Below are 72,089 nucleotides of genomic sequence, written 5' to 3'. Positions count from 1 at the left end.
ATTTTGCTGGCGCTCCCATATTACATCGTCCCGATGTGGATAAGCCGTTTATCCTTGAGGTAGACGCTTCTTCCGTCGGTGCAGGAGCAGTCCTTTATCAAAAGGATGCTCAAGGTCGGAAGTATCCCTGCTTTTTCTATTCCAAAACCTTCTCACCGGCGGAGAAAAATTACTCCATCGGCGACAGGGAGCTGCTAGCCATGAAGTTGGCTTTCTCTGAGAGGAGACATCTCCTGGAGGGAGCCCGGTTTCCCTTTCAGGTATATACGGACCATAAAAACCTGGTCTATCTACAGACGGCCCAACGCCTGAATTCCCGTCAGGCCAGGTGGTCGCTCTTCTTTTCCCGATTCCGCTTCACCCTCCACTACCTCTCTGGAGAGAAGAACATCCGTGCGGATGCTCTCTCACGTTCAGTGGTCTCAGCAGAAGAAGGAGAAGCTGAGCCTCGGTTAATTCTCCCGACGGAGAGTTTTACGACCGTGGCTCCAGTTGCTCTCGAGTCGGTACCACCGGGCAAGACCTTGGTGCCTCCTCAGCTACGGCCGGAGGTCCTCGCCTGGGCACATGCCTCCAGGGTGGGTGGCCATTTTGGTAATAAACGGACCGCCGAACTCCTGGCAAGGTCATATTGGTGGCCACATATGGCTCGAGATGTCAAGGAATACGTGCAAGCATGTGTTTCGTGTGCTCGTAACAGACCCTCTAGACAGAGGCCGGCGGGGCTGTTGTTTCCCCTGCCAGTGGCGGATAGACCTTGGGAGATGGTTGGCATTGATTTCATAGTTGGCCTGCCCAAGTCTGGTGGCAGTATGGTCATCTGGGTGGTCACCAACTATTTTTCCAAAATGGTGCATCTGGTGCCACTCGCACGCCTGCCTTCCGCTCGAGGTCTGGCCACCTGGTTCATTAAGCACGTATTCCGTTTACATGGCATGCCGGACAAAATCGTGAGTGACCGCAGTCCCCAGTTTGCGTCTCGGTTTTGGAGGGAGCTCTGCAGTTTACTCAGCATCGAGCTAAATCTATCCTCCGCTTACCATCCCGAGACGAATGGCTTGGTCGAGAGAGCCAATCAGACCTTGGTCACCTATTTACGGCATTTTGTCTCTGCCAGGCAGGATGACTGGGCATCCTTGCTACCTTGGGCTGAATTTGCCCTAAACAATGCGGTGGCTGATTCCACTGGTCAGACGCCCTTTCTCCTAAACTATGGTCAACATCCACGCGTCCCTGTCCCGATGCCAGTGTCCTCCACCGACTCCAGGGTGGCAGACTGGGCAGTGGAGGCCCGGGACATTTGGGATCGCACTCAGGATGCTATCCGGGCATCTAAAGAAAGGATGAGGGCGTCCGCCGACACGCATCGGCGGCCCGCGCCAAGCTTCTCCCCTGGCGACATGGTATGGCTCTCCACCTGAAACATTAAACTGCGGGTCGAGTCTCCCAAGTTCGCATCGCGATACATTGGACCATTCAAGGTCCTCGAGCGACTTAACTCGGTGGTCTACCGCCTGGCTCTTCCTCCACATTTTGCCATTTCGGACGTGTTCCATGTGTCCCTCCTCAAACCAGTTCACATGGTCCGGTTTTCTGAGTCATCTGCCGGGTCATCAGACTTATCGTCTGATGAGTTTGAGGTTAACGCCATCGTGGGGCGCAGGTTTGTCCGTGGCAAAAAATTTTATTTGGTGGACTGGAAGGGTCATGGGCCCGAGGCTCGGACCTGGGAGCCGGGGGAAAACATTCATGCACCGCTCCTGATTGCGGTCTTTGAGCGCAGTGAGGCTCAGAGGGTGGGGTAATGTTAGGCGTCGGATTTCTGGCACTGCACAGCGGGAATCCAGAGCCAGACATCCTGCGGTCTCCCATTCTCCTCTGACCACTCAGCAATCATGGCGAGCCAGGCATTACCCTCAGACTCGTTCTGTGAGCCTGGATGTTGCTGCCCCCTCTGGTGCAGCAATGGTAGCGCAACCTGCTTTGCAGGGAACTGCTCCAGAGGCTAAGTCCTCGTGCCGTGCTACTGGGCATGCCCGCAACTTGTCCTCTCAGTGGAGAACAGGGGTCACATGTGCAGGTCCTATGTCGGATCTGATTGGTCCTTCCCAAAGTACTGGAAGGTCCCGGAAGCGCATGGCTATAAAAAGCCTGCATGGCGGCTCGGCCATGCGCTAGTGTAGCATATTATTCTGTGTGTGTATGGTGATGGATGTATGGACTGGTGTCTGACTCATTTGAAACCCCTACCCTCTGATATTACGAGTGGTGACCGAGTGTGAATAGTCAGCTCCAGGGTTGTGGCAAGGTACACGCCACTTGCTCCACACCTACACTAGCGTCCGTCGGCGCCGAGGACGAGGCTTGCGGCTTTTCTCTGCCGCTGCGCTGTAGCAACAGCAACTATTGGTGTTCGTGGCTGCGACACCACACGCAGGTCTCTGTGACGCTAACAGGGCCTGTGCCTTTGCTTTAGCGTTTGGGTGACGTTAACCCGAGCGCAGTCCCGCACCTACTAGGTGCATCTGCCATTGTTCAGCAGCGGTCTTGTCATCTACCGCACGGTGGACCCCGGGCGGCGAACGCACCTACTATTATTTATATTTGGTGCGTTCCGCCGACCCTAACACTTAGGCTGTACACTGCCCACAGCAAATGAGTGGGCAAAACATTTTTCTCATTTTGGGCAGACAGAAAAAACATGAGAAGCGTCCCCACAAAAGAAACATAACTTATGACGCCTTCTAAACTCTTGAAGTTGCGTACTAGGCAAAATCTTATCACATTGCATGGGTTCAGAAGTTTGTTCAAAAGGCAGCACCGCCTCTCGCGTACTTTTATGTTCACGTAAACCTCAATCAATTTGAATGGCTAATAACATGGAGTCGTTTAGACCAGAGGGGACAGGAAATCCCACCATAACATCTTTTACAGTTTCTGTCAGACCTTTCCGAAAGAGAGCTGCTAGGGCATCATAATTCCATTTAGTAAGGATCGCCCACTTTCGGAACTTCTGGCAATATAACTCTGCAGCATCCTGACCCTGGTTCAATGCCAATAAGGTTTTCTCAGCTTGATCAATAGCATTAGGTTCATCATACAACAACTTCAGGGCCTGAAAAAACGCATCAACATTAGCCAGAATATGATCTCCAGGTGTCAAAGAAAAAGCCCAATCCTGGAGATCGCCACGCAGCAGGGAGATGAGAATTTTAACCTGCTACACCGAGTTCCCTGATGAATTAGGTTTCAAAGCAAGAAATAGTTTACAGTTATTCTTAAAATTCAAAAATTTTGACCGATCCCCCGAAAACACATCAGGGATCTTTGGTTCTACAGCAGATGATTGAACGAGATAGGCAGAAATTCCCCGCACTTCAGCAGCGAGCTGCTCAATACGATCGGACAATTGCTTAGGCTCCATTAAGGGAAAAATCCTCCTACGGCCCCAGAGAAAAAGAGGAAAAATATATAAAAATTCTGACACTATATTTTTAAATTCTTTCCTTCCTTTGAGTACCCTAGAGTCTACAGTTAGGCTGGTGATTCTGTTATGAATGGGTCACCAAGGAGGATGGCAGGAACAGGATAAGCCACCAGAAAACCAGAGAGGTTGGTAACTAAGCAAATTGCAGACCCCTGATCCTATCAACACATCTAGCAGCAGCTGTGGAGAGTTCCTACGATGCCCTAGATGCCTCGGCTCAGCCGGAGAACTAACTAAGCCTAAAGCCAGAAAGGTGAAATCTAAACTGCCCCGGAGCAGATCCCCAAAGTCAAAGACAGCCCCCAAACATATTTTGTCAGTGAGACAAGATGAGACACAAACACAGGCAGAGAACAGACTGAGCAAACGGTGGGGCCCAAGCAGTCTAGACAGGACGGGACAGAAAAGATACTGTCTGCAATCACGCACAAAACCCTAAAAAAATCTAACACATCTGATATACAAAAAACCTGATGCCAAACGACCTCACCCCCCCTAGATCAGCACTCTGGTATGAACTGGAAGCAAAGCAAAAGATATTAACATAACAGGGGACTGAACAAACTGACACAAGCTGTAACATATGAGCGGGGCTCAGTGTTGCCCCCAGCAGGGAGTACGCTGAACCCTAGCAACAAAGCAGAAAGCAAAAAAAGGCACAACCAGATTAGATGCAAAGGATTAGTAAAAGAGAACAGACAGAGCAAACAGTGGGGCCCAAGCTGTCTAGACAAGACAGGACAGAAAAGATACTGTCTGCAATCACGCACAAAACCCTACAAAAATCCAGGGCCTGCTTAATAGCGACCTAGTTGTTATCTTGGTCAAGTGGGAGAGAAGCAAATGCCTCCAGGGCTTTCCTTTTTAGCTCTGGGGTCAAGTACCTGGCCCTGTTGTGAGTTCATTTTCCCCTTCACCATTGAGGTCTGATGAACTCCCTCTTCTGGTGAAGGAAGGTAGTGAGGCTGATTACCAAGCACCTGAGTTGGATGATGATGACTGGGTGACTGGAATTGCTGACTGGATATAAGGCAGCCGATGCCCTTCTGCCTTGCTAGTGATTTCCCTGAGGGATTCTAGGAGACCAGTCTGATTCCTGCTCCTCAAAAGCTAAGTTTTCTTCTCTGCTTTTTGCATTTGTGTTTTGGTTTTGTTTTGCCTTGTTTTTCTGGATTTCTGCCATTCCATGCTGGGGTGAGCTGAATTCCTTTTTGCTCTGTCTTCAGAAAATACCTGAGTACTGATATAGTATTTTTGAAGCCTAGCGTCTTCAGGGCTTTTTTCTCTATCAGTCTGTTGGCTCTTGTTTTGATAGGGTTTTTGGTGGATTGCAGACAGCAGCTTTTCTATCCTGTCCTATTTAGTTAGCTTTGGCCCCATCATTTGCTCAGCCTATCTTTCTATCTGTGTGAGTGTTTTTTCATCTTGCTTCACCGTCATTATATGTTGGGGGCTGCCTATTGCTTTGGGGTCTGCTCTGGGGCAGTTTAGATTTCCCTTTCTGTCTTTAGGCTATTTAGTTCTCCGGCTGTGATCCAGGGGTCTAGGGCACTGTAGGAACCCCCCGTGGCTACTGCTAGTTGTTGTTGTTAGGTTCAGGGGTCTGCAATCCGATAGCTGCCAATTTCTCTGGTTTTCTGGACTTAGCTAGTATTTCAGTTTTTGCCTCCTACGGTGACTCATTCATAACATGGCCCATTGTTCCATAGGCAGCTGGTACTGTGGGCACCCCTTCTCAAAGGCCCATAGAAAAATGTCCAAGTCTCCGTCCTTTTCCATCATGGGAAAATTGCTCTGGCCTGGGTTTAGGACTCTGGGAGCAGCTGGGCTCATGGCTCCGGGCTGTGAAGGGCATCACCCCTTGTCGGAGCAGCTCCAGTTCATGGGCTCTCTGAGCTTCTCTTTCTGCTCTCTCAGCCTCTCGTTCGGTTCTCTGGGTTTCTCGCTCGGCTCTCTGGGCCTCTGCTTGGCACTCAGCTTTCTCTTGAGCTTCCAGGATCAGCTGTAGGCGCCTGTCTGTATCGTCCGTGGAGATCAGTAACAGGGCCATTTGCAGATAGCTGTCCACGGTTTCCTGGCTGCCGGTCAGGCCGGCCTGCACCAGCTGGACCTATGCAGCGGCACCATCGGCACTGGTACTGCCTGCTGTGCCCTGCCTCTTATCCCATTGCACTAGAGCCATGACCAACCGGGCTTTGGTCTTGTCGGCGGCATCAATCTGGTTTGTCGTGCACAAGGCCCTAAGGGCGTCCTTGTTAAGCTGCTTATAATGAGATTTTCTCCGCATAGCCATGGTTGCCAAATAAAAGATAGGATAGAAAAACAAAGAGAAGGGAGGGGGTAATCGCAAGTTCACACAATTGTCTCAGGACTAATAAACACTGGGTTTCAGTCTCCAAAACTTTTGCTGCCGGGACCTCGGAAGAACCGTGCAAGTCTTTAGTGAGAGGAATGATTGCTCAAACCAGTTCACTAATGCTCTATGATCCCACCACTCTGCCACCAATATGTCAAGGATCAGAGGGAGAGACCTTTGGCCGCACACGGCTATCAGAGGCACAGGGGGGCGTATCTTAGTTATCACACCGCTGGCACAATGTGATAAAAACAGCAAGCTAGTCTTGCCCTCACAATTTACCACAGGGAGAGTTTATTTTGGTTATCCCACCGCTGCCATAATAGGTTACAAGCTGCCAGGATTTTATGTATATCCCACTTTTCAGTTCCACTTTGGAACTTGCAGCTCTCCGGCACCCCCCTTACCCTCAGGTCAGTCAGGGAACTACACCTAGGATAATTAGTCGCCGGATGGCTACTTGTTCTGCACTGGCTATTAGGCCGCTGCAGTGAGGGAATTACAACTAGTCCTGGGCGCAGCAAGACAAATCAGCTTATAAAACCCTTTCCGTCACTGCCAGCTGGCCCACCTGCCCAGAGCACACTTCACTGCCATCAGCTTCAGATTTATCTCATTAATATTTAAAATTAATAGAGGGGTTTGAAGCTGACCCAAATTAGTAGCGTAATTAGCTTATAGGCACATGAATTCGTCACCGAGCAAAGAGACTGAACTAATACATTTTATAGTTTATTCCCAAAAGATAGGCAGTATTTACAGAGGTATAAAAAGAGTTTACAATGGGAGACAATTACAATATGTACAATATGATTGCAAATGAAAGGGATTTAAAAAGCAGAAATAAAACTTACATATTGCTTAGATCATTTCAGACAGAACCATGCGGGGAGGAGGAGCCAGACATTATAATTCATGGATGAGGTCTTGTGGCAACAGCTCCAAGGCAGCAATTAACTGGGGGGGCTCAGTTGCAGACTTATAAGTCTGGACTTGTGACATCACTAAAAGGGCTGGCTTGCGACAGTCCTCCCCCTGCTCTAACAGTTACAATCTGGCTAAAAAACTTATCATAATCATAATTCGCAGAGGCTACCTCGCATAGAAACGCACATAGTATCATCTATTCCAGCTTGTCATTGGCATTCATCTAAAACCAAACTCGAACTAGTTATTCCACACCATTCAGGAGAAATTAATTTCTCTGGTTCTGTTGGCACTGGAACCCTGAAAAACATGGGCTATGAAGCTTAGTTGACGCATGACACAGAAATGTAACTTTCATATTTTTATCATAAACTCGCAGCGTTTTATGACTCAATGATTAGATTCTCATTATTGTCTATGAGAGAAGCTGCACATGTTGGAGACAAAGAGACCCCCTGCTGGGAGGTGCGAAGCCAGGGACTAGTAATTCATGTTACACTGGTTGTGTGTGTGAGCTGTGGGGAGGAACAAGTGGGTGAGTGGCTGCTGTCTCAGGTCACAGGCTGCCAGTGAGCCGAAATATGCAGGAAAGGGAAAAGAACAGGGGGGTCAAGCCCGCACACTGACATAACAGAGTTCCGTATGGGAATGGAAGATTCTGCAATGTGACAATCAGGGGAATCTTACATCATATTTTACATTATCGTTACAGTCTACATACTGGTATGTTCCTTCTTTGTATATATAAACTGGCCTTTTTTTCCCTTGAGCTCACTTCCCCTGATGAAGCTGCTTTTCCAGCAGCGATAAGCGTGGGGCTCTTCCCTCACCCCCCTTTCTGCTCTTGCAAAACTCTTTATTTATTCATCTGACACTGCATAGAGGTCCCTTTTCTGCCCAGCTGGTGATGTGGTTATTTTGTGGTGAATACATTTGATTCTTATGAGTAGTAAGGGGGCTGTATTATTCGTCAAAAATAAATCTGACAGGTGCCACGCCCCTATCAAAGTGTATCAAACACGCCCCTTTTATACAATTTTATATCAAATTGCTATAAAAGGGTTGTTTGATATACTTTTATGTCAATTTGATATAAATTTGATATAAAAGATGTTGTATCATAGGGCAAAATATTTATATGTCCAATTATGTTCTCTTTTATAGGCCTTTTAATAAAGTAGAATAAAAGTAGAATAAAAAGGTCGTGATTGAATCACCTTTATATCAATCGCTATTGTTTGATATAAAAGACTGTGTTTGATACGCTTTTATATGACCAATAATGGGTCCCTTTTATAGCCATTGGGTATATTTATATGACAATTATTTTAATAAAGGAAACATTTTATTCGAATTGTAAATAAAAGTGAGAGACGCTATTTTTATAAAAAAGATAAGTGTTTATTGAACAACAATCAAATACATTTTTATAAAGCATTACATTTGACATTTACACTGCCATTTTTAGAAGTACATTCAATTACATTGTATTTATCACACAGCGCTGCAGTTAAGCAAATCAATATATATATACAGTGGGGAAAAAAAGTATTTAGTCAGTCAGCAATAGTGCAAGTTCCACCACTTAAAAAGATGAGAGGCGTCTGTAATTTACATCATAGGTAGACCTCAACTATGGGAGACAAACTGAGAAAAAAAAATCCAGAAAATCACATTGTCTGTTTTTTTTTCATTTTATTTGCATATTATGGTGGAAAATAAGTATTTGGTCAGAAACAAGCAATCAAGATTTCTGGCTCTCACAGACCTGTAACTTCTTCTTTAAGAGTCTCCTCTTTCCTCCACTCATTACCTGTAGTAATGGCACCTGTTTAAACTTGTTATCAGTATAAAAAGACACCTGTGCACACCCTCAAACAGTCTGACTCCAAACTCCACTATGGTGAAGACCAAAGAGCTGTCAAAGGACACCAGAAACAAAATTGTAGCCCTGCACCTGGCTGGGAAGACTGAATCTGCAATAGCCAACCAGCTTGGAGTGAAGAAATCAACTGTGGGAGCAGTAATTAGAAAATGGAAGACATACAAGACCACTGATAATCTCCCTCGATCTGGTGCTCCACGCAAAATCCCACCCCGTGGGGTCAGAATGATCACAAGAACGGTGAGCAAAAATCCCAGAACCACGCAGGGGGACCTAGTGAATGAACTGCAGAGAGCTGGGACCAATGTAACAAGGCCTACCATAAGTAACACACTACGCCACCATGGACTCAGATCCTGCAGTTCCAGACGTGTCCCACTGCTTAAGCCTGTACATGTCCGGGCCCGTCTGAAGTTTGCTAGAGAGCATTTGGATGATCCAGAGGAGTTTTGGGAGAATGTCCTATGGTCTGATGAAACCAAACTGGAACTGTTTGGTAGAAACACAACTTGTCGTGTTTGGAGGAAAAAGAATACTGAGTTGCATCCATCAAACACCATACCTACTGTAAAGCATGGTGGTGGAACCATCATGCTTTGGGGCTGTTTCTCTGCAAAGGGGCCAGGACGACTGATCTGGGTACATGAAAGAATGAATGGGGCCATGTATCGTGAGATTTTGAGTGCAAACCTCCTTCCATCAGCAAGGGCATTGAAGATGAAACATGGCTGGGTCTTTCAACATGACAATGATCCAAAGCACACCGCCAGGGCAACGAAGGAGTGGCTTCGTAAGAAGCATTTCAAGGTCCTGGAGTGGCCTAGCCAGTCTCCAGATCTCAACCCTATAGAAAACCTTTGGAGGGAGTTGAAAGTCCGTGTTGCCAAGCGAAAAGCCAAAAACATCACTGCTCTAGAGGAGATCTGCATGGAGGAATGGGCCACCATACCAACAACAGTGTGTGGCAACCTTGTGAAGACTTACAGAAAACGTTTGACCTCTGTCATTGCCAACAAAGGATATATCACAAAGTATTGAGATGAAATTTTGTTTCTGACCAAATACTTATTTTCCACCATAATATGCAAATAAAATGAAAAAAAAAAACAGACAATGTGATTTTCTGGATTTTTTTTTCTCAGTTTGTCTCCCATAGTTGAGGTCTACCTTTGATGTAAATTACAGACGCCTCTCATCTTTTTAAGTGGTGGAACTTGCACTATTGCTGACTGACTAAATACTTTTTTTCCCCACTGTATATATATATATATATATATATATATAGTACAGGGCAATATAAAATCTGTGTGTATTTTCTGGATTGCTTGCACTTCGTGTGTCCTGGGAGCTTTCCAGTGGCTAAAACCTGTGGGAATTTCCTAGATGTCAGAGTATATCATTACAATACAAAAGATACTATCAATTCACATGAGCAAAACAGAGGTCACTATTTACACACCTAACTTAACAAAAACAAAGGAAATAGTAGAAAGCAAAAAGATGTCATAACATTAAAATACAATTGATACTATCATTTCACTTAAAGGGAAGGTGCGTCCCCAAAAAAATTTTTCAGCAATCGAAAAAAATGTAAAGGATTAATGTTTACATTTTCTTAAAAAATATTATCATTTGTTTTTAATTTTGTAAAATATGAAAAATAATTTTAAAAAGTTTGGCATTTCCACTTGTTAACACCAGGGGGAGCAGCTACTGAAGTTTGGCACAAAAACCTAGTGTACAACTAGCTCACATTACTGTCCTGCAGTAATTATGGGCGTACAGAGTCCATGATGTTTGATTTTGATATATGATCATGCCCTAAAATGGACACTGTATGGGTGAAATCTGCTGACATGGGTGTGGTGTCACTCCTCTCCTCCCCTACTGGGTGCTTGCTAAGGGAAAAGAGAGGGTGACATTTAGGAACACAGTGAGCAGCCATTTTGATGGGGCCTGCAAAGTTACTGACTGTCTTTTCATGTAAAGTCTGGATCAGAACAGGCCATCAATCAGCAGAAATGTTTCCTGGATTTCTGTGGAGCAGACAAGAAGACGGTCCATCCATGTGTATAAAACTCAGTGCTCTATGTACAATCCCTGGCACCTAACAGGGCGCCCCCCACAGACCAACACTGCTCTCCTGAAATACTCTGTGCTGCTGTCACCCTGCTCCTCCACCATATATCAGGCCCTGTCGCCTCGCTTTCACACATCGCCAGGACAGGATCTGAGGAGAGGAATGGGGTCTTCGGTCACCGAGGATGGCAGGCAGCAAGGATTCTGGGAGCAGGGTCACAGCAGCACAGAGTATTTCAGGAGAGCAGTGCGCTGGTCTATAGGGGGCACAGAGGGAGATGTATGGGGGAGGAGCAGGGAGACAGCAGCACAGAGTATTTCAGGAGAGCAGTGTGCTGGTCTATGGGGGTCACAGAGGGAGCTATATGGGGGAGGAGCAGGGAGACAGCAGCACAGAAATCCAGGAAACATTTCTGTTGATTGATGGCTTGTTATGATCCAGACTTTGCATGCAAAGACCCCATTCCCCTCCTCAGATTCTGTCCTGGCAATGTGTGAAAGCGAGGCGACAGGCGCAGTCCGGGGTGATGCTGGGAAGCAGGCTGGGGGGGAATGGAGCCATACAGTAACGATAAAAATGAGACCCCTCTCTTCAGCTGCCTCCCCAGCCCTCCCCTGACTGCACCTATTACCCCTGACCCATGTGCAGGTGCTCAGCCAGAACCACCCTAGAATGGGTCCCCTTTTAGCAGATCACAAATAATACCGTCATATACTTCACACACAATGCTGCCATATAGATCATACACAATACCACCATGTTGATCACACATAAAACCAGCAGGGTGACAGCAGCATAGAGTATTTCAGGAGAGCAGTATCACACGGCAGAGAATTAGAAACACGGCTCAGCAGACAGTATCACACAGGAGAGGATTAGATACACGGTTCAGCAGTCAGTATCACACAAGAGAGGATTAGATACACGGTTCAGCAGTCAGTATCACACAGGAGAGGATAAGATACACGGTTCAGCAGTCAGTATCACACAGGAGAGGATTAGATACACGGCTCAGCAGACTGTATCACACAGGATAGGAATAGATACACGGCTCAGCACACAGTATCACACAGGAGAGGATTAGATACACGTCTCAGCAGTCAGTATCACACAGGAGAGGATTAGATACACGGCTCAGCAGTCAGTATCACACAGGGGAGGATTAGATACACGGCTCAGCACACAGTATCACACAGGATAGGATTAGATACACGGTTCAGCAGTCAGGATCACACAGGAGAGGATTAGATACACGGCTCAGCAGTCAGTATCACACAGGGGAGGATTAGATACACGGCTCAGCAGACAGTATCACACAGGATAGGATTAGATACACGGTTCAGGAGTCAGTATCACACAGGAGAGGATTAGATACATGGCTCAGCAGTCAGTATCACACAGGAGAGGATTAGTTACACGGCTCAGCAGACTGTATCACACAGGATAGGAATAGATACACGGCTCAGCACACAGTATCACACAGGAGAGGATTAGATACACGGCTCAGCAGTCAGTATCACACAGGAGAGGTTTAGATACACGGCTCAGCAGTCAGTATCACACAGGATAGGATTAGATACACGGTTCAGCAGTCAGTATCACACAGGAGAGGATTAGATACACGGCTCAGCAGTCAGTATCACACGGGAGGATTAGATACACGGCTCAGCAGACAATATCACACAGGATAGGATTAGATACACGGTTCAGCAGTCAGTATCACACAGGAGAGGATTAGATACACGGCTCAGCAGTCAGTATCACACAGGGGAGTATTAGATACACGGCTCAGCAGACAGTATCACACAGGATAGGATTAGATACACGGTTCAGCAGTCAGTATCACACAGGATAGGATTAGATACACAGCTCAGCAGTCAGTATCACACAGGATAGGATTAGATACACGGCTCAGCAGGCAGTATCAAAGGAGACAGTATTACAGATATGCTCACACTGGTGTAACTGCCCCCCCATACACTAGACTATGGGCTGTATATGTCACTGTCACTATAAAAGCAAAGGTGTCAGATTACCGGAGATCACTGGGGCTGTGAGTGAGGAGGCGGAGACAGAGCAGGAGGACAGTGGAGCTGGAGCAGGAAGCACGGTGCAGAAAGTCGAGCTCAGCAGATAGCACTGGGCTACAGTAAAATGGCGCCCAGCCACACCTACAGCAGTGAATGGTGCAGCCCACAGGGGCGTGCCCAGTTCTCTGCTAATGAGGCTGCATGGTGGGGTCGGGAGCCGACCGCAGTCTCCTATGTCCAGGGATGGCCATATTTGCAGACTGTATGAGTCCTCCACAGATCTGCAAATCAAGATGTCATCGCCCAGTGGCTACATTAAAACATTATTACAAACAAACCATTAATCCTAGTTAGTACAACATTTGCTTTAACAACATGTTTTGTTACTTACTCTTTTTTTGCAAATTATATAAAATTGCGGCACCTTCCCTTTAAGCAAAACAGAGGGCACTATTTACACACCTAACTTAGCAAAAACAAAGATGTCACTGTATCCTGGACACTTTCCCGTGGCTAACTTCAATTAGTATTGATTCATTGGCTTTTATAATAATAAAGGAATCATATGCTCAGTGTAATATGTAGGCTTCATGGTTATGATGAGTCCTACATATTTCACAGTGATAAGTAACACTGTTTAAATATAAAAGAATGTTTGCTGGGACAGCAGTTTGATTCAAGTAAATCTTGCTTTACAGATTTATATACTAAATTATCATTATGATTTACGTAATCAGTAAAATGTTGCAAAATCTGACGGAATGAAAGGCCCCTTGCAAGTTTTTTTAGGATATACACGCAATAATGTCCGCACACAGTGCTATAATTATTTTGAATTGCCTATCTTGATAGCAGAATAATTTGCTATTTCTCTTTAGGAAGATTATAAACTCATCCAGAAAATTACGTTGTCTGGCGAGAGTCCATAACTGTCAAAGAATATTGCATTTTTTCATTGCAAAGCAAAATTAATATGCAATGTTTGCCGCTCTGATTGGACCGGTCTGTATTTACGATGTACGCCGCAAGCCTCTGAGTTACTCTATTTGACGGTAGCAAGTCACACGGATACACCCCATAAAATATGGACTCTGTATAGTGATCGGCTTTCAATAACGTAGCGAGCTGCAGGGAATCCATCATCAGTAGAAATCATACAATACTTCACGGCAGTTATTAATTTTTAGAATAGATGAATTCACGCCGTATACCACCATATTTAACGTATGAGGTGTGGCTAGTGCAAATCAGACATCAGAACACAGGTTCCCAGTTTTAATGAGAGAGAAGTGGCCTCCAGGTTCTTGGTCAGCTGATAAGTCAAATGCAAAAAATGTATACCCGTCCATAAATTCTTCTCGGTCAATTGCCAGTGCACAATCAGCCTTCTGCTTTCCAGAAATATGAGAAAGAGCCATATACGCTCTTACTGCTAATTCAATATTGAAATTTGGTTGGAATAGCTGGCAGGGTATCTGCTGACCATCCAAATATAAAGCCGCATGGTTTACATTATAATGATGAAAGTACAGTGGGTTTTTATTATACGTTCCGCTAAAGGCCTGATTATCTACAAAACCCAATATAATTAATCGTTGGATGGACCCTAAAAAGAGATTCTCTATATTCTCTATATTAGAAATCCGTGTTCCTGCAGGAATGCTGTACACTTTCATACAGGCCCTATCAATAGCATATTTTGCTGTAGCAGATAGTAAGGCCTGAGAGTGACCAATCCTCACAGCGGGAGCCACCTGGACTCTCTTTACATAGAGACAAGCCTTCATAATTTGTACTTTGAGTGGGTCAGGTTCAGCAGACATCAAACAGAAAGTGTCTTTATTTCACGTCAGCTTGATTTTAAGGTCAAGTCCATTCAATATAAGCTTCGGCTGATTAAAAATATCGCTAAAAATTGGGCTCAGCAAATCGACGGGCTTGGAGTGTGCGATTGCATGAGCCCGCTTGTTGAAACCCACATTCGCACTATCCAGGATTCGTACATCATGATGTCCAGCAGTATCTTTATAGAATAATCCTGATGTGAATTGGGAGGCTAAAGTCTGTGTGCTGTAATTTAACAGAGTTTCAATGTAGGCCCTACAGCTATATAGATTGTCTGATTGTGAGAAGAGGCGATCACCCAGGGTGATATTAACTTGATTAAACAGAGTTGCTAAAGAATAGTTAATGAGAGCTACACATGCGCTGTCCACGATGGCAGAATTATCTTGTTTTACGACCCGGCAACTTATGCAAAGTAGGGTATTATTTAAATCATAGTATGACCATAGTATCACCACTTCCCGATATGAAAAATTCAAATGGTGCATTGTCCGCCAGAGCTGCAATAGGTTGAACTTCTATAAATATTTATTTCTCGACAGAAACCTGCGTAGGAGGTATTTGAAAGATATTCATTTCTGATTTCATGCACTCCAATGAAGCATCATGTATAAAGGCCATCTATAATAATAAATGCCCTAACCAGCTTCCGGTTGTAACAACTTCCGTCCAGTTGTAACCGGTGACGTCACCACACACACACGCACGCACGCTAACCCTCAACACACCACACCGCCTCAACACACACTCCTCTCACCTTTCACCTCCACTCATGTCCACTCACTCTTTCACTCCACATACGTTCCTTTCTCTCACTCCGTTTCTCATACTCACACCGTCATCGTGGACGACATCGGGATCCAAAAAGATGGCGTCGGTGAAATCTCGCGAGATTACGCCGACGCCATTTTGGATCCCAATGTCGCCCATGCCAGCGACATGTTGTTGTGGCGACGCCATCTTGAATATCGCGGGACTTCACGACATCCAAGATGGCGTCCCGCAAGAATATGTCGCTGGCGTGGGCGACATCGGGATCCAAAATGGCGTCGGCGTAATCTCGCGAGATTTCGCCGACGCCATCTTTTTGGATCCCGATGTCGTCCACGCCAGCGACATGTTGTTGCGGCGACGCTATCTTGAATATCGCGGGATTTCACGAAATCCAAGATGGCATCCTGCAAGAACATGTCGGCGGCCTGGAGAACGTCTGGATCCTGGATCGCGGCGGCGGAGGAAGATGTCGAGGCAGCGACGATGACGGTGTGAGTATGAGAAACGGAGTGAGAGAAAGGAACGTATGTGGAGTGAAAGAGTGAGTCGACATGAGTGGAGGTGAAAGGTGAGAGGAGTGTGTGTTGAGGCAGTGTGGTGTGTTGAGGGTTAACATGGCAAGAGGTGTAAACGACGTCGGTGAAATCTCGCGAGATTTCGCCGACGCCATCTTGCATTCGTGAAATTGCGTCATTTACCTCACGCCGACTTGCTGTGCGGACGCTTGGCATTGCCTGTACCACCATAACTACTGCTGCCTTGGTCCTATGCCTGTTTACTGCCGGTGTCTAATTACTGGACCAATTTGCCTGTACCGCCATAACTACTGCTGCCATGCTCCTCTGCCGGTGTCTAATTACAGGACCAATTTGCCTATACCGCCATAACTACTGCCTTTGTCCTCTGCCGGTGTCTAATTACAGGGCCAATTTGCCTATACTGCCATAACTACTGCTGCCTTTGTCCTCTGCCAGTGTCTAATTACAGGGCCAATTTGCCTCTATCGCCATAACTACTGCTGCTTTGGTCATCTCCCTGTTTACTGCCGGTGTCTAATTACAAGGCCAATTTGCCTCTACCGCCATAACTACTGCTGCCTTGCTCCTCTGCCGGTGTCTAATTACAGGGCTAATTTGCCTCTACCGCCATAACTACTGCTGCCTTGCTCCTCTGCCGGTGTCTAATTACAGGGCTAATTTGCCTCTACCGCCATAACTACTGCTGCCTTGCTCCTCTGCCGATGTCTAATTACAGGGCCAATTTGCCTCTACCGCCATAACTACTGCTGCCTTGCTCCTCTGCCGGTGTCTAATTACAGGGCTAATTTGCCTCTACCGCCATAACTACTGCTGCCTTGCTCCTCTGCCGGTGTCTAATTACAGGGCCAATTTGCCTCTACCGCCATAACTACTGCTGCCTTGCTCCTCTGCCGGTGTCTAATTACAGGGCCAATTTGCCTCTACCGCCATAACTACTGCTACATTGCTCCTCTGGTGGTGTCTAATTTCAGGGCCAATTTGCCAATACCGCCATAACTACTGCTGCCTTGCTCCTCTGCCGGTGTCTAATTACAGGGCCAATTTGCCTCTACCGCCATAAGTACTGCTGCCTTGCTCCTCTGACTGTTCACTGCCTGTGTCTAATTACAGGGCCAATTTGCCTCTACCGCCATAACTACTGCTGCCTTGCTCCTCTGCCGGTGTCTAATTACAGGGCCAATTTGCCTCTACCGCCATAACTACTGCTGCCTTGCTCCTCTGCCGGTGTCTAATTACAGGGCCAATTTGCCTCTACCGCCATAACTACTGTTGCCTTGCTCCTCTGCCGGTGTCTAGCTACAGGGCCAATTTGCCACTACCACTTCATAACTACTGCTGGGCAATTACAGGGTCAATTAGTATCTGTTTACTCTACAATACTCCAGGACGCCTTCTTCACTGCCAGATAACTGCCAAATAGACTCCTTTACCTGTGCCAACATGAGTCATAACAAAAAGTATGCCAATGCCAGTGAAAGGAAAGCAGCTTTAGCACTACGACAAAAACAACGCCGTGCTAATGAGACTCCTGAGGAAAAACACCATCGCCTTGAGAAGATTAAGGCTTATAAACGCCGTCGCCTCACACACGAATCCCCTAACTCTAAATCCATAAGATTGGCTGAAGAAGCCTCTGCACGCCGTCAGCGCCGACAACAGACGGCCTCTTCCTCATCATTATTATTAGACTCACAACAGGATGCTTCCACATCAGCATGTGGAACAATTTACTGCTACACTTCATCCCATATGCCGTTCACTGACATAACTAATCAGCAATCTGTTTCTGCCCTATCAATACCACCATTCAATACCGATGCACAGTATGCCAATGCCAGTGAAAGGAAAGCAGCTTTAGCACTACGACAAAAACAACGCCGTGCTAATGAGACTCCTGAGGAAAAACAGCATCAACTTGACAAGATTAAGGCTTATAAACGCCGTCGTCTCACACACGAATCCCCTAACTCTAAATCTATTACATTGGCTGAAGAAGCCTCTACACGCCATCACCGCCAACAACAGACGGCTTCTTCCTCATCATTATTAGTAGACTCACAACAGGATGCTTCCACATCAGCATGTGGAACAAGTTACTACCACACTTCATCCAATATGCCGTTCACTGACATAACTATTCAGCAATCTGTTTCTGCCCTATCAATACCACCATTCAATACCAACGCACAGTTTCTTCACATACAAGCTGCAGTTAGCCCGCAGAAAGTGCAACCAAGACAAATATACGTTGGTCTCAAAACTAGGCGCACCCCATCGGTTGGACATGCACTTCTACTACAACCTCACATTTTCACTAATGATGAAAATAGTATTACCGAACACAGCTGTGGTGACATGACCCATGTATGTGAGCATTGCAAAGCTTTGCATTTTGTAGCAGAGATACCTTCTGATAACAACTTTACGCTCTGCTGTCAGAAGGGTAAAGTCCATGTACCCATACTACAATATCTTGATGTCTTTACACGTTTGCTGAAAGGGCAAAGTGAATTTAGCAAAAATTTCATGGATAATATTCGAAGTATTAACAGTTCCTTTGCTTTTGCCTCCATGGGTGAAAATATTTCACCACCTCCTGGATATGGCCAATACTGTTTCCGCATACATGGCCAGATCTATCATAGAACTGGAACACTACATCCCTCAGATGACCAGCAACGCGCATTTGCCCAACTTTACATTCTCGATACCACTACCGCAAACGAACAACGCTTACGATGTAAAGAAAATCAAAAATGTCATCCTACATTGATGAACATTATTGCCCTTCAAATCCAAACTATTAATCCTTTTGTGGAAGCTTATCAAATGTTACGTGATGGGGAAGAACAAGAAAAAATTAAATCTCTACAAAACGGAACTGTCATGCCAAACATCACTATGGCTATTAAACAAGATCATACTCAAGACCCTCGACGCTACAATAATCCCACTGTCAGTGAAGTAGCAGTCGTGTTTCAAAATGACAATGGTGAGCCACCTTTCAATAGAGACATATTAATTCATTTAAAACCTGATCCCCATAACCCTTTAGCTCCAAAAACACAACAAATTAGTATTCTCCATAGCAATTTGGATGCCCTCCTCTATCCAATATTTTTCCCTTATGGAGACCAAGGATGGCATGATGGACTCAAACAACAAGGCAAAAGTTCGAGGAGGATCACTCAACTCCAATACTATTGCTATATGTTATCTGTCAGAAATTACTTTAATCCACTCCTCAATGGTGGTAAGCTAACACAGCAATATTTAGTAGATGCTTATGTCAAAATCGAAGCTAATCGCCTACATTACATCCGCAAACACCAAAAAGATTTAAAAGTGGAGGATTACTGCCTCCTTCAAGAACATCTACTCAAAAAATCGGTTCAAAAGGGCATCCCTATTGGGAAAACCGTCATTTTACCATCTTCTTTTGAAGGCAGTCCAAGAAACATGCAGCAGCGCTACCAGGATGCTATGGCTATTGTTACAAAGTATGGTCGACCAGATCTATTTATCACCATGACATGTAATCCTAAGTGGAATGAGATTACTACACATTTAGAACCGTGGCAGCGTGTTGAACACAGACCAGACTTGGTTGCACATGTCTTTAAAATTAAACTGGAATCCCTCTTAAAAGACATTAGCAGTGGATTATTTGGAAACGTCACTGCAATGGTCCATGTCATTGAATTTCAGAAGCGTGGTCTCCCACACGCTCATATTTTAATTATTCTTGACAGCCTGTCTAAATTACGGACTGAGGCGGACATAGACAATATAGTCTGGGCTGAAATACCTGATGAAACAATCTACCCTCAGCTCCATAGCATTGTTCTTCAACACATGATTCATGGTCCCTGTGGAGAACACAATCCTAATTCTCCCTGTATGGATCTTGGAAAGTGTAGCAAAGGTTTCCCAAAACAAAACCAACCATATACCATCAAAGAAAAGGATGGCTATCCCACTTACCGCAGACCCATTGGCAAAACATATGAACACCATTCTAAGACGATTGACAATTCATGGGTAGTTCCATATAACCCATTTTTACTCACCAAATACAAGTGCCATATTAATGTAGAAATATGTGCTTCCATTCAAAGTGTAAAATATTTATTTAAATACGTTTACAAAGGACATGACAAAGCCAACCTTGAAATTTCCCAAAATAACATCCAACATGATGAAACACACCAATTTACGGATACCAGATATGTTAGTGCACCTGAGGCTGCATGGCGGATATTTGCTTTTCCTATGCATAAACAATCTCATGCCATCATTCGCCTAGTCGTACATCTGCCTAATTCTCAACCACTCTATTTTCATGAGAATGACTCTGCAGACAATATCCATCAAAAGCTCAATTCCAATTCTACACTTATGGCGTATTTCAACCTTAATAAGATCGACCACAATGCACATAACTATTTCTACCGCGAAATTCCAGAACACTACGTTTGGAAACAAGGCACATGGGAACAAAGAAAACGAGGGGGTCTCACAGTTATTGGAAGAATGTATACTGTTAGTGTGAAAGACCAAGAACGCTATTATTTACGTTTGTTGTTACTGCATGTAAAAGCTGCTACCAGTTTTGACAGCATTAAAACCGTCAATGGAGTTATGCATGAAACCTTTAAGGATGCTGCGTTAGCACTTGGATTATTATTCGATGATAGCATCTGGAGACATACTTTAACAGATGCTTGCATTCTTAACATGCCTTCCCAACTTAGAGACATGTTTGCTTATATCTGTATTTTTGGCCCCCCCAGTAATCCACTTGAATTGTGGAATGAATTTAAGGACCATTTTTTACAAGAATATTGTCATACATACCACAGCAACACTGAAGAGTGTATCGATTGTGAAGGATATGCTATGAAAGATGTCCAAGATGTCCTCATAGTCCATGGAAAAACTTTTGCTGATTATAATTTACCACGCCCAGCAAAAAATATTAAACAACTCCTTAAACAATATGATAAGGATTATGAGTTAAAAAAAGCTGCAGAGATGAAAGAAACTCTTAATCAGGAGCAACTTTTTGCCTATGATGTCATTACTGAAGCTTTACAAAATAGCAGTTTAATACCAAAGTGATTTTTTCTCGATGGACCTGGTGGCAGTGGAAAGACCTACCTATACCATCTACTTACACATCATTTAAGAGGTCAAGGAGAAATTGTGTCACCTGTAGCAACTACAGGAATAGCATCTAACTTGATACAAGGAGGCCGAACAATCCACTCTCTATATGGCATACCTATTCCGATCAACGAAACATCTGTTTCCAGGATTAAAAACGATACAAATGCAGGAAAACATTTACAGAGTACAAAACTTTTTATTATTGATGAGTGCACTATGGTCCAAAAACATGCATTGAATGTGATAGATAGACTTTTACGTGACATCATGACAACAAATGTTGCTGAAAAAAATAAAACACCATTTGGAGGTAAAGTTATTGTTCTTGGAGGAGACTTCAGACAATGTCTTCCCGTCATCGCTCATGGAACAAGAATAGACATTGTAGATTCCTGCATTAAATATTCACAACATTGGCAACATTTTACCAGACTACCGCTAATCAACAACATGCGCACCACTGATCCTGAATACAGCACTTGGTTGCTTAAACTTGGAAATGGTGAGCTGTCTAATGAACATAACCTTGGAGAGGATGTCATTGAAATTCCTCCAGACATGCTTTGCACTGGCTCTATAGTAACCGAGATCTTTGGAGACCATATTTGCATTGATGTTAATGACCAACAAAGCCTCGACACTGCTGCATCACATGCTATACTATGTCCGAAAAATGATGACGTCGATTTTCTGAACTGTAAAGTAATGGATCGCATTAGTGGTGATTATACTGTATATACAAGTGATGATTCTGTCGGTGCTGATGAGGCAGAGGAATGTGAAAACTACCCAGTTGAATTTTTAAACTCTCTGACACCATCAGGAATGCCATCACATCTCTTAAAACTTAAAATTGGCACCATTGTGATGCTATTAAGAAACCTAAACACCAAGAAAGGTCTCTGCAATGGCACTCGCCTCACTGTCATTGCCTTACTCCGCAACATCATACAGGCTAAAGTGATTACTGGCTCAGCTGAAGGAGGCATTGTGTTTATTCCACGCATCGATTTGTGTCCTTCAGAAACTGGGTTACCTTTTAAATTAAAACGTCGACAGTTTCCTAGAGGAAAGGTTTTAGAAAACCTGCTTTTGCTATGACCATTAACAAATCCCAAGGACAGACCCTCAATCGAGTTGGAATTTTTTTGCCCGAACCTGTATTTGCCCATGGACAATCGTATGTTGCATTCTCCCGAGTAAAGCAACGCAGCAACGTTAGGGTCAAAGTGGTGGATACACCACTTCAAGGACAATTGCTACCTAATAGCCCAAAAATCTTCACTAGAAATGTCGTTTACAAAAATGTCTTACTTTAAACCATTTAAGTTGGTCCTGGAATTGATAGATATATAGATATATAAATAATAGTTACATTCTAAATAGATATAGATAATAGACTTCTAAGACTTCTATACATAGCTTGATATATGTTATATATATAAATATTTTAAGCAGATAGATATATCTTACACTAATTATCTCTTTCACATATATGTCATAGACATATTTAAATCCATAAAAATTTACATAGGTATAGGAATATATAGATTAAAAAAAAAAAGGCAAAAACAAAAAAAATTTAGGCAAACATACGTAGATTTCAACTACATAGCTAACACATACCTACATAACTTAGGTAATAATAATTAATTTTTTATTTATTAATAGAGTACTATTATTTCAATAGCACTTTACATACATCAGTAATACTGTCCTTCTTGAGGCTCACTATGTAAATATCTTATCCACATAAAAACATAGGTGTGATACATCTATCTACTATAATAAATGCGCTAAGCAGCTTCCTGGTTGTAACAACTTCCGTCCAGTTGTAACCGGTGACGTCACAGCACACCTCTTGCCATGTTAACCTGAGGGTTAACACACCACTCCTCAACACAGACTCCTCTCACCTTTCACTATCTCCACTAATGTCCACTCGCAGGATTTCAGAATACTCAAGATGGCATGGCCGCAAGAACATGTCGCCGGCGTGGACAATGTCGGGATCCAGGATGGTGCCGGCGGAAGAAGATGTCGGGGATCGTGGAGCAGCGACGATGACGGTGTGAGTATGAGAGACGGAGTGAGAGAAAGGGTCATATGTGGAGTGAAAGAGTGAGTGGACGTGAGTGGAGATGGTAAAAGGTGAGAGGAGTGTGTGTTGAGGCGGTGTGGTGTGTTGAGGAGGTGTGTGTGTATTGAGGGTTAACATGGCAAGAGGTGTGTCACTATCCTCTCGATGCGATAGCATCGGGCCTTAATCTACTATAATAAATGCGCTAAGCAGCTTCCGGGTTGTAACAACTTCCGTCCAGTTGTAACTGGTGACGTCACAGCACACCTCTTGCCATGTTAACCCTCAACACACCACTCCTCAACACACACTCCTCTCACTTTTCACTATCTCCACTAATGTCCACTCGCAGGATTTCAGAATACTCAAGATGGCATGGCCGCAAGAACATGTCGCCGGCGTGGACAACGTCGGGATCCAGGATGGCGCCGGCGGAAGAAGATGTCGGGGATCATGGAGCAGCGACGATGACAGTGTGAGTATGAGAGACGGAGTGAGAGAAAGGGTCGTATGTGGAGTGAAAGAGTGAGTGGATGTGAGTGGAGATGGTGAAAGGTGAGAGGAGTGTGTGTTGAGGCGGTGTGGTGTGTTGAGGAGGTGTGTGTGTATTGAGGGTTAACATGGCAAGAGGTGTGTCACTATCCTCTCGATGCGATAGCATCGGGCCTTAATCTAATTTTATATATTTATTTTGTATATTTTGCTCAAAAGATGTCTTCAACACAGCGTCTTACTCTTTTCTGGCATTTGCATCTTGCGGGAGTGATTTTATTCATGAGTGGGGGTGAATAGCGAACACGCCTTTTTCTTTTTTCTGTTTTTTAGCAACATAAACAATACCGGATCCTTCCTGAGGAGGGGTGTTTAGCCTATTCATAGCGGATGCTGAGAGAGAGGCAATGGCCTCCTTAGCAATATTTGAAACAGTAGTCTTTACATGGGGATTTACTAATTTGAGTCCTTTTCTCAATAGAGGAACCGCTTTTCTAAATAAGCCTCTAAATATTCCTGCAAGCTCTGCCCCATACATGTACTCATAACCACAAAAACCCTCTAAACCGTGGCCCATCTGAGCAATATAGTAGCGGGCATAAATGGTCGGATCTCCGTAAACACGTTGCGACACCATCTTGACGTGTCAATCACGACGCGGCCTAAAATGTAATCGCAAAATAGTTTTTCCGTACTTGAATTTAACAGGCGTACCCTGATCAGTCAAGATAGAGATGCTTACAGAATCAAAGTGCTGTTTGCATAGAGGCACATAATCAGGTCTTGTGTACTGAAGTGTGATGATCTCCCCACTTTTACCAGTCACCTTTGCAGTTCTCAGAAGCTGGACGTAAGAATCTTCTTCTAGCTGATGGTTAATAATGTCTGAGTAAACAAATAATGTATAAAATCCGTTCATGATATCTGTGTAGTTCTTCTTCTTGGCTCTAATCATCACACTATTATCATAGGCCTCAATATAAGGTGGTAGCCCTAAAATATGAGCCAATTTTGGCCCTGGAGTAAAATGTATCGTGGGCGAATCCGATAGAGTAACACTTCTCTTCACTTCATTGTAACGAAGTTTAAACCCCTCGGAGGCGATCTTCAAGCTGTCGATATGCTCATTAATGGCCGTTATAAGTTCCGAAATATGTAAATAATAGCCTGCTTTTATCAAATATTCTCTTAGAACATCCCCTTGTTTTCCAAGAAAAAACGTGCCTTTGATATTTTTGAAAGTAAACCAGGTGTGGGGATACTGAAATTCTGTGAGGGCAACTTCATATGGGCCTACAAGATATACAGGTTTTGCCAGTTTAGTGGTAAAAGTCGAAATCGTGTTTTCTGGGAATAGCTTACTTTATGTATTACACGCTAGGGTAATATAAAATGAACCAGAATCCATGATTAGAGGTCCGTCAGCTGGTTTTCTTTAATCCAAGTATTAAATTTTTCCGGATATCCCTTCCATTTAATGAGATATAGGGTGGACCCTCTGACGCGCTTTTTTCTTAATACTTTTTCTATTTTGTAGATGCGATTCTCATCTGATGTGACTTTTTGTAGTTCCTCCTTATAAAATCACTCAATCACAGGTTCTCCGTACAAATCCACGATTTTGTAGAGAGGAAATTGGAATTTTGTGTTAATTTCGGTTATGATAAATATTTCATCGGTATATGATTGTTCATATCCTTTCATAAATGTATGTTTATATTGGACCAAACGTACATTGTCGCCAATTTTAAAAGAAGGCTTAATACGTTTATTTTTCATGCTTGAGCCATAAATATTTTTCCATATGTGTAGTGAATTTTTGCTTGTAACATCAATTGGTCTACATCGACTGGTAGAATGATAGGTTCGATTGTAGCTATCAACCAAATCTGGTAAAATATCAATATACCTATCAGTGTTATTTTTCGTAAAATACCGCCACATTCGAGTTTTTAATGTACGATTAAACTGCTCCACAATTGAGGCCTTAACTGCATTATTCGTAAGATAATGTAAAATATCATACATTTTACAATGCTGCTTCATCGACGAATTAATAAATTCATTGCCCCGATCCATCTGTAATTTCTTCGGTATGCGCTTATCATTTTCAGATATCAGTTCGAATGAACTGGCTACAGCCGCACCAGTCTTGTTTGATAAGGCTACGCACCATGCAAATTTTGATAGGCAATCAATCACGGCAAGGATATATTTAATATTATCATTTTCCTTCAAATAGTCAATTAAACTCACTAAATCTCCTTGCCACAATGCATCCATGTTTGAGACCATGATCTTATTTGTCAGAAATCTTTTTCTCACGGGTTTTTGCAACAAATAGCTATCCTGGTTATTTAACCAATCACGCACAATTGTTTTTTTAATTCCGTAATCTCTAGTTTCGCTATATAGTTTATCAATGCCGTGGTATGATCCTGATGCTTTAGGCGTAAAATATTGTTTCTCTAATATTTTTTCATCGTGTCTAGAAGGCATGTTCTCATGAACAAATGCTGTCTTTATCAGAAATTCAAAATGTATAAAATGATATTAAATGTGGAATGTAATACAAATATATCATGTTTGATAGCAGTATAATAAGAGTATATCATGATTGCTTGGGTCAGCATGATGGGATGTAACTGGGAGATTATTGTGGGTGTTAACTGGAGGTGTTGACTTTCTGCTGATTGCTTGAGGCCTTTTGGTGAGGCATAACTGGGATGTGATTGTAGGTTGAGTGATCCAGCTGTCTGGCTTTAAAACAGGCCTTTAGATGATTTCCTTACACATTCAGCATTAGAGGCAGTTTTCCATTTATACTGGGCAGCAATTTCTAATCTTTAAAATAGTAAGTATTAACACATTATTTAATTAATATTATTGTCAATTGTTGTATAGCAATATTTATTATATAGGTTATAATTGTATTTTCCTTAGAATAGATTTACTCATTTAGAAGATATTTACATATTTAACCCCTTCACCCCCAAGGGTGGTTTGCACATTCATGACCGGGCCAATTTTTACAATTCTGACCACTGTACCTTTATGAGGTAATAACTCTGGATCGCTTCCATGGATCCCGGTGATTCTGACACTGTTTTCTCATGACATATTGTACTTCATGTTAGTGGTAAAATTTCATTCAAATAACTTGCGTTTATTTGTGAGAAAAATGGAAATTTGGCGAAAATTTTGAAAATTTCGCAATTTTCCAACTTTGAATTTTTATGCCCTTAAATCACAGAGATACGGCACACAATAAACTTGATAACTAACATTTCCCACATGTTTACTTTACATCAGCACAATTTTGGAACCAAAATTTTTTTTTGTTAGGAAGTTATAAGGGTTAAAAGTTGACCAGCGATTTCTCATTTTTACAACACCATTTTATTTTTAGGACCACATCACATTTGAAGCCACTTTGAGGGGTCTATATGATAGAAAATACCCAAAAGTGACACCATTCTAAAAACTGCACCCGTTAAGGTGCTCAAAACCACATTCAAGAAGTTTATTAACCCTTTAGGTGCGTCACAGGAATTTTTTTGAATATTTAAAAAAAAATTAACATCTAACTTTTTTCATAAAAAAAATACTTCAGGTTCAATTTTTTTTATTTTACCAAGGGTAACAGGAGAAATTGGACTGCAAAAGTTATTGTGCAATTTGTCCTGAGTACGCTGATACCTGATATGTGGGGGGGGAACGACTGTTTCGGCGCATGGCAGAGCTCAGAATGGAAGGAGCGCCGTTTGACTTTTTCAATGCAAAATTGGCTGGAATTCAGATTGGACGCCATGTCACGTTTGGAGAGTCCCTGATGTACCTAAACAGTGGAAACCCCCTACAAGTGACCCCATTTTGGAAACTAGACCCCCCAAGGAACTTATCTAGATATGTGGTGAGAACTTTGAACCCACAAGGGCTTTACAGAAGTTTATAACGTACAGCTGTACAATTAAAAAATCATATTTTTTCCACAACAATGATCTTTTCACCCCAATTTTTATTTTTCCAAGGGTAACAGGACCCTAAAAGTTATTGTGCAATTTGTCCTGAGTACGCTGATACCCCACATGTGGGGGTAAACCACTATTTGGGCGCATGGCAGAGCTCGGAAGGGAAGCAGCGCCATTTGACGTTTTTGGCTGGAATTGAGATCGGACACCATGTTCGGTTTGGAAAACTCCTGATGTACCAAAACAGTGGAAACCCCCCACAAATGACACCATTGTGGAAACTAGACCCCCTAAGGAACTTATCTAGATGTGTGGTGAGAACTTTGAACCCCCCAGTGCTTCACAGAAGTTTATAACGCCCGGGCGTGAAAATAAAAAATTCATATTTTTTCCATAAACATGATATTTTAGTCACCATTTTTTATTTTCCCAAGGGTACCAGGAGAAATTGGACCCCAAAAGTTGTTTTCCAATTTGTCCTGAGTATGCTGATACCCCATATGTGGGAGAAAACTACTGTATGGGCACACGTCGGGGCTCGGAAGGGAAGTAGTGACGTTTTGGAATGCAGACTTTGATGGAATGGTCTGCGGGTGTCATGTTGCCTTTGGAGAGCCCCTAATGTACCTAAACAGTGGAAACCCCACACAAATGACCTCATTTTGAAAACTAGACCCCATATGGAACTTATCTAGATGTGAGGTGAGCACTTTGAACCCCCAATGGCTTCACAGAAGTTTATAATGCCAGGGCATGAAAATAAAAAAATCATATTTTTTCCACAAACATGATCAATTAGTCCCCAATTTTTTTTATTTTCCCAAGGGTAACAGGAGAAATTGAACCCCAAAAAGTTGTTGTCCAATTTGTCCTGAGTACGCTGACACTCCATATGTGGGAGAAAACTACTGTATGGACACACGTCAGGGCTCGGAAGGGAAGTAGTGACATTTTGGAATGCAGACTTTGATGGAATGGTCTGCGGGTGTCATGTTGCCTTTGGAGAGCCCCTAATGTACCTAAACAGTGGAAACCCCCACAAATGACCCCATTTTGGAAACAAGACCCCCTAAGGAACTTATCTAGATGTGTGGTAAGCACTTTGAACCCCCAAGGGCTTCAAAGAAGTTTATAATGCCCGGGCATGAAAATAAAAAAATCATATTTTTTCCACAAACATGATCAATTAGTCCCCAATTTTTTCATTTTCCCAAGGGTAACAGGAGAAATTGGATACCAAAAGTTGTTGTCCAATTTGTCCTGAGTACGCTGACACCCCATATGTGGGAGAAAACTACTGTATGGACACATGTCAGGGCTCGGAAGGGAAGTAGTGATGTTTTGGAATGCAGACTTTGATGAAATGGTCTGCGGGTGTCATGTTGCCTTTGGAGAGCCCCTAATGTACCTAAACAGTGGAAACCCCCACAAATGACCCCATTTTGGAAATGAGACCCCCTAAGGAACTTATCTAGATGTGTGGTGAGCACTTTGAACCCCCAAGGGCTTCACAGAAGTTTATAATGCCCGGGCATGAGAAAAAAAAAAATCGTATTTTTTCCACAAACATGATCAATTAGTCCCCATTTTTTTTATTTTCCCAAGGGTAACAGGAGAAATTGAACCCCAAAAGTTGTTATCCAATTTGTCCTGAGTATGCTGACACCCCATATGTGGGAGAAAACTACTGTATGGACACACGTCAGGGCTCGGAAGGGAAGTAGTGACGTTTTGGAATGCAGACTTTGATGGAATGGTCTGCCGGTGTCATGTTGCCTTTGGAGAGCCCCTAATGTACCTAAACAGTGGAAACCCCCACAAATGACCCAATTTTGGAAACTAGACCCCCTAAGGAAATTATCAAGATGTGTGGTGAGCACTTTGAACCCCCAAGGGCTTCACAGAAGTTTATAATGCCCGGGCATGAAAATAAAAAAATCGTATTTTTTCCACAAACATGATAAATTAGTCCCCAATTTTTTCATTTTCCCAAGGGTAACAGGAGAAATTGGATACCAAAAGTTGTTGTCCAATTTGTCCTGAGTACGCTGACACCCCATATGTGGGAGAAAACTACTGTATGGACACATGTCAGGGCTCGGAAGGGAAGTAGTGACGTTTTGGAATGCAGACTTTGATGAAATGGTCTGCGGGTGTCATGTTGCCTTTGGAGAGCCCCTAATGTACCTAAACAGTGGAAACCCCCACAAATGACCCCATTTTGGAAATGAGACCCCCTAAGGAACTTATCTAGATGTGTGGTGAGCACTTTGAACCCCCAAGGGCTTCACAGAAGTTTATAATGCCCGGGCATGAAAAAAAAAAAAATCGTATTTTTTCCACAAACATGATCAATTAGTCCCCAATTTTTTTATTTTCCCAAGGGTAACAGGAGAAATTGAACCCCAAAAGTTGTTGTCCAATTTGTCCTGAGTACGCTGACACCCCATATGTGGGAGAAAACTACTGTATGGACACACGTCAGGGCTCGGAAGGGAAGTAGTGATGTTTTGGAATGCAGACTTTGATGGAATGGTCTGCCGGTGTCATGTTGCCTTTGGAGAGCCCCTAATGTACCTAAACAGTGGAAACCCCCACAAATGACCCCATTTTGGAAGCGAGACCCCCTAAGGAACTTATCTAGATGTGTGGTAAGCACTTTGAACCCCCAAGGGCTTCAAAGAAGTTTATAATGCCCGGGCATGAAAATAAAAATTTTTTATTTTTTCCACAAACATGATCAATTAGTCCCCAATTTTTTCATTTTCCCAAGGGTAACAGGAGAAATTGGATACCAAAAGTTGTTGTCCAATTTGTCCTGAGTACGCTGACACCCCATATGTGGGAGAAAACTACTGTATGGACACATGTCAGGGCTCGGAAGGGAAGTAGTGACGTTTTGGAATGCAGACTTTGATGAAATGGTCTGCGGGTGTCATGTTGCCTTTGGAGAGCCCCTAATGTACCTAAACAGTGGAAACCCCCACAAATGACCCCATTTTGGAAACGAGACCCACTAAGGAACTTATCTAGATGTGTGGTGAGCACTTTGAACCCCCAAGGGCTTCACAGAAGTTTATAATGCCCAGGCATGAAAAAAAAAATATCATATTTTTTCCACAAACATGATCAATTAGTCCCCAATTTTTTCATTTTCCCAAGGGTAACAGGAGAAATTGGACCCCAAAAGTTGTTGTCCAATTTGTCCTGAGTACGCTGGCACCCCATATGTGGGAGAAAACTACTGTATGTATACATGTCGGGGCTCGGAAGGGAAGCAGTGACGTTTTGGAATGCAGACTTTGATGGAATGGTCTGCGGGTGTCATGTGCGTTTGGAGAGCCCCTGATGTACCTAAACTATTGAAACTCCCCACAAGTGACCCCATTTTGGACACTAGACCCCCCACGGAACTTATCTAGATGTGTGGTGAGCACTTTGAACCCCCAAGTGCTTCACAGAAGTTTATAACGCTCAGACGTGAAAATAAAAAAATCATTTTTTTCCACAAAAATGATATTTTTGCCCCCAATTTTTTATTTTCCTAAGGGTAACAGGAGAAATTGGACCCAAAAAAATTGTTTTGCAATTTGTCCTGAGTAGGCTGATACCCTACATGTGGGGGTAAAACAATGTTTGGGCGCATGGCAGAGCTTGGAAGGGAAGGAGCACCATATGACTTTTTCAACTCAGAATTAGCTGGAATTGAGATCAGACGCCATGATGCATTTGGAGAGCCCCTGATGTGCCCAAACAGTGGAAAACCCCAATTCTAACTCCAACCCGAACCCCAACACACCCCTAACCCTAATCTCAGCCCTAACCCTAACCTTAGCCCTAACACTAGCCCTAACCCTAACCCTAGCCCTAACCGTAGCCCTAACCCTACCCTAACCCTAACCCTAGCCCTAACCCTAGCCCTAACCCTAACCCTAACCCTAATGGAAAAATGGAAATAAATACATTTTTTTTATTTTATTATTTTTCCCTAACTAAGGGGTGATAAGGGGGGGTTGATTTACTGTTTATGGCGGTTTTTATGTTTGGCAGCTGTTGCACGCTAAAAGACGCTTTTTATTGTAAAAATAGTTTTTGCATCACCACATACTGAGAGCTGTAATTTTTCCGTATTTTGACACACCGAGTCATGTTAGGTCTTATTTTTTGCGGGACGAGTTGACGTTTTTATTGGTACCATTTTCGGGCACGTGACATTTTTTGATCGCTTTTTATTCCGATTTTTGGGACGCAGAATGAACAAAAACCAGCGTTTCATGAATTTCTTTTGGGGGGGTGCGTTTACACCGTTCCGCGTGCAGTAAAATTGATAAAGCGGTTTTATTCTTCGGGTCGGTACGGTTACAGCGATACCTCATTTAGGACTTTTTTTATGTTTTGTCGGTTTTATGCAATGAAAACTATTTTATATAAAAAATAATTATTTTTGCATCGCTTTATTCTGCGAGCTATAACTTTTATATCTTTTCGCTGATGATGCTGTGTGGTGGCTCGTTTTTTGCGGGACAAGATGACGTTTTCAGCGGTACCATGGATATTTATATGCGTCTTTTTGATCGTGCGTTATTACACTTTTTGTTTGGCGGTATGATAATAAATCATTATTTTTTGCTTCGTTTTTTATTTTTAATTTTTAAGGGGTTCACTAAAGGGGTTAACTAATGGGACAGTTTTATAGGGCGGGTCGTTACGGACGTGGCGATACCTAATATGTGTACTTTTATTGTTTTTTTTTTTTTTTATTTCCAAAAAATGGATTTATTGGGGGAATATTTTTTTTTTTTTTCTAATTTATTTGGCGATTTTTTTTTTTATTATTTTAACATTTATTTTATTTTTTTTTAACTTTATTAAATAGTCCCAGGTGGGACATCACTGTCCTGTGACAGATCGCTGATCTGTCATATCACAGATCACTGTGACAGATCAGCAATCTGTCACAGGCATTGAAGAAGACTTCCTCATGCCTGCGCTTTGCAGGCACTGAGGAAGCCAGCTTCCTGCAGGCCCCCGAAGGCCCCCATCGCCATCTTGGATTCGGGGGGCCTGGAGGAAAGGAGCCCCCCGCAGCAGCGCTGCACATTGCGCTGCCGTGGGGGGCTCAGGGAAGCACCGAGGGAGCCCCCTCCCTGCCGATGCTTCCCTTTAACCCCCGGTACACCGCGATCGTGTTTGATCACGGTGTGCAAGGGGTTAACGTGTCGGGGGCGGTCCGTGACCGCCCCTGACACATTGTGCCGGGTGTCAGCTGTGATAATCAGCTGACACCCGGCCGCGATCAGCGGCGCTCACCACGTGGGCGCCGCTGATCGCGTCGACGTACTATCCCGTCCATGGGCATAGGGGCCTGGGTACCATGGACGGGATAGTACGTCGGATGTCAGAAAGGGGTTAATACAACATTTATTTGATGTATAATTATTTAATTGATGTTCGCGTATAATTTTATTTTGCCATTTGAATCATTTATCATATAGTATATAAAATGTATTTCTTCGGCATAGACTTAGATTATAATTTTATATTATGGTACTTTCCACTGCATAGTTATAGTTAAGAATTTTAAAAGTATAATAGTATTCACACTTTTAATCATTTTAGTTAAAATGGAAGCCTATAATTTTGAACAAGCTGAACCTCTTCTTATGAACACACAATGCCAAGAAATAGGTAGGGCTTATATTGAATATAATGAATGGAGTATTAGATATTCTGATTAAAGTATTGTTTTGAATATTAATTATATAATATTTTGTTCTTTTTAAGAAGAGACTATAGGGACCGACTTTTCTGAGGTGTATCAGACTTTGGATTTGGATTCCATAAATGCAGGCCCTTTAGGGACTTTTAACACTGGTGGAGAAACAAGCGCAGCAATTTCACATTATCCTATCACTGGTAAGCTGTATATTTGTATAATAACTGCTTTAACCATATGTAGACGTGAAACTAAGCACAATTTCTTATACAGATGCTGAGATGCTGCAAGTGGCCGATAAGCAAGAAAATGGACATGTTTCTGAAGAGCCTATAAATCTGATGAATCCGCTGCGGCGGCGACAAACATATGAAAAAGGGTAAGAACATATGGAAAAAGTAACATCTGTTTGAAAAAAGAGACCGTATGTATGCAGGTATGAAATTTCCCGTAATTTCTTATACATGTAACCACACTTGAAAGAATTCTATAACGTTGATGGTGCCATGGTTTCTAGCAGTCCTAAAAAGCCACGGAACCACGAAACACAGCGCTCAAGATTAGAGATCCCTGGGTTTCTATCAGGCCTAAAGGGAAGCCAAAAAATATGGCACAGCTGATTCTAAAAGGTATTGTGACCTTGAAAGACAATAGATACTCAGTACCGTTAAGAAAACCATTTCTGGACTGTGTAATAGTTTTATTTTATTTACAGCTGATAAACGATCGGCCAGAAAAAAGCTATATTCAAATGAAAATGCATCCATCCCACTGACGGTGACTAGTGAGATGGCTATGAACCCAGAACCTACAGAGGGCCAAAACCCAGATCGTTCTTGTAAGTATTTTTTTAGTCTTTTCTGTAATAATGACAGTAATCTTTATTTATATAGAGCTTACATATTCTGCAGAGATTTATCATTCAGATATTCATATACAACCAGTCATAAGTAACAATTATCAAAAACAATAATTAATGATGCCCCTGCTCATAAGGGGTACAACCTAAAATACTATCTTTATACAATCACTTATATGTGTTTCTTGACTATCTGATACATGTAACATTTCCATTGTTACTCAAGCTTCATAGATAACTGACACATGTAACTTTTTTCTTTTAGATGCAAAGAATATGCTAAAAAAAGATGCACAGCCATTGCTGCAACCTCAAGTACTGCAGGAGCGTACGTACGAAGAGATAATCCGGCTGTGAGATCAACTCCGCTTTCACCAATCATTGTTCTGTCGGATGAAGACAGTCCTGTGAAAACCAAGCACCCTGGGAAGGCGGGACCAAAGTCTTCAGCCCGAAAATATAACTGCGACTCAGCCACTCCCAATATTACCCATTCAAACATTTCAGTGTACGGTGTGCCACAAGTTGAACGTGAAGCCATCAACAGAGAAATTGATCAGCTTGCTGAGGGTAAGAAGACAATTTATCTGGACAATATACGCGTGTGTCATACTATACATCCTGCAAGATATTACTTTTGCAGGGTCGTCTAATGATTTTGCACTTGTAAACCCTTTAAAGAGATGATCAGTATCAACCCAGACCCAGAGGGCAAGTAAAAAACAAAAAGTACACAATACCCCAAATACCCCTGGTTGGCCTGAAGAACACTATAAGGTGTTTCATGATATGGGACCTCAGTACATAAATTACAAAAACTCTTATGTTCAGCTAAAATATTTCTGTGACACTTATGAAAGGTTACAAACTGCCACCTCAACACCTGACATTGTTGATGAGCTATACGCATTCAAAAGAGACTGTGCAGATACACCATTAGTCATTGTGAAATAAAAAAATAATAATTCAACGTGACTAGGAATGGTTGGTTATGGTCTGCAGAAATTGTCTAAAATATCTCCACAAAGGGATTATAGATCGAGAACAATTAAACGTGCTCGAAGGCTGTTGGTTAGTGCAAGGTGTTCACTAGCAGCTAGATGCCTGCGAGAGCCAACTCACAGACCCAGGGCCGGCTCCAGGTTTTTGAGGGCCCCGGGCGAAAGAGTCTCAGTGGGCCCCCCCTTAGCACATACCACGATTCATGCCATGTGACATCCATGGTGACGGCCAAAAACGGACTTGTCTCCGTGGATCACATGGACACGCATGTGATCCACACGGACACTCGCTCTGTGGCAAAACACATTCATGTGAAGGAGGCTACTGATTAGTAGTGTACACATGAAAGGAGAGAGAGAGAGAAAGAACATAGAGAGAGAACAGAAAGAGAAAGAAAGAAGAGAGAAAGAAAGAAAGAAAGGGGAAATAAAGAACAGAGAAAGAAAGAATAGAGAGAAAGAAAGGAAAAACAGAGTGAGAAAAAACAGAGAGAGAAAGAAAGAAAGAAAGAACAGAGAGAAAGAAAGAACAGAGAGAAAGAAAAAAAGGGGAAATAAAGAACAGAGAGAAAGAAAGGAAGAACAGAGTGAGAAAGAGAAAGAAAACAACAGAGAGAAAGAGAAAGAAAGAGGGAAAAGAAAGAACGAAAGAAAGAACAGAGAGAGAAAGCATGAAAGAGGGGAAAGAAAGAACAGAGAGAGAAAGAGGGGAAAGAACGAACAGAGAGAAAGAAAAAAGAAAGAAAGAAAAAGAACAGAGAGAAAGAAAGAGAGGACAGAACAAAAAACAGAGAGAGAAAGAAAGAAGGATAGAAAGAAAGAAAGAGGGGAAAAAAGAACAGAAAGGGAGAGAGAAAAAAGAGAGGAAAGAAAGAACGGAGAAAGAAAGAACAGAGAGAAAAAGAGTGGACAGAAAAAAGAACAGTGAGAGAGAAAAAGAAGGAGGGGAAAGAAAGAAAGAACAGAGAGGTAGAGAGAAAAAGAATGAGGGAAAAGAACAGAGAGAAAGAAAGAGGGGAAAGAAAGGAGAAAGAAAGAAAAAGGGGAAAGAAAGAGAGGAAAGAGAGAACAGACAGAGAGGGAGAAATAACAGAGACAGAAAGAAAGAAAGAAAGAATGGAGAGAAAGAGAACAGAGACAGAGAAAGAAAGAACATAGAGAGAAAAAAAGATTAGAGAGAAAAAACAAAGAGAGAGAAAGAAACAGAGAAAGAAAAATTCTATAAAGATACTATAGCAACCCGGCTCCCATTGTAGTGCCCACCTGAGCCTCCTGGTGCAGGACATATCATGATCCACTCACATGGCCGACATCCCCGATTCCACGGCGATCCCGCAGTCCACTCTGTGAGAGGAGGACACGGTGATGGATCTGAAGCATTCCCTGAAGTGCCTCCGTGGTTCCGTCACAATCTCCTCCCGAAATTACCTAATTTCTGGTCAGCTTCCAGCACATCACTTCCGGTAGAAAGTTACGTGCAAGTTTTAAATTCCTCCTTGGGGCTCTGCCGTGTACTCCTGTGTCCGCGGGAAAAGTAAGCTCCAGGCTGGGACAGTCTCTCAAAATCAGGACTGTCTCGCTGGATTCGGGACGGTTGGGACTCGGAAGGTATACATGCTCCCCACCATACACCTTGTACACGCACGGCTCCACTTTGTATGCCTCGTACACACACGGCTCCGCTCCATACACCTTGTACACGTGTGGCTTCACTACGTACACCCCCAGCTCTGCTCCGCTCCATAAACACACGGCTCAACTCCATACACACATGGCTCCGCTCTGTACACCTCGTACTCACACGGCTCCGCTCCGCACACATCGTACACACATGGCTTTGCTCCGTACACCTCATACACACATGGCTACGCTCCGTACACTTCGTACACACACGGCTCTGCTATGTACACCTCGTACACACACGGCTCTGCTACATCCACCTTGTAAACCCCTCCTGACCCCACACATAAGTACACACACGGCTCTGCTACAACCACCTTGTAAACCCCTCCTGACCCCACACAAGTACACACACGGCTCTGCTACATGATACATCCACCTTGTAAACCCCTGCTGACCCCACACAAGTACACACATGGCTCTGCTACATCCACCTTGTAAACCCCTCCTGACCCCACACAAGTACACACGGCTCTTCTACATCCACCTTGTAAACCCCTCCTGACCCCACACATAAGTACACACACGGCTCTGTTACATCCACATTGTAAACCCCTCCTGACCCCACAACAAGTACACACACGGCTCTGCTACATCCACCTTGTAAACCCCTCCTGACCCCACACATAAGTACACACACGGCTCTGTTACATCCACCTTGTAAACCCCTCCTGACCCCACTGTCCCACACACATAAACTTTACCTCATCCAGTTCCAGACAAGCACCATAATGACGAGTGACCAGCACAGCAGATCCTGCAGCCACCCTGATCAGGTGACCCCTGACTCCTCCCCTCCTGTGACCTCATCACAGGTCCTGTGCCGCACACAAGATTACAGCCAAAGGAAGCTATGATCATTGCTGGCTGTAAGGCTGCGTGGGTCCCCCGCAGAGGGCGCAGGATGGGGTCAGTACATGGGGGGCATGGCGGTGGCCAGCGGGTATCCCAGGCAGACAGCGTGAGTGGGCCCTCCCGTCTCATCAGGGCCTCGGCACTTGCCCGGGTGCTGACGCCGGCCCTACACAGACCGATAACTACACAAAGCCCTCAGCTGTTGATACATGTCCCTCTTTTCACAGCCATGATACCACTAGGGATGTTAGCTCCAATGTGTCTCAATTTGCTCAAAAGCTTTGAGCCTCTTGAAACACATGCTGAAAATGTACATGATGTTGCAGCTGATGGTCATGTTGATGATAATGTACAGGACGTAGATCATTCAGTATTTTTACAACATTTTTATCACCATCAAAGAGATGTCCGCAATTTCAATGCTCGCATGTATATTGATCATTTCAGATTTGTAAATTTAGACCGCATTCAATCATTTGTAGAGGCCCTAAACATCATGCATGGAGCCATTCAGTCTTTACTGGACAGAGTCATCAGAGACATTGATCCTGGAGACTTTGTTCAGTTAAGGCTTGAAGGCGGTGACACGTTAGATCGCATTTTAACTACAAAACAAACAAGGGAGGATTTTAGTTCTGAAGCATTCTTAAATGCCGTAGATCGCACATTGCAAAGCAATGCTGAATGCTTAGCAAACAGCTCCCTGAAATTAGCCGTAACAATTATTGACCTCTTAACCCCCAAGGGTGGTTTGCACGTTCATGACCGGGCCAATTTTTACAATTCTGACCACTGTCCCTTTATGAGGTAATAACTCTGGAACGCTTCCAAGGATCCTGGTGATTCTGAAATTGTTTTCTCGTGACATATTGTACTTCATGCTAGAGGTAAAATTTCATTCATATAACTTACATTTATTTGTGAAAAAGTGGAAATTTGGTGAAAATTTTGAAAATTTCGCAATTTTCCAATTTTGAATTTTTATGCCCTTAAATCACAGAGATACGGCACACAAAAAGCTTAATAAGTAACATTTCCCACATGCTTACTTTACATCAGCACAATTTTGGAACACAAATTTTTTTTCTTAGGAAGTTATAAGGGTTAAAAGTTGACCAGCGAGTTCTCATTTTTGCAACACCGTTTTATTTTTACGGACCACATCACATTTGAAGCCACTTTGAGGGGTCTATATGATAGAAAATACCCAAAAGTGACACCATTCTAAAAACTGCACCCCTTAAGGTGCTCAAAACCACATTCAAGAAGTTTATTAACCCTTCAGGTGCTTCACAGGAATTTTTTGAATATTTAAAAAAAATGAACATTTAGCTTTTTTCCCCAAAAAAATACTTCAGGGTCAATTTCTTTTATTTTGCCAAGGGTAACAGGAGAAATTGGATGACAAAAGTTATTGTGCAGTTTGTCCTGAGTACGTTGATACCTGATATGTGGGGGGGAACCACTGTTTCGGCGCATGGCAGAGCTCAGAAGGGAAGGAGTGCCGTTTGACTTTTTCAATGCAAAATTGGTTAGAATTCAGATTGGACACCATGTCACGTTTGGAGAGCCCCTGATGTACCTAAACAGTGGAAACCCCCCACAAGTGACCCCATTTTGGAAACTAGACCCCCCAAGGAACTTAACTAGATATGTGGTGAGAACTTTGAACCAACAAGGGCTTCACAGAAGTTTATAACGTACAGTGGTACAATTAAAAAATCATAGTTTTCCACAAAAATGATCTTTTCACCCCCAATTTTTATTTTCCCAAGGGTAACAGGACCCTAAAAGTTATTGTGCAATTTGTCCTGAGTACGCTGATACCCCATATGTGGGCGTAAATGACTATTTGGGCGCATGGCAGAGCTCAGAAGGGAAGCAGCGCCATTTGACTTTTTTGGCTGGAATTGAGATCGGACACTATGTCGCGATTGGAAATCCCCTGATGTACCAAAACAGTGGAAACCCCCCACAAATGACACCATTTTGGAAACTAGACCCCCCAAGGAACTTATCTAGATGTGTGGTGAGAACTTTGAACCCCCAAGGGCTTCACAGGGGTACAGCCGTACAATTAAAAAATCATATTTTTTCCACAAAAATGATCTTTTCACCCTCAATTCTTATTTTTCCAAGGGTAACAGGACCCTAAAAGCTATTCTGCAATTTGTCCTGAGTATGCTGATACCCCACATGTGGGGGTAAACCACTATTTGGGAGCATGGCAGAGCTCGGAAGGGAAGCAGCGCATTTGACGTTTTTGGCTGGAATTGAGATCGGACACCATGTCGCGTTTGGAAAGCCCCTGATGTACCAAAACAGTGAAAACCCCCCACAAATTACACCATTTTGGAAGCTAGACCCCCTAAGGAACTTATCTAGATGTGTGGTGAGCACTTTAAACCCCCCCAGTGCTTCACAGAAGTTTATAACGACCGGGCGTGAAAATAAAAAAATCGTATTTTTTCAACAAAAATGATCTTTTAGTCCCCATTTTTTTATTTTCCCAAGGGTACCAGGAGAAATTGGACCCCAACAGTTTTTGTCCAATTTGTCCTGAGTACGATGATACCCCAAATGTGGGAGAAAACTACTGTTTGGGCACACGTCGGGACTCGGAAGGGAAGTAGTGACGTTTTGGAATGCAGACTTTGATGGAATGCTCTGCGGGTGTCATGTTGCCTTTGGAGAGCCCCGAATGTACCTAAACAGTGGAAACCCCCCATAAGTGACACCATTTTGGAAACTAAACCCCCTAAGGAACTTATCTAGTTGTGTGGTGAGCATGTGTGGTGAGCTTCACAGTGTTTTGTGTCTGATTGAATGACCTATCCAAGGCTGTCAATCTATTAAATTATTAAATTATTCATTAGGCATGTGATGATATTTTCATTGTGTTGGATGGTTCACAATAAAGTTTCCAGAAGTTTATAGAATTTTTGAATGAGTCCAATAATATAAATGTCAGGATCCCACCGCTGACACCGATATGTCACGGACAGGGGGATGTGACCTTTGGCTGCACATGGCTATCACAGGCAAAGGGGGGCTTATCTTAGTTATCCCACCGCTGACACCATGTGATAAAAAGCAGCAAGCTAGTCTTGCTCTAACAATATAATGCAGGCGGGTTTATTTTGGTTATCCCACCACTGCCTCAATATGTTACAAGCTGTCGGGATTTATGAGTATCCCACTTTCTCTGTTCCACTTTGGAACTCGCAGCTCTCCGGCGCCCCCCTTATCCTCAGGTCAGTCGGGGAACTACACTTAGGATAATTGGTCGCTGACTGGCCTGCTTGTTGTGCACTGGCAACTAGGCCGCTGCAGTGAGGGAGTTATAAATTCTTTGGCCGCAGCCACACAATCAGCTTACAAAACCCCTTTACATCACTGCCAGCTAGCCCACCCGGCCAAATCACAATTCGCTGCCACCAGCTATGATTCTCTTAATCAATGAGTTAATTAAGACGGTCCGTAGCAAACCCCCAAATTAGTAGCGTAATTACTTCAGGCACATGTACATTCATCACAGAGTGAGGAGACAAAACTAATAAGTTTTATAGTTTATTCCCAAAAATGGGCAGTGTTTATAGAAGATAAAAAAAAGCATTACAAAATGAGACAATAATATATGTACAATACAACTACAAATAGAATATGGGCTAAAACAGAAGATACACTTACATAATGCTTAGACCATGTCCGGCAGAACCATGCTGGGGGATGGAGCCACACGTCACCACTCATTTGGGATCTTACTGGCGCAGCATCCCAAGCTAGAATGACCTCCCAACTGAGTGAGTGTACTCTATAGTTCTGGGTCATGACATCATAAAAGGGGCTGTCTGGTGATGGTCCTGCTGTTGGAGTTACAATCTGACTACAAAACTTATAAATAACTATATCTCGCAGAGGGTACCTCGTATAAACACGCACATAGTATCATCTTTTCAAGCCTGTTGAAGGCAATAATTCAAAACCAAATATGCAGTAATTATGTCACACCGTTTAGGAGAAATCCATTTCTTGGGTTCTGTTGGTGCTGGAACCGTGAAAACCATGGTCTATGAAGCTGGGTCAATGCACATTGCAGAAATGTAATTTTCGTGTTTTTACCATAAATGTGCCACGTTTTTTGACCAAATGATTAGATCCCCATTACTGTCTATGAGAAGCTAGCACATGTTGAGGAGACAAAGGGAATTCTTTCTACTAGCTAATTAACATTTTTTAGCTGGGGGAAGAGCAGGAAGTGTCTGGTGTCCTGTTACAGATGCAGGCACAGAGCTGCAATATGTTACAAGGGGGAAGAAGGGGGTTCAAATCTGCAGCGGGTGACAGCCAAGGATCGTTCTGGTCAGTGTGGTGAATGGAAGATTCTGGAATGTTCCGGAAAAGTCGTACATATTTTACATTACCATTACAATAAATATAAAATTTACCTCCATATTTGGATCGTCATTGGAATTTTTGGATATGAGAATACAGATAGAACAAGGGGCTTTAAAAACAGAGGTATATCGCAAGCTGACTTCAACAAGCACACTATTACATTTTAATAGTGTCCATCCTCATTACACCAAACATTCTCTACCTTATAGCCAATTTCTAAGAATAAAAAGAATTAACAGTAGTTTGGACGGTTTGAAAAAAAATCTTCAGATCTTTACAACAGATTGAGAGAGAGGGGGTACCTCAAAACAAGTTTGGATACAGCCTTGGATAGGTCATTCAATCAGATTGAATAAAAGCTAGTATCCTTAGGGGAAATTTAAAACATGGACACTGCTCCTTTTGTTCCTACCATGTCACAGGACAAACTTTGCAAATAGGTTCTATTTTCCATCGAGTATGGGATTTCATCTCTTGTAGAACTAATTATGTCGTTTATGTATTGTTTTGCCCATGTAAATTTTATTACATAGGCAAGAAAACAATGCCCTCTATTCATTAGATTTCGGGAACATTTTAGTTCCATTCTCAATGGCAAAGGAGTTTCAAGACTGATTAATCATATTAAAGATTATCATGGAGGCAACCCCGAGGCTCTGCAATTTGCGGGATTGGAAAAAGTGAGTTTAACTCCGCAGGGAGGAGATCGCCATAGACTCCTATTGAGGAGAGAGGCAAGGTGGAATATGCAAACACGGGCATTGGAAGTTACAGGCTTCAATGACAAAATACATATTTCTGTTGTTTTGTAAATCACGAACTAGTGTATGTTGTACAGTATGCTATGTCATATTGTGTTTAGTTGTATGTGATTGTCATAATTTTTGGTTTTGTTTTTGTATACTGCAATAACGTGACTGTTAATTCAGGTTTTAATTAAGCAGGAGTGAGGGGAGGTACTTGCCTGTTCCAGGTATATAGACTTCACCTTCTCCTTCAATTTCAGGGCCCGTAGAAGCGCAGGAGCGCAAAACGATCGTCATCCTTTCCTTCCACATGTTTATCCCCTGCCTGAAGAGGTTTTAACAAGTTTTGCAATAAATTTAGGATTTTAAGAAAGTGAGAGCCATCCATTCTTTGATCTTGCATTGGACAACCATAACATCTCCACCTGCATCTCACTCACAGTCCAGCAGTTTGTCCTGTTTACCCTACTCCACCCTCCCTCAGTACAGCAGCAAGTTTTGGTCACGTAAAAGAATGTTTCCTCCTACACATGCCAAAGCTAAGAGCCTGACCTCCACCATCTTCAAACTGTTGGCCACATAAATGCTGTCTTATTGCCTGGTGGATACAGACGGTTTCAGAAAGTTGATGGTCATTGCAGTCCCCCAAGTACCAGTTGCCATTACTTCGCTAAGAAAGCTGTGTCTGCGCTACACCAGCATGTCACCTATAACATCACCCATTCCCTGAAAAAAGTCTGCCAGGGTGTATTTCACCACTGAAACCTGGATGAGCAAATATGGGCAGGGACATTACATCTTGCTGAATGGGCAATAGGTTTCTCTAGTGGTGGGGGAAGGTGGCCAAGGGGCTTGTCCACAAGTCTTGAAATCTCCAAGACTTGCAGGACAAACCTCTGCATCTAACACTCCTCCACTGCTTATGGCTCCTCCACTTCCTCTGGGGCCTCCATCTGTGGGCTCAAATTGAGATAACGGTGCAATACTGGTGGCGGCCCTACGACGGGGCAACCTCACAGATGTGCATTGCATGGCTCATGTCTTCAGCTTGGTGGTTTCGCAATTTCTCCATCAATATCCCGGCCTGAATGCTGAGCTGCAGAAAGCACAGTCGCTGTGTGCTCACTTTTGATGATCGAACCCTGCATCGCTACAAAGGTCTTTCAGCCTACCATTAACCATTTGATTTGCGAAGTACCAACACGGTGGAATTCCGCTCTGCAGATTTTGCAACAACTGTGGCAGCAATGAGCACTAATGCAGTATGTTATTTGGCATAGCCTGGGCTAATGCAGTACGGACATGGTGCAAATTGTGCTTGTGGAGTGGGCACATATGATGGACCTCTGCAACCTTCTGCACAGTTTTGAAATGGCTACGAAGATGGTTAGCGCTGATGATGCCATTATCAGCATAACTATTCTGGTCATCTACTTGCTGGAGCACACTTTGAATATTCTGCTTGAGGAGGTTGTGGTCCCAAAGGAAACGGTCAAGGCAGAGGAGGATGCAAAAGGCATAATAATATCTGTAAGTTCCAGACTGTCGTCACACAAATGGGTGCCATGGGAGAGTGGATTACAGTGATCGAGGGGGGCTCATAGTACCAGACAAACTGATAGTGAAAGTGCAGGAACCAAGGAACAAATTGAGGAGGACGAGGAGGAAGAAGTGATGGACGGGCAACAGTCAGGAAATGAAGACGATAATGAACCCATCTCTGTTGTTCATGACTGGTGGGAGGTGACAAAGAAATTAACCTTCAGTGCTACACTGCCACCAACACACCATGGACTTGGACCTCATGAAAGCGCCTGACGCATGAGCGCCTTCTTGCTCCACTATCTACAACATAATGCCCATATTCTTAGGGTTAGAAATAGTGCTGACTACTGGGTTGCCACTCTGCTAGATTCACTGTACATTTTGCCAGATGCTTCCCCCCTGAAAAGGAATGAATGCATGCTTGAGTATTGATGCATGCTTGCAGAGAATCTTAAGTGTTGTTTACCTTAAGACAGCTGTCTCCATCCCAGTTCTATACTTCCAACCCCAGGAACATCAAGGTGTCATCATAAAAATAATAGCAGCAGCAGTGTAAGTGGCATAATCAATTTATGTGAGTTATTTCACAAACTTTTTAGACCAGCAAATGCACCAGCAGAGCAGAGTACAAGTCTTACACTGGAGAGGATGGTGTAGGAGTTTATTGAGCTCAATATTAAACCATTTGGACCCTTTTGCATTTTGTTATTCAATAAAAGAAGAGTAGCCTGAGCTTGCCTGCCACACCTTGGAGGTTTTGTCATGCCCAGCTGCGAGCATTCTCTCAGAATGTGTCTTCAGCGCTGCTGGTGTTGTCCTGATTTTTAAGCTCATCCAGCTGCCTCCTGGAAGTGCAGACTGCCAAACTTTCTTCAAAATGAACAAGTCATGGATCTCCAATGACTTTTACACCTCAGTCACTGACTGAGAAGACAAAGCAGTGGTGTCATTTTTAGTGTCATGAATTGATCTCAGGTTATTGCAGTCTGTTCCATTTTGTTGTGGCTTCGGTGCCTGCTATTGCTACTGCTGCTGATTAGTGATGAGCGAACGTGTTCGCCACTACTCGTGTACTGTACTCGGTGTACTCAGTGAGCACCGAGCATTTCCGGGATTACTCGGCGGGAACTCAAGTCTCCACCCAGCAATTTTGGCGGACTTTAGAGACCCAATCACGGTGCAGGGATTGTCTGCCAGGCCATGAAATGCCACAGCAATCTTTGTTGTGGTCCTGCAGTGATTGACTGGCCGCACAGCATCATCATAGGTATAGGAGACTGCACGCCGCCCTGCTCGGTGTATTCAGCTCCGGATTCAGAGAGTGTAGGGAGAGCGGCTGGCTTGATAGGGTCAGAATTGGGGATTTATTAGTTAGTATGGGGTCTACCATCCTAAATACTGACATCCAGCTAAACCAACAGTCCTTCTATGGAGAAAATCCAAAGTATATAGGTTCCAGTGTTAGGCAGGCAGGGGATTGTATGTTGCTGTATACACATCAGTGGAAGACCTGCAGGCACTGTATGTGTATATATAGAGCATTGCCTACAACAAGAGGGTCCATTCCTTTCCTGTGTTCTGTTGCTGCTGCTGCTGCTACCAGTGGGATATATTAGCCGTATATAGCTAGCCCCAGGTGCAATTGGAATACAGGCCACACATTCATTGTAGTGGTATCTCTGTGGCTGCTAATATCTGTGCGTGCTCACACTATGGCCAGTTTACGACTGTTTTATTTTTTTGGGCTGGCTGACACTTTTTTCAAATAAAGCATTATTTTGCCCACAAAAAAATAAAAAAGGCCACACACTCATTGTAGTGGTAACTGAGTGGCAGATCATATCTGTGCGTGCTCACACTATGGCCAGTTTACGGCTGTTTTATGCTTTTGGGCTGGCTGTCACTTTTTTTAAATACAGCAGTATTTAGCCCATAAAAAAAGGCCACACATTCATTGTAGTGGTATCTGAGTGGCAGACCATATCTGTGCGAGCTCACACTATGGCCAGTTTACGGCTGTTTTATGTTTTGGGCTGGCTGTCACTTTTTTTTTAAACACAGCAGTATCTAGCCGACCAAAAAAAAATATTCACACATTCATTTTAGTGGTATCTGCGTGGCGGCTCATATCTGTGCATGCTCACACTATGGCCAGTTTAAGGCTGTTATATTTTTTCTGCTGGCCGTCAATTTTGTTTAAATACAGCAGTATTTAGCCCCTCAAAAAAGGTCACACATTCATTGCAGTGGTATCGCCGTTCCAGCTGATATCTGTGTGTGTTAAAACTATGGCCAGTTTACTTTTTTTTTTCTTTTGTGCCTGTCTGTTAGTTTTACTTCAATAAAGCAGTATTTTGGCCAATTAAGAAAAAACAAGGGCACCCATTATTTGGTGCGTTATGTTGGTGCCAGCTCTTATCTATGCGTGGTGACATTTTGGCCAGTTTACGGCTTTTTTCTGTTTTGTTCCTGGCTGGCAGTTTTGTTTCAATAAAGCAGTACTTAGGCCAATGAAAACGAAAAAGGGCACCCATTATTTGGTGCCGTATGTTGGTGCCAGCTCTTATCTGTGCGTGGTGAAATTTTGGCCATTTTATGGCTTTTTTCTCCTTTGTACCTGTCTGTTAGTTTTGCTTCAATAAAGCAGTATTTAGTCCAATTAAGAAAAAGCAAGGGCACCCATTATTTGGTGCGGCATCTTTGTGCCATCTTTTATCTGTGTGTGGGTGAAATTTTGGCCAGTTTTCAGCTTTTTTCTGTTTTGTGCCTGGCTGGTAGTTTTGCTTCAATAAAGCAGTATTTAGGCCAATAAAAAAAGGCCACCCATTAATTGGTGCGTTATCTTTGTGCCAGCTCTGAGGCTACTTTCACACATCAGGTTTTCGTCGTCAGGCGCGTTCCGGCGTCGTGCCTGAGCGCCGGATCCGGCAAATGTTTTGTAAAACCGGATGTGACGGATCCGGTTTTCTGCCGGATCCGTCTTGAGCATGACAGCCAAAACCGGATCCATCTCATCCGGTTCATCCGGTTTTCGATCCGTTTTTCGACGGATTACGCCGGATCCGGTTTTTAAAAAGGCCCCTTGTGGCCTTCCGAACGGGATTGGCTGCTGAAAAACTATATATACCGTGTTCCTACAGCCCTTCTTTGACAGGTTGTAGAGGAGAAAGTGCAGGTTGGAGAGAAGAGCAAGTGACTGGCGAAGATGGATGTTGTGATTGGAAATATTTTGAAGAATTTGGCGGATTTTACAGCGGAGGCGAATCGTTTGAGGGTGATTGTTCTGGAGAAGGAGAGAGCGAGACAGCAGCGCATCAGGCATCGTAGACGGCGTTTGTGGATCCACCCCATCACAGCCAAGAGAATGACGTGTGGGGTCTATTCTACACTCTGCATGGACCTTAGACGAAACCCGGAGAAATTTTTTGGATATGTTCGGATGAAAATGGAGAATTTTGATTACTTGGTGGAGCGCATTGCACACCTCATAAGAAAATCGGACACCTATTGCCACTTCTCTGTTTCACCCGCAGCGCTTCTGATGGTGACTTTAAGGTAAGCCACATTTATTGGATATGCTCGCATCAGAGCACACTTTCACTGCAAACTTGTTGGTGGTAGTTTGTATCTCCAAGTGTTATAGCTGAGTTTTGGTATGTAATGCTGTTATTTTAAACTAATTGATTGTTTTTTAATTCCCCACAGATTTCTTGCAACTGGAAAATCCCTTTCGTCACTGCATTTCCAGTACAGACTCGGGATTTCCACCATATCTGGAATAGTGAAGCACACATGCCGTGCACTGTGGGACTCATAGAATCATAGAATCATAGAATCGTAGAGTTGGAAGGGACCTCCTGGGCCATCTGGTCCAACCCCCTGCTCAAAGCAGGATTCGCTAAATCATCCCAGTCAGATGTCTGTCCAGCCTCTGTTTGAAGACTTCCATTGAAGGAGAACTCACCACTTCTCGTGGCAGCTTGTTCCACTCATTGATCACTCTAACTGTCAAAAAGTTTTTTCTAATATCTAATCTGTGTCTCCTCCCATTCAGTTTCATCCCATTGCTTCTAGTCTTTCCTTGTGCGAATGAGAATAAAGTTGATCCTTCTACAATGTGACAGCCCTTTAGATATTTGTAGACAGCTATTAAGTCTCCTCTCAGTCTTCTCTTTTGCAAACTAAACATTCCCAAATCCTGCAACCTTTCCTCATAAGACAGGGTTTGCAGACCGGTCACCATTCTGGTCGCTCTTTTCTGAACTTGCTCCAGTTTGTTGATGTCTTTTTTAAAATGTGGTGCCCAAAACTGGACACAATATTCCAGATGAGGTCTGACCAAAGAGGAGTAGAGGGAAATAATGACTTCACGTGATCTAGACTGTATGCTTCTTTTAATACATCCTAGAATTGCATTTGCCTTTTTTGCTGCTGCATCACACTGTTGACTCATATTCAGTCTGTGATCTATTAGTATGCCCAAGTCTTTTTCACATGTGCTGTTGCTTAGCCCTATTCCTCCCATTCTGTATATGCTTTTTTCATTTTTATTGCCCAGATGTAGTACTTTGCATTTTTCCCTGTTAAAAACCATTCTGTTAGTTGCTGCCCACTTCTCCAGTTTATTTATATCTTTTTGAATCCTCTCTCTCTCTTCTCTAGTATTAGCTATCCCTCCTAGCTTTGTGTCATCAGCAAATTTAATCAGTTTACCCTCAATTCCTTCATCTAAATCGTTGATAAAGATGTTGAACAATACAGGGCCCAGGACAGAGCCCTGTGGTACCCCACTTGAGACATTCTTCCAAGTGGATGTGCAGCCATTTACGACCACTCTTTGGGTCCGATCACTAAGCCAATTATGAATCCACCTAACAGTTGCCTTGTCCATTCCATACTTAGACATTTTTTCAATAAGGATTGTATGAGATACTTTGTCAAATGCTTTGCTGAAGTCAAGATATACTATATCTACAGCATTTCCTTGATCCACCCAATCAGTGATTCCATCATAGAAGGAAATTAAGTTAGTCTGACATGACTTATTAGTTACAAACCCATGCTGACTCTGTTTAATCACTTCATTCTTATCCAGGTACTGACATACATGTTGTTTAATAATTTGTTCAAAGATCTTTCCTGGTATAGAAGTCAGACTCACCGGCCTATAGTTGCCTGGGTCCACCTTCTTCCCCTTTTTGAAGATAGGAACAACATTTGCTCTTCTCCAGTCTTCTGGGACTTCTCCTGTTCTCCAAGAATTTTCAAAGATTATGGAGAGGGGTTCAGAAATTTCTTCTGCTATCTCCTTCAGTACTCTGGGGTGTAATTCATCTGGACCTGGTGACTTGAATTCATTTAGGTTAGCTAAGTGTTTCCTCACTATCTTTCTGTTTATAGATATCCTGGGTTCTTCTATTCCCTTAATAGGACAGTGAAGAACAGTTGATGTTACATTTCCTTTCTGAGAGAAAACAGATGCAAAATAGGAATTTAAAAGTTCGGCCTTCTCAACATCCTGTCTTACCATTTCATCATTTTCATCCTGTAAAAATCCTATAGCATCTTTGACTTTTCTTTTACTTTTGACATATCCCCAAAATCCTTTATTATTGCTTTTGACATCTCTTGCAAGCCTCAATTCATTGTCAGCTTTAGATAATCTGATTTGTTCCCTGCAGGTTCTGCAGACAGCATTATATTCTTCTTTAGATATGCCTCCCTCTTTCCATTTTATAAACATTTTTTTCTTCCTTTTTAGCATGTGCTTAAGTTCTGTGTTCATCCATCCTGGCCTCCTTAAATGCTTCCTATTCTTCCCTCTTTTTGGAATTGTTAACAATTGTGCTTTGAGAATTTCATTTTTCAAGATTTCCCATCCTTCCTGGACATTTTTGTCTTTAAGGATATCCAGCCATTGGATCCCTCCAATTCTCTTTCTGAATCCCTTAAAATCTGCCTTTCTGAAATCTAACCTTGACGTCTGAGTCTTCACATGTCTTCCTCCTCTAGTTATCCAAAATTCTAAAATAGCATGGTCGCTACCTCCTAGGGTCCCAGCCACTTTTACCTCCTCAACCATTTCCTCCCTGTTTGTAAGGATTAGATCCAAGGTAGCAGTTCCCCTTGTTTTCTCCCCTACCTTTTGGAAGATAAAGTTGTCAGCAAGAGAGGATAAGAATTTCCTTGACCTGTTAGTTTTGCCTGAGAGAGATTCCCAACAAATGTCTGGATAGTTGAAATCTCCCATGACAACTATGTCATATTTTTTGGAGAACTTGGCCATTTGATGAGTAAAGAGTTCATCCATATCTTCAGCTTGCTCAGGCGGCCTGTAGTAAATGCCTACAATGGTGTCCTTTCCATTGTTCTGTCCTTGTATTCTTACCCAAACAGTTTCCACAGTACTCCCAGTCTCTGAAGATTCAATCTCTGTGCAGATATACACGTTTCTAACATACAATGCAACACCTCCTCCTCGTTTATCAAGTCTGTTTCTTGAAAATAAGTTGTATCCTTCTAGTCTTGTATTCCAATCATGTGTATTGTCCCACCAAGTTTCAGTGATTCCAATGACATCATATTTCTTTTCCTGTGTTAGTAGTTCCAATTCTCCTTGTTTGTTGCCCATGCTTTGTGCATTAGTATAGAAACATTTTAGTTTGTGATTGGTTTCTCTTTCTCCAATATTTTTATTATTTAGATTCTTTTGTCTTTGTTCTTCCTTTCCACTTCTAATAGCAGAGTTCTCAATAGCATTTTTCAGATGTATGGCTTTTTCTGGTCTTTTGCTTCCCTTCCCATGTTGTTCTAGTTTAAAGCTCTCCTTACAAGTGTAGCAAGGCGACTTCCAAATACATGTTTTCCAGTCTTCGTAAGGTGCACCCCATCTCTAGCAAGTAGTCCATCGTAAAGCTGAAGAGTTTTTACCAGAGCCCACAACAGAGAGGTGGATTGAAATTTCTGAAAAGTTTCTACAGATATGTCAGTTTCCGAACTGCTTGGGCGCTGTGGACGGGAAACATATCCGCATTGTAAAGCCAGCTGGATCGCGATCGGAATATTTCGATTACAAGAAATATTTTTCAATTGTCCTCATGGCCATCGCTGACGCGGAATACAAATTTATTGCTGTTGATATTGGGGCCTATGGTCGCTCAAATGACTCTCAAGTTTACAAACTGTCTGCCATGGGGCGTAAACTGTATGGAAACACCTTCCAATTCCCATCCCCTAGACCGCTGCCGCTAACATCTGGTCCACCTATGCCATTTGTCTGTGTAGGGGATGAAGCCTTCCAGCTGTCAGAACACCTTTTGAAACCGTATGGTAGCAGAGGATTGTCAAGAATAAAACGCATTTTTAATTACTGCCTCACAAGAGCAAGAAGAATGGTTAAATGTACCTTTGGTATTCTGACAGCCAAATGGCGGGTCCTATTGTCTGCGATCAACCTCAAGACAGAAACTGTGGACGAGGTGATCAAAGCTTGCGTGGTACTCCACAATTTTGTTATCTGCAAGGAACCCATTTCCATTGAGGACACCTCTGAAGAAACCACCTTGCAAGATTACCAGAACATTACCACTAGAAGTTCTGTGACGGTTTCAGTAATGAGGGACAATTTTGCACAATACTTTATGTCACCTCAAGGCAGAATAGACTGGCAGGATGACAGAGTGTGAAAGATTTGTGCCCTAACCAAACTTGTGTACCTTCTGTACCAACAGTATATACCTTTGCCAACCAAAGTTGGCTATCTTGTCCTGGTTTAAATATTTTTACCTTTAGGCCACAGGTGTGTACCTGGTTGTGTTTTATGCAAAGTATTTCACCTTTTAACAAAAGTTGTGTACATTGTTAGGAAATCACCAACAAGATACACAACTTTTTTGGTGAAATAGTTTGCTTCGAACACAGCCAGGAACACAACTGTGGCAAAAAGGTAAAATTTATTTACCTTTTACCTACAGTTAGATACCTGGTTTTGAGAACCTTTTTACCTTTTAAATACCCTGTATTTAACCTTTTTTTTTTACCATATTTAGCCGCAGAAAGTAATGACAGACAACCAGTGTAAAACAAAAATTCAACTTTTATTGAAAATTTTTTTTTTTAGAATACTTTTTTGAAATTTAAAAACTTTTTAATAAAATTATTAAACCACAAAATTGTTCATTTATTTAAAAACACATATTCTTATAAATTTGTGTAGTGTGGGGTGGAAATACTGCTGGAGGGGCTGCGGGATACTTCGACACTGGGAGTGTGGAGAGAGGACTGGGATCGTGGTGGAGAAGGAACAGTTAGAGGTGAAGGTGTGGAAAAAGCTAGAGAATGGGTGGACATGTGGGAGGCAGAAGAGATGGTGGGTGGTGGAGTGGAGGGTTGGGCAGGGACTGTGGGAGCAGATGATGTGGATGGAAAGTGGTATGGGGAAGGAGTTTGGTACGGGGCAGGTTGCTGGAAGTGGGGAGATGTCTGGTAATGGGGAGGTTGCTGGTACTGGGGAGGTTGCTGGTACTGGGGAGGTGGCTGGTATGTAATAGGAGGGGGAGGATGGAAAGTGGCTGGAGGGGGTGCAGGTGGAGGAACTACTGGGGTGGGAGGAGGAGGTTGGGAGGTAACGTGCTGGAGAGCACCGTGGCACGAATGCATTACATGCATCTGCTGGCTAGGAGAGAGTGTTTCCATGCGCTCCACAACAGACCTGAAAAAGGAGTGGTTTTGCGAAGATCTTGCTTCTGAATGCATGGTTTGCAGAAGTGTCTTCACCTCCAGAATGCTGGAGTTGATCTGCTGAAAGCCTGCGGAGATTTGCTCAGACAAGACTTTTAGACAGTTCTGGAAAGATGCATTCAGATGCAAGAACTCTGGCGCATAAGTCTTTTCCTGACCCCTCTGCCGCTGCCTCCCAGTACCCGCAGGTGTACTAGAGGTGGCAGGGGCAGAAGGGTGGGGTAAAGGGCAAGCGATCTCCTCACCAGCAGCTCCATGTAATGTTGTCGGCCACGATGCTCCGGTGCTGGTGGATGGGACAGATGGGTCTAATATGTGGGAAGGCTGGGAATGTTCAGATGTACCGGGGCAGTCGAAGTGTCCCTCGGTGCCAGGCTCCTCAGAAGGGTCCAACCGTGCAGGCTCCCGAGTGCTGCTCACCGTGCTGTGGAATAAAGAGAAAAAAAAACTATTAAAATAGTGACATGGCATGGCCCTGGCTGAAAAAAATTTTATACATCTAAACATTTTTTTTTTACATGTGGTGTGTAATGTTTACCTTCTGGTGACCATTGTATCCCGGAGGAACGACAGGGCTCGTGCGTACTTGCACTTGCTCCTGCGTCCTCCAGATCCACTCGGGGCCCGCATCTCTTTATTTAACTCCTTCTTGAAACGATCCCTCACAGACCGCCACCGCTTCACAATTCTCTCCCCTGAAACGAGAAAGGACAAAGTGGTTAGTATACAACATCAGTGTTTCCCAAACTCCAGTCCTCTCGGTCCCCAGGGGTCATGTTTTCAGGATTTCCATAGTAAATAGAAGTCCTGAGCACATGATCCGTGGGGACCACGAGGACTGGAGTTCGGGAAACACTGGTTTACATCAAGCAACCGGCGCTGTATATACTTATGCTCTTTAATCTGGGCCCGAGCATCGAGGTCCTCCCAGCGGTCCACAAGGAGCGAACAGATTTCCTCCCAGAGCCGTCGGGTAACTATCAGGTCAGCATGGCGGCGGTCAGCCATATTCCATAGCGGCTCCCTTTCTCTGACGAGATCGATGAGGTGGTCCACATCTATTCCTCCATCCTCACAGTCAGAGTCGGGAGCACGCTGTGAAGGCTGTTAAAGTAAAAGAGAAAAATAGCAAAATTAGGCACCACACTTTAAGACATGAAATAAAAAGTGTACCAAAATTTTACTTAAATATTATACTTACATGCTGGTGACTGCCGCGTTGCTGTCGCCGACAACCCTGGGAGGCACTGCGAGGACCCCTTGGCCGAGCACCAGATTGGGAAGACTAGAGAAGAAAAGAAAAAAATTTATGTGTTTGGATGTTGGCATATTTGTTTGCTGTGTGATGTCTGCGGTACATTGTTTTCTATGTGTTCTGTGTAGTGTGATGTGTTTCTGTGTTTGATGCAAAAAACTTACCAATTGTGAGCCCACTCCAGGTGTCTGTCCACCCCTTCCTTCTTCTTCTGGGAGCTCCTCTTCAGCTTGTGATTCCTGTTTTGAAATAAAAGCCAATGAATAGACATATATTACAGAGATGATGGATTTTGGAAATAAAAACTTACCGTCAAACGCTGACGATGCAAGGGAGGGCTCCCAGAAGAAGATGTGGTGTCCTCCTGCTGGCCAGACTCCATGCCTGTGGGTGGTGCTGCTGCTGCTGCCAGTGCTGCCAGTGCTGCTGCTGCTGCATCTCTTGGGCGGCTGTTGAATAAAGAGAAACAAAGGGCCAATGAATATCTTGATATTCCATGGCCCTAGTTTTGAGGAATGGGGGATTTGATAATTACCGTCTCTCATCTGCTGGTGGACTCCCCTCCCGTTGTTCAGCATGTTCGCCTAGCTGCTCCATTTGGGGTGGTGGTGGTGCTGATGGTGCTGCAGTGGTCTCCTGCCTTCTCCTGCGCCTGGTTCCTGTCTTGGGTGGCATGTTGGGTGTGGCTGAGGGTCCCACTGTCATGGTTTTATATATGTGTGCTGTGGGCAGAGCTACTGAGCATGCTCAGACCTAAAAAAACGGATCCGGCTTTTGCCGGATCCGGCGCATTGCGGAGCTCATAGACTTTCATTGTGTGAAAAAGCCGGACGTGCCGGATCCGGCGGCTCTGGCTTTTTCGCCGGAGACAAAAAACGTTACAGTTGCCGTTTTTTCCAGACGCCGGATTGCGACACATTGCCGGATCCGGCGAAAACCGGACGAAACGCATGGCCATCCGGCTCGATCCAGAGCAAATGCAAGTCAATGGGGGGGAAACCGGATCCGGCATTGCATTTCACCGGATCCGGTTTTTGTCAAAAGAGCCGGATCACGCCTGACGGCGAAAACCTGATGTGTGAAAGAGGCCTTATCTGTGCGTGGTGAAAGTGTGGCCAGTTACCTTTGGTTTCCTTTTTTTTGCCTGGCTGTCACAGTCATTATATCCAGTAGTCTTTTGTATCCAAAAAAGAATAAAAAAATAAAAAAGTCTGTTATCTCAGGCTGAGGCCTGGTGTATCTGTGATGGAAAATTATTTGCTTTGCAGGCATATGTGGCGCCCCTGAGGCTTCAGTCGCCACAGAGGTACTGCACCTTCTCCTAAGGTGTGGTACTCCACCATCCAGGTAGGGTGGGAACTCCCTTTCCACATTCCAACACCTGCACCCCACACACAGGATAGTTCAGCAGGGACCCATCCATGCTTTATGCTGGAGAGGTCATAGGGTGCCTTTTATCGTCCCTGGCTTCGTAACACGAGAGGTGCTGGGGAGGCAGGTGGAGTTAGATATAAAAGAGAGGGAAGGTGTAGGATTTGAGGTCAGTCCGCAGAAGAAGGCAGGCGGAGTAGGAGAGGACAGCCACTCGGTGAGGAGTGGGGATCCCTGGAAGAGGGGATGGAGGAAGGAGTGCTGCAGCTGCCCCAGTGAACTGGGCCAGCTGGCACGGGAAGGAAGAGAAGGAGAAAGAGACGTAGACTGGAGACTACAGATTCCATAAGAGAGATAGAACAGATCGGAACGAAGGAAAATAGAAGGACGGTGGGAAGCAGGTTGAGAAAAAGAGATAACCCTTCCAGTCCAGAGCGCAAAGGCCGGGGCCCGGTCCCCGAGGTTGATTGGATCTTTATGTCCGGCAACAGACACCGGAGGAGTAGTGAGCCACTAACGCCTTACTCCCATCATAGACTTGGGACACAACAGCACTTGGATAGAGAGCCGGGACGCAGAGAGGAGTCCCCGAAGCAGGCTACAGCTGTCTGTCATACAGGTAGAGACTAGGAACACCTAGAGAGAGGCATTCCAGGGTAGCTAAGTACTGGAGTGCTTCGCACCTAAAGGCGCATTGGAGGAGTCGTTCAGTAAGGTACATGTTGGCGGAGTGTGGAAAGGAGAATCCTATCTGGCCTGGAGGTTGGCTGGAGCCCTGAACTGGAGAACACAGTACAGAGGCAGGCGTGTGTGTGAACTGCAAACAGTGAGTAAAGCCTTGGAACTGCACACCCTGGTGTCCTCCAGTTATTCCACACCGTTACACCTGAGTACCTGTACCTCCATCATCTACGCCTCCCCGCCATTACTTCATCTACACTGCCCTGGGACTACAGCTCCACCTGTGGGGAGCTTTACCATCTAAGCTGCGCATACCATCAGTCCCAGAGGATCTGCCTGCAGCGTCGGCCTAACATCACACTTGCCAAGCACCACAGGTGGAGTCACGAACTTTCCATATAAACTATATTACAAACATCACCGCCATTGATATTGGGCGCCCAGGGCCACGGACCGGCTCACCGCTGCTGTGACGCATTCATCCCCCTGACACTGGCCCGGTTCTGAGTATCCCACTGCCCTGGGTGTGAGGGGCGACCCACATATTTATCACATCAAATTTTGGTCACAAGAAATCCATTTCTATTGAGGTTTTTAAATTTTTCAATAGTCCTTTTAAAATGGGCAAGGGACGGGGAAGTGGACGTGATGCTGTTGGTGCATGCAGAGGACGAGGCCATGGTCATGGAGAAAGTGGGCCGCAGCAAAGACCAACATTTGCGCGCTCGACCTTCCTGTCCCAGTTTCTAGGGAACCGCACCACACCACTATTGAATCCAGAGCATTGTGAAACGGTTGTTGATTGGATAGCGAATAATTCTTACAGTCAGTTAGCCACCACCATCACCACCACCACGTCTTCCACACGGTCAAGTCTGAGTAGCCATGAGTGTGGACCAGATATTACTCATCATTACTCATTACTCATCATTACCCACCATGCCGAGTGCCCTGAGACAACTGATACCATACTTGGACACTCCGAAGAGCTGTTCAGTTATCCATTTGGAGATTCGTGCCTCTCGCCCACTTCAGTTGAAACGGGTCAAGATGTTATTCCATGTAGCGATGCACAAATCTTTGAGCAGACACAGTCACCTGAGGTGGATGATGATGAGACACAATTGCTGGAAAGTCAGAAGGAGGAACAGGGTGCGGATGTAGAAGATGAGGTGTGGATAACATAGTGACTGACCCAACCTGGCAGGAGGACATGCAGAGCGAGGAAAGCAGCACACATGGGGAAAGAGGCTTATCACCCCAACAGGCAGGAAGAAGCAGTGAGGTGGCTGCAGACAGAAGGCGTGCATCCGTTCCCCGTAACACCAACAGGACAGAAGTGGCCATCCCTTCGGTTAGATCTTCCCGAGTCTGGTTATTTTTTAAAGACTCTGCTGTTAACCCCAAACAGGCCATTTGCAGCACTTGCCATGCCCGCATCAGCAGGGGTAGCAAAACTACCAGCCTGACCACCACCAGCATGATTAGGCACATGTCAGCAAAGCACCCGACTTTGTGGGCTGAACACCAGGCTCCAGGGACACTGTCTGAAGGTGACAACACTGCTTCTTCCACTGTTTCGCATCCTTGCCAATCCCCAGTTCACCGTGCCAGTGAAGATGCCTCGAGATAGTCAGAGTGAGACAGATATATGGAGCGCCAGGCTGACAGGTCTCAGGGCGCTGGTGAATGTAATCCGATGCTGCTCCTGTCGGGTGCCTCTAGAGAGGATTAAAACATGAGAAGCAGGGTAACCCGATCGCAGGGGAGCATAAAGGAAAGGGAGAAGCTTGAAAAGATTTCTTCTTTATTAAGTTCCACTAAGTTCCACTGCCTCCTGATGAAGACGGAGATTATCCGTTGAAATGTGTAGTGGAACTTAATAAAGAAGAAAACCTTTCAAGCTTCTCCCTTTCCTTTGCGCTCCCCTGCGATAGGGTTAACCTGCTTCCCAGTGAAGATGCCTCGGGCCCTGCACCTGTTTTTGCCCACAGTCAACCAGCACCATCATCAAGCCCATCCACATTATTGTCCCAGCCCAGCCTTCAGTTGTCTATACCCCTTTCATTGGAACGCAAGCAGAAATACGCAGCCAATGCAATATAGGCCACAGTACTTAATTTGCAGATTTCTGGTCTGCTTGCGCTCGAACTGTTGCTTTTTTAGCTCGTTGAGACAGTAGCTTTCTGCAACCTGATGGCGGCGGCCATCCCAAGGTACTTAGTCCCCAGTTGTCACTATTTCTCCCATTGTGCCATACCTGCATTACACCAGCATGTGTCCCACATCATTACCCATGCCCTCAACAATGCTGTTACTGGGAAAGTCCACCTAACCACGGACACTTGGACAAGTGCCTGTGTGCAGGGATGGTACATCTCACTGATGGCACACTGGGTCAATATAGTGGAAGCTGGGACCCTGTTGGACCTTGGGATGGAACACATCCTCCCCACGCTGAGGATTGCGGGCCCTACCTCAATCAGGGTTGCTCACACAATCTACAGCTCCTGCACCTCATCCTCCTAATCCTCCTCCTCTTCTTCAGCCTCCATCTCTGAAATGAACACATCAGTTAGAAGCTGGAAGCACTGCCTCAGCCAAGTGGCAACAGGCTGTGCTGAAACTAAGCTGCATAGGTGACAAACTGCACAATGCAGAAGAGTTGTGGACAGCGCTGAAAGAGCAGTCAGATATTTGTCTGACACCGCAGAATCTACAGCCAGGCATGGTCGTGTGTGACAATGGCCGGAACCTGGTGGTGGCTCTGAGGCAAGGTGAGGTCACACGCATACCTTGCCTGGCTCATGTGCTTAACCTCAAGGATCAACGTTTTCTCAAACGCTACCCTGAGCTGCCGGATCTGCTAGTGAAAGTACGCTGTCTGTCTGCCCATTTTAGAAAGTCAGCTACGGCTTCAGCCGCACGTGCTGGACTTCAGCAGCGTTTGCATCTTCAGGCTCACCTACTGATGTGTGATATCCCCACGCGTTGGAACTCTACACTGCATATGTTGGAAAGGATTTGTGAGCACTAGAGGGCAGTTGCTGACTATCAGCATCAACAAGGCCATCGATATTCAGTTGCGACTCCACACATAAGGCCTAAGGAGAGAACATGGATGTCAGACATATGTACCATCCTCCAGAACTTTGAGGACTGCACCAAGATGGTGAGTGGCGATGATGCCATCATTAGCGTCACCATCCCACTTCTCAGCATTCTGAAAACCTGTCTGCTCACTATTAAAGATGATGCATTGCAGGCAGAGCGCGAGGACATTTAAGGAAGCATTTAAGGAAGCATTTAAGGAAACCAGGATGGATGAACACAGAACTTAAGCACATGCTAAAAAGGAAGAAAAAAATGTTTATAAAATGGAAAGAGGGAGGCATATCTAAAGAAGAATATAATGCTGTCTGCAGAACCTGCAGGGCACAAATCAGATTATCTAAAGCTGAAAATGAACTGAGGCTTGCAAGAGATGTCAAAAGCAATAATAAAGGATTTTGGGGATATGTCAAAAGTAAAAGAAAAGTCAAAGATGCTATAGTATTTTTACAGGATGAAAATGATGAAATGGTAAGACAGGATGTTGAGAAGGCTGAACTTTTAAATTCCTATTTTGCATCTGTTTTCTGTCAGAAAGGAAATGCAACATCAACTGTTATTCACTGTCCTATTAAGGGAATAGAAGAATCCAGGATATCTATAAACAGAAAGATAGTGAGGAAACACTTAGCTAACCTAAATGAATTCAAGTCTCCAGGTCCAGATGAATTACACCCCAGAGTACTGAAGGAGATAGCAGAAGAAATTTTTGAACCCCTCTCCATAATCTTTGAAAATTCTTGGAGAACAGGAGAAGTGCCAGAAGACTGGAGAAGAGCAAATGTTGTTCCTATCTTCAAAAAGGGGAAGAAGGTGGACCCAGGCAACTATAGGCCGGTGAGTCTGACTTCTATACCAGGAAAGATCTTTGAACAAATTATTAAACAACATGTATGTCAATACCTGGATAAGAATGAAGTGATTAAACAGAGTCAGCATGGGTTTGTAACTGATAAGTCATGTCAGACTAACTTAATTTCCTTCTATGACGGTATCACTGATTGGGTGGATCAAGGAAATGCTGTAGATATAGTATATCTTGACTTCAGCAAAGCATTTGACAAAGTCTCTCATACAATCCTTATTGAAAAAATGACTAAGTATGGAATGGACAAGGCAACTGTTAGGTGGATTCATAACTGGCTTAGTGATCGGACCCAAAGAGTGGTCGTAAATGGCTGCACATCCACTTGGAAGAATGTCTCAAGTGGGGTACCACAGGGCTCTGTCCTGGGCCCTGTATTGTTCAACATCTTTATCAACGATTTAGATGAAGGAATTGAGGGTAAACTGATTAAATTTGCTGATGACACAAAGCTAGGAGGGATAGCTAATACTAGAGAGGAGAGAGAGATGATTCAAAAAGATTTAAATAAACTGGAGAAGTGGGCAGCAACTAACAGAATGGTTTTTAACAGGGAGAAATGCAAAGTACTACATCTGGGCAATAAAAATGAAAAAAGTATATATAGAATGGGAGGAATAGGGCTAAGTGACAGCACATGTGAAAAAGACTTGGGTATACTAATAGATCACAGACTGAATATGAGTCAACAGTGTGATGCAGCAGCAAAAAAGGCAAATGCAATTCTAGGATGTATTAACAGAAGCATACAGTCTAGATCACGTGAAGTCATTATTTCCCTCTACTCCTCTTTGGTCAGACCTCATCTGGAATATTGTGTCCAGTTTTGGGCACCACATTTTAAAAAAGACATCAACAAACTGGAGCAAGTTCAGAAAAGAGTGACCAGAATGGTGACCGGTCTGCAAACCCTGTCTTATGAGGAAAGGTTGCAGGATTTGGGAATGTTTAGTTTGCAAAAGAGAAGACTGAGAGGAGACTTAATAGCTGTCTACAAATATCTAAAGGGCTGTCACATTGTAGAAGGATCAACTTTATTCTCATTTGCACAAGGAAAGACTAGAAGCAATGGGATGAAACTGAATGGGAAGAGACACAGATTAGATATTAGAAAAAACTTTTTGACAGTTAGAGTGATCAATGAGTGGAACAGGCTGCCACGAGAAGTGGTGAGTTCTCCTTCAATGGAAGTCTTCAAACAGAGGCTGGACAGACATCTGACTGGGATGATTTAGCGAATCCTGCTTTGAGCAGGGGGTTGGACCAGATGGCCCAGGAGGTCCCTTCCAACTCTACGATTCTATGATTCTATGATTCTATGATTCTATGACATGGAGCAAGGAACTATAAAGGGTGATTGCACTCAGCCCAGCCTCATGTCATCGCAACGTGGATTGGTAGACAATGAGGAGGAGGAGGAAGAACATGAGCTACTTTCATGCGCTATACATGGTACTAAAAGTACAGCTGTCATACCATCTGTTCAGCGGGGATGGCCTAAGGACAGGGAGGAGGAGGATGACACCACTGTCAGTCTTCCTGTTGGTGAGGACACGGAAGTCATGCCTGTTAGTAGTCTGGCACGCATGGCTGACTTTAAGTTGTGCTGCGTTTCCCGTGACCCTTGCATTATAAAAATTTTCGGGGACACTCATTACTGGTTGGTGACACTTCTAGACCCACGCTACAAGGAAAACTTTCAATCTCTTCTTCCAAAGGTAGAGAGGTGTTCAAAAATGTTGCTGTACCACAGGGCCCTTGTAGCGGAATTAATGAAAAAATTCCCATGTGAGAATTCTGGCAGCAGACATCAGAGTTTGTTGTACAGCCAAGGAGTTCAAGCAAGAGAGACAGAAGTCCAATCGAGCTCAGGCAGAGGAACAATGGCAAAGTTCTGGGACAGTTTTCTCAGACCCTCACATCATGCTGCCACATGATGGTGGTGTCACAAGAAGTGCACTGCTTGGTAAGATGGTGAGGGAGTACCTTGCAGATCGTACAAACGTCCTCCGGAATTCCTCTGTGCCTTTTAATTATTGAGTATCCAAGCTGGACACGTGGCATGAACTGGCTCTCTACGCCTTGGAGGTCCTGGCCTGTCCTGCTGCTAGGGTTCTGTCACAGCGGGTTTTTAGTGTCACTGGTGGAATTATAACAGATAAGCGCATCCGCCTGTCACCTGACAATGCTGACAGACTGACTCTTATCAAAATGAACAAGGGCTGGATTGGCCAAGACTTCTGTACATCACCGAATGAAAACATTGAAACATATGCTTACATTAATTTTTAGCTTGGTTGGGGAGGTATATTTTCATGCTCCTCTTCACAATCACACATGGTTATCCGCTTTCTGATTAGGTCTTTTTGGTGTTATCCTCCTCCTTATCCTCATCCTCATCAGCCACAACCAGTTGAACACCAGGGTCAACGTATTCCATGATGCAAAAGTAACTATATTTTTTCTATCCCTGTCTCTGAGCTGTTGCTAGGGACAAACATATCTTGTTGGACACATTCTGGCTTCATATCTATGAACCTGTGTTCGCCCCTCCCTTTTGTTATTTTCTTTCATCGGTGGATTCACATTTGTAATTTGCTTGATTTCAGTCTGATTTATCATTATGTCTCCTCATTCTCCACCACTAGATCACCAGGGTTAGCGTGTTCTGGCCTGCTACAGGCAGTCAAATTTTTGGCAAGGGTGTCTCTGATGCCCATATTATACTTTTAAAATATGTGTAGCCCTCTTGGGAAAATGTTTGTCAGCCCATGCACTGTGTTGATGGGCTTTTCAAGTCTAGGAGACCCGCTCCTTTACATTGGGCCGAGGTTTTACTGAGGCCTTCATCAATGTCTCCTCATTCTCTGAAAGTCGATCACCAGGGTTATCATCTTCTGTGTTGCTACAGGCAGTCAAATTTTTGGCAAGGATGTCTCTGATGCCCATATTATACTTTTTAAATATGTGTAACCTCCTTGGGGAAATGTTTGTCAGCCCATGCACTGTGTGTATGTGTGTTACAAGTCTAGAACCACTCCTTTACATTGGGTCTAGTTTTTACTGAAGTCTTAATCATTGACTCCTCCTTGTCCGCCACTAGATGACCAGGGTTAACGTCTTCTGTGCTGCCAAAGGCAGTCCAATTTTTTACGGTGTCTATGATGCCCATAGTATACTTTTAACCCCTTCATGACCCAGCCTATTTTGACCTTAATGACATGGCCATTTTTAGCAATTCTGACTAGTGTCCATTTATGAGGTAATAACTCAGGAATGCTTCAACGGATCCTAGTGATTCTGAGAAGTTTTTTTGTGAGATATTGGGCTTCATGAAAGTGGCAAATTTAGGTCGATAATTTTTGTGTTTATTAGTGAAATAATCGGAAATGTGGTGAAAATTTTGAAAATTTGGCAATTTTCTAATTTTTATTCTGTTAAACCAGAGAGATATGTGACACAAAATAGTTAATAAATAACATTTCCCACATGTCTACTTTGCAGCAGCACAATTTTGGAAACAATTTCTTTGTTAGGAAGTTATAAGGGTTAAAAGTTGACCAGCAATTTCTCATTTTTACAACAAAATTTACAAAACCATTTTTTTTAGTGACCACCTCACATTTGAAGTCTCTTTGAGGGGTCTATATGGCAGAAAATGCCCGAAATTGACACTATTATAAAAACTGCACCCCTCAAGCTATTCAAAACTACATTTAAGAATATTATTAACCCTTCAATTGCTTCACAGGAACTAAAGCAACGTAGAAGGACAATGGACATTTTAATTTTTCTAACAAAACTTTTCTTTTAGCCTCAATTTTTTCATTTTCATATGGGCAACAGAATAAAATGGAACCTAAAATTTGTTGGGCAATTTCTCCTGAGTACACCGATGCCTCAAATTTGGTCATAAACCACTGTTTGGGCTCACGGCAGGGCTCAGAAGGGAAGGACCGCCATTTGACTTTTTGAATGGAAAATATGCTGGAATATTTAGCAGTTGCCATGTCGCGTTTGGAGAGCCCCTGTGTGCCTAAACATTGGAGCTCCCCCACAAGTGACCTCATTTTGGAAACTAGACCCCCAAAGGAACTTATCTAGATGCAGAGTGAGCACTTTTAACCCCCAGGTGGCTTCACAAATTGATCCGTAAAAATGAAAAAGTACATTTTTTCACAAAAATTTCCTTTTAAATTCAATTTTTTCATTTTCACATGGGCAATAGGATAAAATGGATTCTAAAATTTGTTGGGCAATGTCTCATGAGAACACTGATACCTCATATGTGGTCATAAACCACTGTTTGGGTGCACGGAATGATTTGGAAGGGAAGGACCGCCATTTGACTTTTTGAATGGAAAATGTGCTGGAATATTTAGCAGTTGCCATGTCGCGTTTGGAGAGCCCCTGTGTGCCTAAACATTGGAGCTCCCCCACAGTTGATCCCATTTTGGAAAATAGACCCCCCAAGTAACTGATCTAGATGCATAGTGAGCACTTTGAAACCCCAAGTGCTTCACAAATTGATCTTTAAAAATAAAAAAGTACTTTTTTTCACAAAAATTTTAATTTAGCCTTAATTTTTTCATTTTCACATAGGTAACAGGATAAAATGGATCCCAAAATTTTTTGGGCAATTTCTCCTGAGTACCCCAATACCTCATATATGGTCATAAACCACTGTTTGGGCGCACTGCAAGGCTCGGAAGGAAAGGTTCGCCATTTGACTTTTGAATGGAAAATTAGCTCTAATCATTAGCGGACACCATATCACTTATGGAAAGTAAGTAGTGTATGTCAGGTTGGTGTGTGGTGTAGTATACACCACACACAACAACCTGATGTACACTATATTACACCACACACCAACTTGACATACACTACGCCACACACACCAACCTGACACACTACGTCAGGTTGGTGTGTGGAGTGGTGTAGTGTAGTGTACGCCAGGTTGGTGTGTGTGGTGTAGTATACACCACACACACACAACCTGACATACAATACAAGACACAGTCAGACTGGTGTGGGTGAGTTCTGTAGGGGAATGTTGGGATGTGTTTAGTTCCCGGATGTGTGTTGAATACTAAAGCATTCATTCAAACACAGTGCAGGTTTGTCAGGACACGTTTCACACTGGAAACGAGTTTCCCTTCTTATCCCCGTTTCATAGCATATCCGGCACCTTTTTTTGGCTCTCCCCTTAGTGGGAGCATGTTGACCTGGTACCATACGGGAAACTTGAGTTCCAGGGGTGCTGGGGCCCGCTCCTTCCTAGTCTCCAAACATCTGGGCCTTTATCACCGCCTGGAACTAGAGGAAGGTGTTGGTCTGGCCTGCACATCGTGATAGCACGTATGCATTATACAGTGCCATTTGTACTATGTGCACAGCCAGTTTTTTATACCACACCTTTGCCTTCCGCATGGCACTATAGGGCTGGAGGACTTGATCAAGTCCCCCATGTGTTTGTTGTACCACAGTGCACAGTCCGGTTTGTAGACCTGTGCTGGGGTACCTCGGACGGTGGTGGCCGTGGTGCTGGGACCATGGATTGTTGTCAAGAAAAATACGTCTCTTTTGTCTTTGAACTTGACCACAAGCATGTTGCCGCTACATTGGGCTGGGCTCTCACACTTGGGGAGAGGCTGCTCAATTAGCGACAAAGGGAGACCCCTCTGGTTTCTGTGCATGGTACCGCAAGCGAAGGTAGCTCTGGCAGAGAGGGATTGAAAGAGTGGGACGCTTGTATAAAAGTTATCAACATACAGATGGTAACCTTTATCAAGCATAGGGTGGACCAAATCCCACACTATTTTCCATCTCACCCCCAGAGCAGGTGGACATTTTGGGGGCTGGATCCTAATGTCCTTTCCTTGGTAAACTCTAAAGCTGTGAGTGTACCCTGAGGTACTCTCATACAGCTTATAGAGTTTTATCCCGTACCTCGACCTTTTGCTGGGCAGGTACTGAGGGATCTGAAGCCTCCCTTTGAAGTGGATGAAGGATTCATCCACACAAATTTCCCATAGGAAAAATGTACACTTCAGCATAATTCAAAGTATCAAAATTCGGGTCATCATGGGGAAGGCTGTCAGTATTGTCCCTAAAATGTAGAAACTTATGAATCGCCTCAAAATGTTTGCAAATCATAACCATACCAAATACTGGAGTTTGATATAAAATATCAAAAAATATATGATTACTGGGCAGGGGGGTGATTACTGTGGCAGAAGGGGTGGTGCACAGTACCAGAGGGGAGATCGGCGGTGGCGGCAGCAGGCGCGGTGATCGGCAGCAGGCGGTGATCAGTGGCGGCAGCAGCAGGCAGGGACCTGTCGGGTGTCAGGGCATCAGGCAGCACCTCACTCTTCACCTTCCACGGACGGGATAAGGCTGAAGAGCGAGGGCAGCCATACCTGATACCGCCCCTCCACATCTGATTGGAGGGTAGCATCACGTGGACCCTAGCTCCAATCAGATTTGTGGGGGTGACTCAAAGGTCACCTAGCTCCAGCCAATTGCTGGATATTAATATTTCACCATGATTCATTGGTGAAATATTACAATCGCTCTGATTGGCTGTATCATTTTCAATAGCCAATCAGAGCGATCATAACCATGGGGGCGCAATGCCACTCCTCCTGGGGTTAACTAGAGGTTCTCCTATACCTGCGGGTCAGGTGACTTTTTGGGGACCCCGGTCACCCGTCATTGGTCATAATGGCACGAGTTTTCATGATGCCTACGTAGGCGTCACGGATCAGAAAAGGGGTAAAATGTATTCCCTATGAGGGTGAAATCATAGAGAGTGATGTGGGAAAAGCAAATGTTTTAAATACTTTTTTCTCAACAGTGTTCACACAGGAAAAGAATTTGCCAGGGGAAATGCAGAGTGATAATGTAAACTCCCCATTAAGTATTACCTGCCTAACCCAGGAAGAAGTGCAGAACCGCCTTACACTGTGTTCCAAATTATTATGCAAAACATATTTCCTCATATTTTCTCTACATTACCTATATGAATTGCAGTTATTGTTATTTTCCAGTCATCTAATATTCTAGTATAATTGCAATGTTTTTGAACAAACTGCCTATGAAAACAGTATATTTTTAAAAATAAGAAACACTCAAAATGCATGTTCCAAATTATTATGCACAGCAGAGTTTTCAACCTTTTTATTTTTATTTTGAACAAAAAAATGGTCAATTGTGAAATTATAAGCATTATCAGCTTATTACAAAATGAAATCAAACAGTTTTCATGTCAAAACTTTATTCTAGGTGATGTTACATTTGCACATAGGACCCCTTGTTCGAAAGAAGCTTCTGAACTCTCTCGTCCATTGAATTTGTCAGTTTTTGGATGGTTTGTGCTTCAATTGTTTTGCATGTGGACAGAATACCCTCCCAGAGCTGTTGCTTAGATGTGAACTGCCTCCCGCCATCATAGACACTCCTTTTGATGATGCTCCAGAGGTTCTCAATGGGGTTGAAGTCAGTGGAAGATGGTGGCCACACCATAAGTTTGTCCTCTTTTATGCCCATAGCAGCCAGAGATGCAGATGTGTTATTTGCAGCATGAGACGGTGCATTATCATGCATGAAAATGATCTTGCTGCGGAAAGCACGGTTCTTCCTCTTGAACCATGGCAGGAAGTGCTGTTTTAGAAACTCCACATAGATTATGGAGTTCATCTTTACCCCTTCAGGGATCCTAAAGGGGCCGACAATCTCTCTCCTCATGATTCCAGCCCAAAATATTACTCCACCTCCTCCTTGTTGGCGCCTTAGCCTTTTCATGGGGTGTCCATCAACCAGCCATCCTCCACTCCATCCATCTGGACCATCGAGTGTTGCACGGCACTCATCGGTGAACAAAACAGTTTGGAAGTCAGTCTTCATGTATTGTTTGGCCCACAGGAGCCGTTTCTGCTTGTGTGCAGTGGATAGAATTGGTCGACAGGATGGCTTACGCACAGCTGCAGTCCTCTGAAGGACCCTGCATCTTGTTGTTCGGGGGACGTTGGAGGCACCAGCAGCTTCAAAAACTTGTCTGCTGCTATGACCAGGCATTTTTGCAGCTGCTCTTTTAACCTGACGCAATTGCCTGTTGGAAAGAGTCCTCAATTTTTCCTTATCAGCACGCACATGTGTGTGCTGGGAATCAGCTACATACTTCTTGATTGTGCGATGATCACGATGAAGTGTCTTGGCAATGTTGATTGTAGTCATGCCTTGACCTAAATACTCCACAATCTGTTGCTTCTCAGGAGCCGACACATCCTTTTTCTTTCCCATTTTGGCAAAAAATGTAGGCTGCTTAATAATGTGGAACAGCCTTCTTAAGTAGTCTTGCCTTTACTTGGACACACCTGCCAAACTAATTTGCACAGGTATCTGCAATTGCTTTCAGTGATATAAAGAGCCCTGACACACATCACCATCAATTAGTTTAAATGACAAACAAAAAAATTCTAACCTTATCACTCCTAAACTCTTTTTGCATAATAATTTGGAACACAGTGTAGTAAGATTACAATTGACAAATCACCAGGCCCTGATGGCATTCACCCTCGGGTATTAAGGGAGTTAAGTAATGTGATAGACAGGTCTCTATTCCTTATATTTAAAGACTCTATAGAAACAGCGTCTGTTCCTTTTGATTGGCGGCAAGCAAATGTGGTACCATTATTCAAAAAGGGGTGTAAAAGGGAACCTGGAAACTATAGGCCGGTAAGCTTAACATCTGTTGTGGGTAAAATTTTTGAAGGGTTTCTAAGGGATACCATTAAGGAATATCTCAATGTTAATAAATGTTTAACTTCATATCAACATGGATTTATGAAGGATCACTCCTGTCAAACTAACCTGATCAGCTTCTATGAGGATGTAAGCTCTCAAATGGACCAAGGAGAATCACTGGATGTCATTTATCTCGACTTCTCTAAAGCATTTGACACTGTCCCACATAAAAGATTGGTAAGTAAGATGAGAAAGCTTGGGCTAGGGGAAAATGTGTGAAGATGGGTTGCTAGCTGGCTTAGTGATAGAAAACAAAGAGTGGTTATTAATGGTGCATACTCAGATTGGGCCAGGGTTACTAGTGGGGTTCCACAGGGTTCTGTATTGGGCTCCCTACTATTTAATATATTTAATAATGATCTAGTGAATGGCTTATACAGTAAAATATCAGTATTTGCAGATGATACAAAACTATGTAAGGTAGTTAACACAAAGGAGGACAGTTTGCAACTACAGACAGATTTGAGTAAATTGGAGAATTGGACTGAAAAATGGCAAATGAGGTTTAACACAGATAAGTGTAAGGTTATGCACATGGGAAGGAGAAACAGATGCTATAATTACTTATTAAATGGGAAACTGCTGGGGAAATCAGACATGGAAAAAGACATAGGCATCTTAGTCAATAAGAAGCTAAATTGGAGTGCCCAGTGTCAGGCAGCTGCCACCAAAGCAAATAGGGTCATGGGATGCATTAGAAGAGGTCTGGGGACATGAGATGAAAACAATTCTCCCTCTGTACAAATCACTCGTCAGACCACACTTGGAGTATTGTGTGCAATTTTGGACGCCGGTGCTCAAGAAAGACATTACTGAACTTGAAAGGGTTCAAAGGCGGGCTACTAAAATGATAAATGAAGTTGGTTCACTACAATACCCAGAAAGGTTATCAAAATTAGGTCTATTTACTCTATAAAAGAGAATACTTAGGGGAGACTTAATACATATGTACAAGTATATCAGAGGGCAATACAGAGATCTCTCCAATGAACTGTTTGTACCAAGGACTGTGACAAGAACAAGGGGGCATTCTCTTCGTTTGGAGGAAAGACAATTTCTGCACCAGCATAGAAGAGGGTTCTTCACGGTAAGAGCTTTGAGGCTCTGGAATTCTCTTCCTGAGGAAGTGGTGATGGCCAACTCACTGAATGAATTTAAGAAAGGAAAGGATGCTTTTCTTGTGAGTAACAGTATAGAAGGTTCCGAATAACATAATATTATACAGTAGGTAGATGGTTGACCCAGCTTAGGGGAAGGAATTTTTTCCCTATGGAGAAAATTGGCTTCTACTCTGTGGCTTCTTTACCTTCCCCAGGATCAACAATGCAGAACAGCTGCACTAAAAATAGGCTGAACTAGATGGACATAAGGTCTTCCTTCAGCCTTCAAAACTATGTTACTATTTATGGGTAAATATTTGTCAGCCCATGCACTGCATTTATGGGCGTTCCATGTCTAGGAGACCCGCTCCTTTACATTGGGCCAAGGTTTTAATGAGGCCTTCATCAATGTCTCCTCATTCTCCACCAGTAGATCACCAGGGTTAACATCTTCTGTGCTGCTACATGCTGTCAAATCTTGGAAATAGTGCCTTTGATGGCCATATTATACTTTTAAAAAATGTGTACCCCCCATGGGGAAATGTTTGTCAGCCCATGCACTGCGTGTATGGGCGTTTCAAGTCTAGGAGACCGGCTCCTTTACATACTGCTTATTATTTAATGAGGCATTCATCTTTGTCTCCTCGTTGTCCACCACTAGATGACCAGCGTGTTATGATTAGGTAACCGAAGAGGATAACGGGGTATAAATTAGGCAACCAAATAACTAGAGAGGTTGGTAGCTAGCGGATTGCAGACCCCTAAACTGACAACACAACTAGATTTAGCCGTGGGTCGTACCTACGATGCCCTAGACGCCTCGGCACCGCCACAGAATTAACTAAGCCTAAAGAGAGAAATCTATAGGGGGAGGCTGTGTTATATAATATGGGGGCCTACATTATATTCTATGGGGAGGTGGGCTGTATTATACTCTGTTTGGGGCTACATTATATTCTATGGGGGGGCTGTATTATATTTATTATATTTGATGGGGCTGCATTATACTATATGAGGAGGGCTACATTGTATTCTATGGAGGGGCTACATCTAATATATAAAGCTCAAAGTGTGTATGTATGTATGCATGTATGTGTGTATGTGTGTATGTCCGGGATAGGCATCCGCCCCATCGCAGCTACAGCCACAAAATTTGGCACAGTCACACGTCTGGACCCCGAGAGCGTCCTAAGCTATGTTGTGAGGTGAAATTTTAACCCCGCGCGTTACAATTCACCAAGCAATTTTGCCCCTGTCTACATAATGGGGAAAAAGTGTGTGCGTGTTAAGCCCCGCCCCTCTTTATGATGTCATAATGCCCCTATCTACATAATGGGGAAACAGTGTGTGCGTATCAAGCCCCGCCCCTCATTATGATGTCACAATGGTTGCCATGGCGACGCTGATGTCATCAAGCCCCGCCGCTCATTATGATGTCATAATGGTTGACTATGGGATGGAGGATGTGTGATGGGTATATGGGCACTGGACTGTGAGATGGAGGATATGTATGACGGGTAAATGGGCACGGGCCTATGGGATGGTGGATATGTATGACGGGTATATGGGCATGGGACTATGGAATGGAGGATGTGTGATGGACTATGGGATGGAGGATATGTATGTCGGGTATATGGGCACGGGACTATGGGATGGAGGATATGTATGTCGGGTATATGGGCACGGGACTATGGGATGGAGGATATGTATGACGGGTAAATGGG

The sequence above is a fragment of the Dendrobates tinctorius genome, unplaced genomic scaffold (assembly GCF_039654945.1).
Source record: "Dendrobates tinctorius isolate UK_male_01 unplaced genomic scaffold, ASM3965494v1 ptg000100l, whole genome shotgun sequence".
Taxonomy (NCBI): Eukaryota; Metazoa; Chordata; class Amphibia; order Anura; family Dendrobatidae; genus Dendrobates; species Dendrobates tinctorius.
The sequence above is the reverse complement of the archived record's forward strand: the minus strand, read 5'-3'. Positions refer to the sequence as shown.